This window comes from Pipra filicauda, unplaced genomic scaffold (genome assembly GCF_003945595.2).
Source record: "Pipra filicauda isolate LSUMZ 115617 unplaced genomic scaffold, ASM394559v2 scaffold267_size1258537_pilon, whole genome shotgun sequence".
In the NCBI taxonomy this organism is placed as follows: Eukaryota; Metazoa; Chordata; class Aves; order Passeriformes; family Pipridae; genus Pipra; species Pipra filicauda.
Window position 1 is genome coordinate 1 of NW_024104384.1, and position 72089 is coordinate 72089.

Here is a 72089-nt window from a genome sequence, read left to right on the forward strand (position 1 = left end):
AGTTGCACCAAACATTCAGTAACTAACATTAGAACTAAGCAAGCAATTCCCTCTGAGTGTGATCTGCACAAAAGTACACTCTTTTTTCTGCCTATATACTGTCCTGGGAAGGTGTGGTTTTCATAAAAGTGTAATTTGGAGTTATTTTAGTGAGCAGCTCTTTGTCCAAGGGTTCCCACTGGGCCCATCCAGGGAGGTGTCGACTCAACACCCCTCGAAGCTGCCACAGTCAACGAAATGCCCAAATCCGCGGGGTCTTCTTCTGTCACAGCTACCCAAGTGACCTCTGAGAATTTGGTCCCACAGTCACATTTCTCAGGGCCAAACTTGCTTGCTGTAAAATGTCACCCATCCTCATTAGAATTCCCAAACAACCCCCAGGAAATGCATCCGGCGATGTCGCTGAAGTCACAGTCACAGAGGGGTTGTGAGGACACCAAACTAAGCAACATTCTTCTTAGCCCTGGTGATTTTGCAGGGAATGAGCAGCTGAGCTCCTTTTTTAGCACTAATACTGAAATCTTCCTCCTTTTCACGTGTGAGTTAATGGCAGCAGGAGCCACAACCTTCATCAAGGCCCACAGACAGCCACAAAAAACAGAAGAGGAAACATTACTATAGCTGGTGGCTGCCCATCTGCCAAAATAACCTTGTAATTAGCTTATTAAAATTGTTTGAGACTGTCTACCCCGGGGGCTTCTTGCTGAATGGAATGTCTAAGAAGGATTTTCGGGAGGAATGTAAATCTATTCTCTTTGTTTCATACGATGAAAGGGCTTGTTTTTACTGATCATCGTTTGACACTCCCGAGTGTTTAAATAGTCAGAAGAAAGTAAGTATTTTTAAAATCTCTTCCAAATTCTTAAAAAGAAAGATTTATGCTCATGGAAAATTTGCTTTATAACAACACGAAGTCCCTCCGGGATAAGTAGTCAGCAGGCTGAAGTTAAGGAGGAAGAGCTCTCCCCAGCCCAAATATCCCCTGGGCATTTAAGCAATCTTTACTCCACTGAGCAGTCATCATTTTTAGTGAATGTTTGCTCATTATTTCAATCAAATGATGGCAACTCCTGGAAGATCCACTTAGCTAATGAGTACTAATAAGAGAGTTACTGTGCAGAATTGTATCAGAGACTGGAATTTGTCAGTGACGTGCCTGGGGGATACCACAAGTGAGGGTTGCTGTGCCACCAGGCAGGCAGGGATGGCAGTGACTCAACTTCTTATTAAGTCTTATGCTTCAAGGGCATCTCCTTCTCTTCAAATCTGAAGCAAGTCACAGTCCACACACTCAATTTTCTTCTCCCTCACCACTGAGCACAGATAAACGTAAATGCATCTGGCCTCATAAATCCTTCCATTAAAATGCCCCCTGAGGCTACAAGAGAGGCCTAGGAGGCATATTTGGCTCGACTAGAGGAAGCAAATGTAATGTTACAGGTTACATGTGGCACAAGAGGGTGGTGTGGTAAAACTGGAAGGCAACAGCCACTTGCAGGACAGAAATGATGCTGAAAAGGCCCTTTCTCCTAGAGGAGTGATGAGCTAAGCCCCAAGCTCTCTGCCTAACATGTCAGAGAATTGACACATCAAATGCAGCATCAAATGTCTGCTCTGCACCTGGAAACCACCGTGGGCTCAGGCACTGCAGCTCTGGGGTGGTTTCCTGGAAGTCAGCTCACAGAAAGGGGAAAACATTATGCCAAGCTTTCCCTCACAGACAAGCAGGAAAGTCCCCACTGTGTCCCTAAGGCACACAGCTTTCACATGGCCTCTGCTGAAAAGTTCCCAGTCAGGACTTAGAAACCACATCCCAGACACCCTGGTTTGTTTTGCTCTGTTCTGAGCACCATGACTCAGCAGCTGGCTCTGCAGAAGTGCACCCAACAATCACAGCTGCACTCAGGTGATGTCCTAAAACAGATCACAGAATCACAGGATATTCTGAGTTGGAAGGGACCCACAAGGATCATCAGGTCCAACTCTTAAGTGAATGGCCCATATGGGGGTTGAACCCACAGCCTTGGACCTCAGGGAAGTGAAATCCTCCCTTATTTTACATACGTTTCACCTTGCAGTTTTAAGAACAATAATCTTAGGTTTAACTTCTTCCCCACTGCATCTCTTGACACATTGAACTGAGCATCTTCACAAAACATTTTCCTGACCTGCTATTTTGATTTCCAGAAAGAACCATTTCTGAACTTACTCAGCTCCCTACACTCAGGCCTAGAGCTGGTTGCCAGGGCTGGAGCTGTGGGACAAGTTTCCCCATCAAAATCTGGGTGTGATTCCCCCCCCGCCCAGAAACCACCAGAGCACCAGCAACGGCCCAGAAGGGATTGAGCCTTTCCCCCTTTTAGATTCCTGCGAAACCACACGAGATTTGGCACAGGTTGCAAGGAACATCAGTTGGGCTTTCTTAGGAACATCTCCCTAAAACAGGAGAGCAGGATGTTTGGAGCCGAGTTCCCAAAGATCCCGAGACAGGAGCGGCGGGAACAGCCGCTCTCCCCACAGCTACTCACGTGGTGAACGCGGGGTTGTACTTTGCACCAAGGTAGTAGGAGTAAAGGTTGAACATTCCGATCATGAAGGCGAGGAACACCATGATGAAGATGACCATGAACTTGAAGATATCCTTCACGGTCCTGCCCAGGGAGATCTGCAGGGGGCCGAAGCTTTCGTTGGCTGGAAGAATGTAAGCAATGCGGGAGAAGCTGAGTACCACAGCTATGGCATACAGGCCTTCTGAAATGATCTGGGGATCCGAGGGGAGCCACTTGTTCCTGGCTAAAACAATACATGGACACGGGGTGTTAGTAACAAAGAGTGGTAGGTGGAAGCTATCACCATAAATGACCCTTTTCTGCACCGAATCTTGGCTTTGGCCAGGATTTAAAGACAAAAAAACCCAGCTTTGGAACAATTGTGCACTGAAGTCCTCAGCATGTTGGAGAATTAGTGAGTTAGTTGCGTTTTTCACACAGTAAAGATGAGAAATGAACAAGTCACTGGGATTCACTGAAGCCACACAGCAAAAAAATAGCATGGCTTTAAACAAACTCGGTATTTTCTGTTTGTTGAATGTCAACTGTACTGTGCCTTTTCCACGTGAAGCTCTTGAGATGGACAACCAAAAGCACAACGCAGTGGAGTATGGCTATAGATTTTATACAGGGCTCTGTGTCAGTATTTGGGAAGGAAGCATTAGGGAGACTGAGATCTCTATCCCCACCACTGGATAAGAAAGTTAGGATTTGTTCAGGTAAAGCAGATATATATGTATATATATATAAATATGTATAAAATGTATAATAAAATACAGATAAAAACGTATAATTTTCATGTTATCTTTACATTAAAACCAGTTCTTGCAGTCTAGTCACTCTAATATTTTTACCTAAAAAAGCTCCTTGTTGATACCAGATATGCATCATTTACTTAATCTACTGAAAATTTGAACATTTATATTAATATGGCTTATGAGTGGCCTTGCATCAATTGAGCTTCTTGATGAAAAGACTGTGGCAGGGTTAAAACATGTGACATCTTTAGGACCACAGCAGTAAACTTAGGCATTATTTGCAGCAAAATCTGAACCAAAGGAAAAGCAGCAGACAGAAAAACTCACAGGATCTCATGGTGATATTCTGTTCTTTGCACCTTTGGGTCATGAACTCACTTTAAATGGATCGGCAGCAAACCAGAGAGGGAAAAACTCCATCATCTCCATGGCCTCTCTCTTGCCTGGGCAGAAGGAGGGATGTTTCCCTTCAGGGGGGACATACCAAGCAAGGGGCTGAGCTGGTGGGACCACCAGGCTGGGGGTGAGGGCTCATGTCCCCAGTGCTGTGTGGAGCACAGCGGATGAAGTCTGCTGCCTCAGATCCCCCTCTCCAGCACAAGCACATCACTGGAGCAACCACCTCACAACTCTAGGGAGCAAATGGTGTTCCTTGGTGCCCATCTCTGTGGCTCCTGTGAGCAAAAATCCTCCTGGGGTTTGCTCAGGGTGACAAGTAAAGCTTGCAGAGGGGTGCAATGGATCCAGTCCCCACGCTGTACAGCAAAGAAAAACCATTTCAGCCATCAAAACCAATGTTGTCCAGGCACTGCTGCTGCTTTAGCACTTACAGATGATTTAGGCTCTACAAAAATACAGGTTTTGAAGAGCAGCAGCTTATGGGTGTAATTGCTATTTTTATTTCCATTATACAGGTGTTGGATGTAACAGAAGCGCGGAGTGCACCGATAGTTAGAGATGCAGCCCCACATTCTATATTTATTCACACATTTCCCTCCTCTCACATTTGGAAAACCAAGCAGGTTACTTCATCTGTAATGCAAATTATACTCTGCTCCCTCCCAGTTCCTGACTATCTGCTGCTCAAGCTGCTTTTTCAGGATGTGATTGACCTGAATGTAGACTTGGGACAGTATCACAGACTGAGTGAGGCTCAGATCCTTTCTGACTGTTTAGGAAGATGGCTGGAATGGGTAGACTTGGGAAGAACAATTTGGTTTAATTAGAAAAAACCCACACAAATATCCCCCAAAGGAAACCTGCTTTCAGCACTGCCACACATTAACCTAAAAGAACGGGAAGTATTAGAGAACAAAAAGCACCTTACCATAGGTAAAATAAGCAACTTCTGGGGGAAGGGTGACGTTGTTGAGGTCATCGTCTTGAACATACTGGTCAACGTACTGTTGTGCTTCAGAGGCTTTGAGGAAAGCCATGAACCTGGCAGTGAATGATGCTACAAAGATGGACAGCATCCCAAAGTCCAGCAGGTTCCAGAGATGCACCACATATTCCCGTGGCCCCTCTTCCCAGATCTCCTTGCACTCTGACCAGATCATACCTGTGGAGGGGACAGGAGGTGTTTAACAGAAGGTGTGTGTATGTTCAGACACAGAAGGTGTGTTTGTGTTCAGACAGACCTCTTTCCTGGCCAACAGTGGCTTCTAAAACTGGAGCAAATAGCTCTTTAATTAAACTGAATTTCTTGACAATGGTTCACGCCACCTTTTCTTAAAAATTCTTTCAAAGTTTTAGTTCACATGTCCTTTTGTGCTTATGAGGCAGAAATTTCAAAATATCACTATATAAGTCAATGGCAAAGATGATTTCTGGTGATGACAGAAAGCACAGTTCAGAAATTCTGATGACACTAGAAAATCCTGTTGTTGCTACATTTGGGAAAAATGTGGATTTCCTCTCTTGTCCCCAAAATCTTCTTGCCAAACGGTGCCACTGAAGATGGCACTGCTTGCCCTGCTGCTGTTTTTCTCCTTCCCTGAAGTGGGTGGGTTCATTTTGAGAATGCAAACAGAGCTGTACAAGAGAAAAGATCCAGGATTAAGTTCAGTGTGATTAAAGAAAGGGTAAGACAGAAGTTCTGCCCTTGCAATACTTTTCATAAAGCTTTTGGAATTAAATATGATTTTCCATACATTAAACTCTGATCTACCACTTTAAACACTGAGTTTAGCCCGAATTTAGGATTTCTGACAACAGACTTACAGATAAACCTGTAAATGCCAAATTCAGTGAGTTCAAATGTTTTGACATCTATCTCCTATTGGGAAGTGCTAGGGCAGACAGGTGAATTCAGTGGGCAAGAATTCAGGGCAGATTCACTAATTTACCCAACCTTCAATCAAAACAGGGCTCCAGGGTCAAACCCTGTTCCTGAATAGATAAAGTGTTGGAATATTTAACCCACTGATAAATATTTCCTGCACTCTCCCCAGCCCTGTCTCCATAGCAGCAGCAAAATTCTCATTTAATCAAGAAGGAGCAGCGCCTGCTGATTTCCATGTGGCCTCCTGCAATCTTCTCCTTCTTGTGAACTCCTTTCATCCTCTCTGCTGGAAGCTGTCGTGGTGTGGCACAGAAATGCAATTGCTTGGCTACTTCTGAGACTCCTGGAGGCACAGGGTGTCCCAGGAGGGGCACTGGAAAGCTGGGTTACAGGCAGGGAAACAGGTCAGTGGGAATCCAGCCGGAGGGTGGAGGAGTGAAGAGCTGCTGCTGAAAGTCCCTGTGTGCAGGGAAGGATTGAAAGAGAGAAAGGAAAGCTGAGCTTTCCACACCCCCATCAGCCAAGGCACAGCCAACCTGTGACCTCCACAGCCCTGGAGTCTCCAGGTGGGTGCCTGGAGATGTGCCCTGATACAGGTTATGCCCTGTATAGATCTATCTTGGGAGAGAGCCTCAGAAACCAATTCTTCCACCCTCTTCCTTAGACTATTTATTATTAAACCTTATTCATGGTGAGTGGCAGTTTGGGATGAAGTTCCTACTGTTACTCAGTCAAGCAGCTGGGGACTCGAGGAGGGGAGCTGGGAGGCTCCTCTGCTGCCCTCCCTCTGCTCAGCACTCAGCAGATCTGCACAGGGAAGGAGTTAGAGAGAGAAAGGAAAGCAAAGATTTCCACACCCCCATCAGCCAAGGTACAGCCAGCCTGTGACCTCCACAGCCCTGGAATGTCCCTGGAGATGTGTCCTGACATAGGTTATGCCCTGTATAGATCTTTCTTGGGAGAGATCTGAGTGCTGAGCAGAGGGAGGGCAGCAGAGGAACCTCTGCCGGTGCTTGGCTGAGTAAAAGCAGGACCTTCATCCCAAATTGTCACTCAGCACGAGCAAGGTTTAATAATAAACAGCCTCAGGGAGCAGGTGGAAGAATTGGTTTCTCAGGAATTTTCCTGGAGTGAGGATGAAATATTAAAGGAACATTTCCAGCTTTAAAATGCTTTTTAAATTCCCTGGAATGATGGATAGGAGCCATTAGCCCTGCGTGTGACGCGTGTGTGTCGTGTAAAGGTACTAAAGCTCTCCAGGAAAAATCACGTGGTAGCATTGCCCAAAAAAGCACTCCTTCTCTGATGACCAGAAATGACTTTTCTGGTTGAAATATTAACTCTCCCATCCAAATTTATTTCTAATCTTGCTCACTTACTATACCTAAGTCACAGATTAATGGAGTAAGAAGTGTCTAAAACTGAGTGGACTGACTAAAATTAGAATCACTCAGTGAAAGTATCACACTATTGGCCTATAATTATTCTTTTTGCCAGCTGTGTGGCAATCATTTTTTAAAAATGTCTATTAAGGACAAGCAGAAAAGTTCCAGTAATTATTCAGTCAGTACTGCTGGATAATTGTATATACATTGGGAGACAATATTTCAAAGCTTCTCCTTAAGTAAAAGTACTGAGAAGAGAAAAAGCAGCTAAAATTCAGGAGATAGGACATAAGGTGGGATGCAAGAAATAAGGGAAGGCAAGTAGGTAAAGCAGCTCTGCCAGGATGTCTTTTAAATGTGGTGTTTCTGAGGCCCCCACAGGCTCTACCAGAGGTCATTTCCCTGAGTTGGATGCATGGAGATGTGGGATATGAGCAGCTCCTGCTCTCCAGCTCCTACATGTCTCTTATTCCCCCCACAGCAGGAATGATCAGAAATGTCACCTTGATGAGCAGGTCTGGTTTCAGCAGAGGAAGGAGAGTTAAGCTACAGGCACAGCCCATCTGGAAGAAAAATGGGAGTGTGCAAGAAGTGCTGCTCACCACCTGTGCACAGAGCAGCAGTTTGTCAGATTTTATATCCGCTGGTGTGGGACATAAATCAGGAGCAGCTGATGCTGCAGAGATGCCTTTGAGCCTTCCTACATCCACCAAAGGCTGTTGGATTAAGAGATTAATAGTGCTCAGACTGCATCTATCCAGAGTCCCTGGCTACCCTGGCTGCTTTTGCAGTGGGGATTTTGCCTCTTACAATAAAACCTCCCTGCTTTCAGCACACACTTTGTCCATACCACTCATCAGGAAAATCCCAGCCTTTCTCATCTGAAAGGAAGGGAAGACCTGGCCACAGGGGAGACACAGACAAGTCCCAGATACATGAGCCAGAATTGCTGTGCCCCATGTAAAAAGGGGGAAGCTGATCATGGTTAACATCACGAGAACCCCATGGGCCCACTTCTGGGGCTTGTCCAGGTCCCTCTGGATGGCATCCCATCCTTCAGGTGTGTCAACCTCACCACTCAGCTTGCTGTCAGCTGCAGACTTGCTGAGGGTGCACTAGATCCCTTTGTCAATGAAGATATTAAATCCCACTGGTCCCAGTATGGGCCCCTGAGGGACACCACTAGTCCCTGATGTCCATCAGGACTCTGAGCCATTGATCAGCACCCTCTGGATGTGACTGTCCAACCACTTTCTAATCCACCTAATAGTCCACTCATCAAATGCATCTCTGTCCAATTTAGAGAGAAGGATGTTGTGGGGGGCAGTGCCAAAGGCTTTACAGAAATCCAGTTAAATGACATCTGCAGCCCTTCCCTCGTCCCCTTACATAATCACTCCATCACAGAAGGCCACTAAGTCATCTATGTCAGCAACTTTTATTTAATTATATTTCTACTTACCTATAAATATTTATAATACCTATAAGCTTTTAGCACCAAAAGCCTGGGCAGTCACCACCCTTAGTGCTTTCACAGTTCTTAAAGTTCAAGGTCACACATGGGGCTCAACAAGTGCCTAAGTCCCTGTGCCAGCTTTGAGCCATCTGCACCAAACTTTCACCTCTAGGATTGCTGAACCATTGTTTGAAGCTTTCTGTAGGCAGGCAGGTAAAATGGCCAGAGCAGATTGTCAGTGCAGATGTAGGCAGTCATTAGAAAATCTCATTATACTCAGGAGTCTGGACAATGAATCACTTTTCTTCTCTCAGAAAAGTGAAAACCTTCGCTTCAAATGAAATGTTTTCTTCTTCATCTCTCAGGAACTCACCAAGCAGATGGATACCTACTGCCTATAAGGAAAGAATACCTAGTCTAAAATCTAATCATCTTGTCCAACTGCTTTAATATCATTTTAAAAATATATCTTACAGGCTTACTCTATCCAGTCTGGCATCTATTCAGTATTTTCTAGCCTAATATCCTGCATGGGATTCTGATTATTGCAGGGACAGGGAACAAAGAAACAGTGGCCAGGAAGTCATCAGATAGAGCAGGCCTATCCTATTTTTCAGGGGATTTAATGCCATCAGTACTTATGGAACAGTGGAATTATTTGCTGCAAGAAAAGAATCCGAATCATGGTGGTGAGCAAAAATAGATATAAAAGAGGTGGAGAAAGATTCGGCACAGTTGATAAGCTCAATTTCCCAATAAATCCTCCTGAGCTTGTTTAGATTAGTGGTTCAAGTTGACTGATCTGCCAGGAATAAATGAAGCCTGGAGGAAAAGTAATACATCTGGATCTGCCTAAAACTCCTTGGAAATTTAACCTGTGCCTGTGACATACTTTTTGCACTTGAAGGGTTCACCCACACGAATCCTTACTTTATAACTGTTGAATAACTTAATTTCTTTTAAAAGATTTGAGCTCTGTGCTGTCCTCTCACCAGCAAGAATTTCGCACTGGGGATGTCATAAAATCCAGGTCTTACTTACCTGGCAGTTTTCATCACTAGATCTCAGAGTGCATTGCAAAAAAAAAAGGCCAATAACATTATTTCCATTCTGCAGACAAAATAGCTGAGGTTCAGTGAATTATAATAGGATCATATTAGGATCCCAGGGTAATAAATCAGGCAGGCTCCCCACGCTTTCTTCTGTTCACTTAAGATGGAGCAACATCCTAGATTGAGGCTACAACTTTCTATTATAATATTACCTTCTTTAAAATGCAATGATTAAACCAATAGAGGCAAACAGGCAACATCTATAGCATTTACCACGGAAAATGGAAAATCAGGAAAGTGAGAATTTGTCAAGTGTCCTTCAATAATTTCAAAAGTAGGGACAAAAATTACAGTTTTTTATCCTCTTTTAATCAAAATTCTGTCATCAACCTCTAGGCTTATGGTGGTTTGTTTTCAGTTTTGGGGAGTTTTCTTGGTTTGGGGGTATTTTTTTTTTTGTTTGTTTATTTAGTTTGGTTTTTTCGTTGGGTTTGCTTTTTTTTTTCCTCCTTTTCCTTTGTCATGTCATTCCTAAAGAGCTCAAATTTCCCCCGAGGGCTTGTGGACGTCTGGTTTGACTTACCCAACACCCACTTCATGATGAGCAGTTCCGTCCAGGAGAATTGAGTTGTTTTGACTCTGAAGATCTGTTTGGGGTGATCCGTGATGGTCTCGTTGGGGAGATTTTTGACTCCCTCGAACCGATCGGACGCGTTCACCACCAACAGCCCCAGGAAGATTGTGAAAGAAACTGCGTGGGCCACAAACTTCATGAAGGGACTTCTGAGGGTCCGCCCCAGCTGCAGTGGAACACAAAAAACACAGAAGATTTTAACTTTTTTTTTTTTTTTTTTTTTTAATTTATCCACCTCCTGGAAGTTTTTTCCCTATAAAAATTTGAATATTATTCTATTCCTATATATGAACGTTTGGATTTTTTCCCATAAAAGTTCCCATGAAGTTGCAATGTCAAATGCTCTAAGAGAAAGTACTTTTCTTGGAGCTGTTTTGGAGGAGAGCAAAAATATGAACATTTGAATTTTTTTCCCACAAAAGTCTTTACGGTTTGCCCAAGGTGAAAAGGATTCAGAACTTAATTGTGGATCATTAAGTAAATAGGGTTTAGATTTGTTCCAGTTGTTGTTTGCTATTACTAGACATTATGCACTGGATAATTTTTTATCTTATATTGCTCCTTTAAACCCACATGTAACATCTAATTGTCCTGGCCATATGGAGGGTGGAAAATGAAGAGACAGGACATTTATATGAGAGACATGTTTGTTTGTATATGTGGGTATGAATGTCCTTATTTGTCACTATAAATCCTAGTGATGGACCCAATTCTCACCCTTAAATCACTGTTATATATTAGAATCTTTTATTAAGGGTGAATTCTTGTTTCATTATCAATGTGTAAGAAACAGCTTTCTGTTTAAATATTCTCTAGCAACGCTTTTAATACGCTTTGCTTTGATAATCTTCTCTCATAATTACTACAAAATCTGGGGAATCACTCCCAGAACACAAGGATTTATTTCAGGACATTAAGCCAAGAACCAGAGCAGCAGGTCTCTTCTCTACAGATAATATTTGGTCCATTTTTCTTGAGAGGCTTTCTTTGTCAATGAATTTAAATACCACTCTTTTAATTTTACATTTTCTGTGAACTTAAAAAAAAGCAGTACTCCCAAAAATGTCAGAGTGGAAGGATTTTTAGGAGCACTGGGACTGAAGCCTGTGGTGTTGGACACGACAGGGAGCAATGGAAGAGCTCTCCTGGATGGGCCCTTTGCAAACATCCCTCAAAGCAAATTCCCCTTGGTGGCAAGGTATCATCAAATTTTTCTTAATATCTACTGACTTAATCATAAAACTCCATAGGAAATGTGAAAAAGGACTGAAAAAGGAAATTCCTTGGGTTTTTATTTATCTCTAAGAGTAGATTAGTTCAAAGCAGCCCAGTTCTCTGGTCACTGAGGAACAGGAAATATTTTAAAAGTAGAGCTCTTGTCATTGTATTTTCAGGCAACAGACTGTACAATTTTCCTGTTGCAATCTTTTATCTCCTCTTTTGATCACCAGTGAAAAAGGTTTCGGAGACTAACATTTCATTTCAAGAGTCATGGCCTAAAAGAGGTGGATGAGTCAACCTGGATATTTCAGGACAGGACAGGCTTAAACTTCACAGCTCTTGTCAACAGTTTGTGCACCCAGAGGTGAATGAATGACTGACACTAAAACTGGTTTTAAAATAGACAGTTCTGTGCAACTGAATGCAAAAGAACACTTAAAGCTGAGTTGCAAACTCCAGTCAATACTGTTTACCAAGTTTTTGAGGGGGTTTGTTATGGTCCAGTCTAACCCCACAGAGCTTTATTCAAGAAAATTCTCTGCTAGGGAGGAGAGGTTTGAAAACAAGTTTCTTGCTAAGATACATGAGGGAAGGAATTATTTTGAGATATGAATTCCTCTGTTATTCTATGTGAAACTGCAGAATTTGATCATCTTAAGAATGTGACACACAGAAGTATTGGTCAGGACAGCTCCCATAAGCAGTATTCCTCATCGGAGATTTCCCTCATTTTTCTCACTGCCTTAGTCCAGAAATTAATCCCTGACTCATTCCTGGGCATCAGTGTGTCTTTTGAAACAGGCCTGATTTAGGTCAAATAACTGATTGTTACTATGGAAAAATTGTTTCATTACCCAGCTGTGTATCACAATTGTTTTCCTCACTTAAAACCAAGTAAAACACTTGTAAAGTTGACCAGGACAAAACTGGGCTGCTCAGAATCTCAAATCCTCTGCATCACACACAAATCATCTCTAACACCCCCATCCTTTTGGTGGATCTGCTGCCTTTGGGGAATTTTCTTCAGTTACACCTTGAGAGGATCCAAAGCTCACGGATCAACCCCCAGCCCTGGAACTTAATAATGATGATTTAGGGGGAGGTACCAGTTCGGGGGGGGGAAATGCATTTGTTATTCAGTTATTTCTCTCACTGAGAATCAAATCAATTCTCACTGAGAATCAAAAAATCAAGATTCCATTGTTCTGATCAAGGCAAATCTATGCATTGAAAGACAGTCCCTGCCTGAAAGAAATGTCAATTGGACTCTGTGCTAGAAGGTTACGTGTTGTTTTTCACAGTCTAAAGTGAGGTGAAAAGAAAGGAACACTGAAAATGAGAATGCATGAAAGGTTTAGTGTAATGAAATCAGTGCTGATGAGAAGTTAAATCCCCTCCCCTCCATTTTTAATTTCAACAAACCTACCTCAAGAAATTAAATACACATAACTTTCTCAGGAATTTCTTTTTTTTCTGTTGTATAACCATTTTATTTTTAAATTTTTTTAACCTCAGTTTATTTCTCCTTAGTTTTCACGCCTTTCATTTAAATTCTCCACTTATTTCTGGTCTAATTGTTCTTCCCACCTGTTGCTATATTCAAATGTCACCTCTGTAATTCTGAGAACGCACCACAAATGCTGCTGTTGGCTGGTTTGCCGACTCCCAGCACATTCAACAGAGGTGAAGGAAATAAAACAGCTTCTTCTTAAATCCCTGCTAGGCTGGGGTCTGCCATGAGTGAATCCACATGGTAATTCCACACATTAATTCCCTTTACAACCCAGCCCAAACCACCCTTAGCACGGCCCAGCTTGCACACAAACATCTCTTTGTGCAACTCTGGGGTCCTGTCTGTGATTCATGAAAGATGAGGGGCTTTGTGCTGGTACAAACCTTGAGGAGATGAAGTTGCAGTGCCAATTGCTCTAAGAGAAAGTACTTTTCTTGGAGCTATTTTGGAGGAGACCAAAAATTTTTATTATCTCGGACATCCTGAAAGACTGTTTTTCTGATTGTGCAAACATAAATCTTTTCAAATTATAGTTTTTCCTTAATAGTTGGTCATGGATCTATGATTTTTTGGGCTGGATAAATTAAGAAAGGATTCCTCACTGGTTTTTAGAGGAAAGGGGAGAAAATATTTTCAAGACTGAATATATTATCAGTGCCAGGGTCACTTTGATCAAATTTAAATACCTGTGATAAGCCTCCTGCAGAAGATGTCTACCTTGTAATGGATGATATTACTGGTTATTGCTGAATGTGAAATGATCTTTTTCTGTGGCAAGAGTAGTTTATTTATCACTCAGACATACACCTATTTATCTCCACTTGTTTGAGGAGACTCCTTCAGGATGGAAACCTCTACAAATTTCATTCCACACCACATAATCTTTATCTAAACTAAAGGTTGGCTCTGGTCCTTTGACCTCTGGGTCTCAAAAACCCTTCTGCTCCATCTGATCTGTATTTAGGTACACTGTAGTATTTCAAGTTTCATCATCTTTTCTCTCAAAAGCATCAGGGTTGTATGATTCAGTCTAATCTCTGCAACACTAAGAAGTTCCCTGGGGCTTGCCAGACTTTCAGGCCCAAGTGCCATAATAATGCTCCACTAACTAAAACCACAAGCTCAGAAAGGAGAAGGAAAGGGAAGAAAGGAGACCTGGAGAAGGGAGGAACCTGCAACAAAAAGTACCTACAAGTAACAAGAGTTTAAATACCACTAAAAGAGCAACGAGGATCTTCTCCTTTAGTTATTTCAAATTTTGGTGGCTTTTATCCTTTCTTCAGCCCACTCCTGTGTTGTTGCCTCCTATCCATTTCTTCCTGTTCTTTTCTTGTCACCCACTTCATTTCCCCACCATCCCACCTTTAAAAAGGATGCATCTCAAGCCATGCCTGTTAGTTCCAGGTGTGTTTGTCAAGCAACACCTCAGGCTTGCTCTCCCCTGGGCAACCCCAGAGGGTACCACGAATCACTTCCCAGCAACGTGATGGAAAAAAAATGTGACTTCATTCCACGCCCTGGATGAAATAAGCACCCCCTGCCCCTTGCTGAGGCTGTACCTTGCTGCAGGGAGCGATCCAGTAGGCTATGGCAAGGAAGGGCAGGCCAATGGAGACTCCAAAGACAGCCAAGAACTTCACAGCTATGGATTGCTGCCGTAGGCCTGAGAGGTTCTCGTACCACATGGTGAGCAGCTGCTGCTGGCAGTTGGGGTGAGCCACAAACTGAGAGAGAAACAGAAGTAAAGGTGTCAGTAGCATTGCCTGAGGAGGAAGAGATTTCAGGGAATACCCTGATGAACTTGCCCACAGGACAAGGCAGGGCATGTCTTTATTGTCCAACACAGCTCAGGGTGTCACAAGCAGAGAACTGCAAACCAGGCACCCAAAATCCCCAGGTACTGGCAGAACGTGTTCCACTTGTCCTCCTCGTCTTCTCTAGAGAAAAAGTATTTTTTTCATGATTAAAAAGCACAATGTCTGGGCTAAAACACAAAATCTGTTGGTGGAGAGCACTGACAAATTGCCTCTGAGCAAGTTACTTCTTGGGGTAATACAGTCTACATTGAGATTCAGAAAAGAAACAGAGGAGCTCTGATTTCAAGTTGAAAAAAAACCCTGTGGTGACCTGCTAAAGACTTAGACCGTTGGCATAGTAGGTTTACACAGCACTAATATTATATTGTTGTATTCACTGCATGAAGACCAAAAGTGAACCATCCTGCAGGGTTCTCCTGTAAATTATGAGAGACCTGACCAGTATTTTACTACTTTAAATGCTTCATCTCAGAGTACCTTTCAAAAAACGACAGCTCCTTCTTTGTTGATCAGACAAAAAGACAAATCTAACAGCAGGAGGGAAAAAACTGTGGTGCTCTGGTACAGAAAGTACATGTTTTGTATCCTGGAACTGAGACTGCTCCTCAGTTTATTGTTCAGAGGTAAAAGACAAGGCAGCAGCAGACAAGGGAAAAGGGCAATTTCTTAACAGCAAAATTACAGCAACACCAGATCCCACGTAAGAGTTTTATAATAAAAGATTAAACTATTTTATGTTATCCTTCAAGGTGATTGAATTTAGAATGTGACTATCCTTAATCACAAGGAAAGGTAATTAAAAGGCAAAACAACTGAAAGAAAAGATGAAAAATAAATATGTTGCTAATGCAGATAATTGCACTGGCAGAACCGAGGGTTTCATTTATTAGTTCAGTGGCTGAACAAATGTTCCTGGGAGGGAAACGTAAAATTTTCCACTGTTTCAAGGAGCAGAACTTTCTGGAGGTGAAGGGGAGGATGAAGGGGGTCAAGAGAGAAAGAGAGGAGGAAGGAAGAGGTTACTGAAGGCTTGGTGACCAACCTTGCCCTGTGTCAGCCCTTTGAGCTTCACCCAGCTGGGAGATTTCAGCTGCCTCCTGTAGTTTTATTGTAACTGAAAAGTAGAGAAAATTCTAACTCTGCTTTCATCTTCACTATCTGTGAACTTAATGGACTCTTTTTGATGTGTTTGCATAAGAACAAAACTGTTAAATGCGAGTTTAAATGATCAGTTCCTCGGTGCAGAATGAAATACAGTTGCACAGTAATTAGGATTGCTGTGCAGTAGCACTTTTCCTTCATTAATAGCACATTAGCAGCTATTTAAAATGTGCTTCTTCTGATGAATTGGGCTTTGGGGTCTACATTTCTCAAAAAGAGAAATAAAAAAAAGCCTATAAGACTTATTCAGTGGTAAAGTCAACCAGAACCAAGACATTTGACAGGTACTTTTGACCTCCTTTGTCTTTGGATTTCCCCCCCCCCCCCCCATTTTAATGTGCTTTCTTTTAAGCTGCTTTCAAAAATAAGAAAACTGTCAAAAAAAGGTAATTATAAATAATGAGTTGTAGTCCTTCTGAGCATTTAAAGTTTCCTGTGGAGGTGATGACAGCAGTACCACAAGGAGGCATTTCCTAATGTCCAGTGTTTGTGCTAAGGCTGCTTGGGCTCTTTATCTTCCTGGGTAATGGACAGAAGGACCAAGTGGAAGAAAATTCAACAGAGAATTTATCCTTTCCGTAGATTTTATTTTCAGATGTGATGAATACAAAAACAATTGTAGCAACTCATGGAAAGGAGAATTACACCAGTAATTGTGCAGACTTCTGAGATGAAGGGCCCAAGAAACATCCAGGCTTCCTCCTCTTACAACTGTTCATTGCGTTATGAGAATTGTTTCAGACAAAGGAGCTCAGTTGTCCTTGGCAATGAGACAGTCAAAGACTTCGGCTGGTTTGGCATTTCAGAGAATTCATCAGACATTTTAATCTGTTCATTTTTTTCCCTTTGTCTGGGAACAGCTACAATGAAAATACAAATACAGGAAAATTGAGAAGGAATCGCCATAAAACGCAGTTCAGTGGAACAATTTATTTTGTGCGAGGCAATAAAGACGGGCAGCAGGCCATGGAGCCTTGATGGTGTTCATCTCCCTCTGATTATCACAAAAACCAGGGGAAAAGAAGATAAGGAAGATCAGAGCACGGATGAGTTTTGATCTGCTGTTTGCTTACAGCAAACAGGGCAGTTTTTCATTATGTTTGCTCTCTCAGATGTTAATGAAACACGCAGTGACCCCTGGCCACTGCCACCCCATCAACAGCTCAGACACTGATCTTAGATCTCCTCAGAGATGTTACAGAGCCATTTGACTTCCTCTCTTCTGGAGAGGAGCAGAGCTGGAGACAAAAAGTTTCGAGGAAGAATCCTTCAATAGGTGATGAAAAATGGGGGAGGGGGGGAGTGATATTGAATTTCAGAGGGCTGAACACTGTGGTGCTTTTTCAGTGTTCCCATTAAACGCTCTTTTCTTTTCTTCAGGACTGGAAAATGAGGCTGGGAGGCTTTTAGGGACAAACTGTGGATGCTCCTGTGCTGCATCCCAGAAGATGAGAGAGGCAGAAAGTGTTGTAGCAAGAGTGGTGTGAGCAGGGCTGTGCAGAAGGGCAAGATGTCTCTGATTGAAATGGAAGCCCTGGCAGGGAGGGCATTTTCTGGCTCCAAAACCAGCCTTTTAAAAGCCTTAAGTGCTTTATCTCACGGGCAGAGCCAGTCCCCTCCAAGCTGATAAAGGTAATGCATCAGGAGCTGGGAGCTCAAGTAAAATGTTTTCCAGTGCTTCTGCATTCAGAAACCACAGTGGGAGCTGTTCTGGTCCCACAGCACTGAGACCTCAATGGCACTGGTTTTTCCTTATACCTCTGGTTTAGGAAGGAAATTGTGCTTCCCTCCAGCCTATCAGTCACACAGCTTTTTAAGTTTAAAAAAAAAGCTAAAGAAAAAAATATGATAAAATCACACATCAGTCTGAAGAGCCAGCCCTAATAATGAAGCTGCCAAAGCAGCATTTTTGAGAGGCACTGAAACACTCAGGAAAGACACCTCCAAAAGCCCCTGTCCTGTGCCACGGGGAATTAAATGATAGAGATGAATATTTTTTCTGTCATATGGAAAAAAAGTCTCTAAAAGCCTTCAGTGGGAATTGAAAGGGCCCAAAGGAACTGTTTTACACAGAGAAACAGTGTTTGAGGCCGCTGTGGATACCACGTTGAGCAATAACTTTTCCATGTTGCCATCTAATTTGATGTATGACAGCTCTTTCTGGTAACTCAGCATGTATATGCATTGTGGGAAAGCACTTCACAGTTCTCATTTTTTCCTTAACATACTTGTTCAAAAGTGCAGGAGTTTCACTACACAGATGATAAAGTACCTCTGTATCTCGATAAATACATGGGAAGTTACTTCTGATAGAAAACACTGTGATAGAGAGACTTTTATTTTCTATTTTCTATTATATTGAACAGAGAAAGAGCCTGTGATGAGGAACCTGGTCATTTCTGCTGTTCAGTAGCAGCCTAAGTTGCCAGTGGTTGGGCACTGTTTGAACACCCAGTCCTAAACCCCTCATGGTCCTTGTCTTAAGGGCATCTCTCCTATCTTGTGGCACACAGCAGATAAACCACAGCCAGGTGACAAAAAAACCCCAGGAAATTCTCGAGTGTCAGGCAATGTTCACACATCAAACAGGAAAAAAAGGGGGGAAAAAGAGAAAAATAAGATGGAAAAGGAGAGGACAGAGAGGACAGAGAGGACAGAGAGGACAGAGAGGACAGAGAGGACAGAGAGGACAGAGAGGACAGAGAGGACAGAGAGGACAGAGAGGAATCTCTATCTTGAACAGAAAAATGGTGTCAGCAAAAATAAGGAAACTTATGGCAAGACAGGCAAAAGACAGAGGTCAGCCTCTGATGTTTGGAATTAATCATGCAAAAAGAAATCAGAATTATTGAAATAATTCTAATTCCCTTAAAAAGGGCAGAAATCTCCCACTGAGGCAAAAGAATGAGCCACTCTGACAGGATCATCTCACTCTGCTAATGCAGCTACCCTGCATAGCCAGGGGCTGAGGTAAGAAGGAAAAACTCATCAGGGAAGCAGTGAAAGCAGTTTAAAAACCTGCATGTCAGATCTAACAAAGCAGAGCTGTGACTGGAACATCCTGAGGTGCTCCTGTCGTGTCCTCTGAGCTTGTCCCTTCCCTGTCAGCCTTGTGGCAAATCTCAGTGTGTTTAATCACTGAGGGAGAGCTAAAAAGGAGCTGCATAAATAGACTCTCAGGAGAACATTGGTGATGTCAGGAGACACTGGCAGGGGCAGGGATGAGCCATTTCTCTTCCCATCATGTAGCTGCATTCGTGTCCTTCCAACAACCTTCCTGGGTTCATTATTAAACATTTATCTTTTGATGTAGCTCATCAGTTCTGCAAGCCTACAGTGAGAGACGTATTTTAGGCTGCAGCACCTGCTCACATGGACCCTGGGTTGGGTGTGTAATGTTGCAAATGCTGGAGAACAGAGTTAAAAGCTGAAACACTTTGGGTGACTCACTGGAGTAACCTTGTGCCTTTGAATAACAGGTAAAAATGAAGGGGGCAGCAAGTGGATTGTACTCATGGCTTTTTCAATTTTGCCACAGCAGGAGGGTTGGAACTGGATGATCTTCAAGGTCCCTTCCAAGCCAAACCATTCTAGGATTCTGTGTTGGCAGGAGCAGAGGAGCAGTGGGAAAAACCGAGGGGTATCTGAACCACACACATTGTGTGCTCTGCAAAGATGAAAGTACAGGGGTGTCATCATGAAGATTTCCAGGCAAACACAGCCTGAGCTGAGCTTGCCAGGCTTGTGTTCCCAAAATACCAAAGCCAGTGCTGGTCTGCAAGGTGAGTTGGGGTTTCCTTGGCAGCTGTGCTCGAGCAAAACCAGAGGCAGGGAGGGAGGCCAAGCCAGGCTCACGTGTCTCATTTCTCCTGGTGAAACCTTCACCAAAGGAGATGTGAAATCATCTTTTTTTTTCAGCAGGTTGCTGAAGATGCTGTGGGAGTATCAGCAAACATCAACAGGGGTGGAAGAAACTCAGGGAAAAGTCAAAGCAGGATATTATTGCTTTTCCCCCAAGGGTGAAAATATACTCCCATTTCATCAAAGAGGGTCAGGTGAATTAAAGGACAAACATGTGTCAACATGCAAATGACAGGAAAAAAAAGAATGAAAGTTAAAACAGAACATAATTTCTTTGCTTTTATGTCACTTTCCACTTTTGAAGATTCCTTTGGTATTTTAAACGTTTTTAAGACTTAAAGCCTAAATTAAGAGTCTGGATTTATACCGAATAAAATACTTTTCTTGAACTGGAACATACTTTCTGGGGGGAGGAAAAAAAGGTGGAAAACATGTCAGAACAGTTTTTTGATCCAGTAAAAGACCCACCTATTGCAGAGCTGTTTCACCTGATGCAGAGCAGAAGATGACAGAGCTCAGTGGGAATTCCTGAATTTCCACAGCACAGGAAAAGACCAGCACAAGCATCAGCCTTTTCTTATCTTCACCTGGTACTCTGCTCTCTGAAACTCCAAGTGAACAAAGAGCCCTTTGTTTTGTAGCAACTGTTCTGAGACACCTCAGCAGAAGCAGATGGGAAATTATTTATGATATTATATATTTATTTCGTGCTCTAGAGAGCGAAAAAGATGTGCCTTTAGTAAATGTTTGTGCCAATAAATTCTGACAGCTGAGATTGTCAGAGGGTAAATATGGCTGGAATTTGGCTCACTGCTACTGTGGCTGGTAAGAGGGGCACGTAAAACTGTGGAGAGTTTAAGAAAGAAATAGAAAAGTACTTGCCCTACTGCCAGTGAATTAAGAATAACAACTACAGTTCCATTCCAAATACACATGTTGTGACACTGGGACCTTTTCACAAAAGAGACCTCCTCTAATTATAATAAATTCTATCCACAGCCACAGGCCCAGTTTTAAAAACCCTTTGCACCAGAGGAACCTTAGAAGGGAGAGTAAAAGCAGATCAAAATTCCTCCATTCGGGTGCAAAAGAAAGATTTTAATGGAGGCAAGAAAATTCAGCTGCTCGAGCCTCGTTCCAGTGGGGTCTGACCATTGCACAGAAGGAAACCCTGCGTGACAAAAGGTCCTCTGGGATGTTGCTGCAGACACACAGAGAACATGAAGGAAGGAATTATCCCTGCCCTGAGGATTGTGCAGCTTCCCCTCTGTCCCTGGCCTTCATTTGACTGTCTAATGGCATCACACAAATATTCATGAGCTTCTGGCTCATCCTTCAGCTGAGCTTTCTGACAGGCTTGGTGAGTGTTCAGCCCTGCTCTCTGCAGCCTGACCTCAGCATTTCTAAACCTGCCAGCAAAGGCAAAAGGTTGAGATCTGTGAGCAGGGCCCAGGTGAGCTGGAATGGTCAGGAACAAAACCCAGCTGATTGTGCAACTTCAGCCTCTGAGTTACTTTTTAGGCATAAACCCCTAATTATTTAGTGTGTTTTTAGTAATAAGTTACACCTTTCATAAAACCTTTCACATGTCTCCTTCTGAACCAAAATACCTCTCTGATTAGAGCCATTTGGCAGTGGGTAAATACTTACACCAAATCCCAGGATATTCACATGTTCCCCAGTTTCATCAAAATCCAATATCTGCATCTACCTGCTGGTTGACTTATCTGGTACAAAATTCTGATTTTGAACACTTAAAACCTTAGCACAGCTGCAGTTTGCAAACACATCTCTTTCCTGTGACTCGGGAAAAGCAGGAGGTTTTTTGGGATAGATCCACTCTCTGCTAAATCAGTGAGTGCATTCCCAGCACTGGGATCTCACCTTGCAGAGGTGACAAGGAGGCAGAACCAAAGCAGGGAAGGTCATCCCAGCACCCAAATATTTGTGTCATTACCTCAAACCCCCCATGTGGCTCAGCTCTGTGAAGGAGACAGAATGATCCCGTTGGGATGAGAAAAGTGGATGGAAACAGGCTTTGACCAGGCACCTGATTGTTCAACAGGCACGAAATAAAACCCAATAAAAACAAATGAGTCTGGTAGAAAACAAAAATAATAGGGTAAATAAAACTGCCAAGACCATTGCAAATGTAATTTTCCCACTGACACAAATGCTCCTCAGTGCTGAGCAAAAAAGCAAAATTAATAATCCTCCTAAGAGTTGAAGGAACGGAGAGAGACTTTTTGTTGTCCTTCTGTTAATTTTATATCATATGAAATGAAAATGTCAGTCTGATATATTTGAGGCATGGGACTGGAAAATGTAGAGTTTACACAAGTTCATTCGTTGGTTCAGTTTAAACCTTGTTCTGACTGAATTTCTTTACAATTTGACTTCCCTGGGGCCAGGATGGGGCTCTTTTTTGTGCTCAGCATTCTCCTGTAGGGTCATGAATAAGGTGGTTGGCTCTTTGGAAAACTTCAGTTTCAGATTCTCCTTGGCTGCAGGTTTTCCCAGGAGATTTATGGTTAATGTCTGATTTCTCCTCTTTTTACATGTATGAATAAATCTTAGCGCTGAATTATTTATCTGAAAACAAGCAACTGAATTGCAAGTCCCAGCCTTTAACGTTCCAGGATTTTCATATCTGTGCAAAAATCAAACCCACTTGAAAACCCTTATTATTGAATTATTCATCTGAAAACGTGGCACAATAAAAAAAACCACCGAACAACAACGTCCCCTTGGCATCTCAAAAACCAACCACAGCAGGCACAGAAGGAGAAATTTAAAATTCCAGAGGCTATTCCCCTCCCAGGAGAGACAGGAATTATTTTCCTTTGGCTACATGGTGAAGAAACTGGGCTGTTCTCAAGCTCAGATGTCTCTGGTGTAAATAGTTCCACTCCCAGCAGAGCTGAAGGAGAGACAGACTCACTCATAGGATGAGACTCCTCTCTTCATCAGGCAGAAAGTCCCAAAAACCTGCTCAGATGCAGAAATCTACAGCTGGGTGACAAGAAGGAAAGCCTCCCCCTGGGACAGTATCCATGCAGACATCCAAATTTGAACATCACTTGGGAAAATACCCTCAGTAACTTGAAATACTGAATTTTTAGGGTTTTTTTTTTTGAAGGGTTGCGTTCATCTATACCTGAATTTCCATCCAAAATGCACATTTCCAGGTCTGCTGCCTATGGGGACATAAATAAATTCAAAATTGGAGCCAGCTAAAGTCAGGTTTGTAGCAAACCATATTAATTAATATTTTTTTTTTGTCTAAGAGAAAATGGCCCTTCTCTAAAAGAATGTTATTATTAATAAAGGTAATCCTAAGTCCTTTCATCTGTGATGTACATCCATGTAATGAGTTTGATGTGTTCTTGTGCTGACTTCTCAATATCTTGATGGACATCTAAGGCCCTGTGGCACTCTGCAAATGAAAATAATTAAGTCTGCATATTACATTAAATTGGGAATATTGCAAACACCATCCAGGAGGGAGAAATGATTCATTTAAGCCTTAAGAGGATGGATGTATGGGCAGGAAATAACCAAATGAGATTCGTCACGGAAAAGAAAAAAAAGATTAAAACATCTGGGCAAGAGGAAATAATCAGAGTCACAGATTTTCGTGGGAGGAAGGAACCTTGCTAATGAAATACTCAGAGATATAGAAATGTTTTCTGTGAGGAAGGGAAGTGACTCCTTCCCTTTCCAACCTCTGACAAAACATCTGTAATATGCAATTAAAAATGTAAAAAGAAAAGTTACGTGGATAAGCTGAAGAGTCCAGGATGACCAGAGTGTTTCCACTGTTCCCCTGAATATTAAATTACATTTGTACAGTATCAACTGGCTCTCCAGTGGTGGAAATGAGAGACACTTTTCTTCCCACCACCACTGTCCAAACCACCGATGGTTCTACAAGACCTCAGTTAAATGTTCCTGAAACTAAAAAGTGGGAACAAATGAACCAGGAGGTGCAGAGACAAAACTCCAATTCCTTGAAATCCTTTTTTTTTCTTGAGGAATTCTCCTCCTTCAGGCTTCAAACTTGGGTGGTCAGACATAAGCCTGTCCTGTCCCAGCCACGGGGGTAGTGACAGATCAGTGCTTGTCCTGAGAGAAATTCCTAAAGCTGTGGAGCTGGAATATTTCATTTTGGGTTACCAAAATGTCATTTTCTGCTAATGCACCTTTTGGGGGGTAGAAGTGTCTCTTCAGCATGAACAGGGCTGCTTCTTTAGCCCATTCAGGAATTAATTCACCTTCCCCAGCTCCTGTGAGGGCTGGAAAAGCCCCATTCCATGGGGAGAGAGACCCTGGCAGGCATTTCTTGTCCAGGGTATTGTGCAGGGTAAAACCCCCTCCTCTGGGTCAATGATGGGGAGCACAGATTGCTGCAGCAGTTGATGAGACCGGGGACTTTTTATGCCCTTCAGTATCTGAGTGGTGTGACCAAGGCAGTGAAAAGTTATAATCTAATGCAGCCATGAGTATTCTGTTCAGAGCATCCTCCACATGTTAATTATTAATAATATAGTTATAAGAAAAGTTCCTGTTCCAGCTCTCTGTTAAATAGGATTTACACAGCCATCTGGTGTTCTGTTTAATTCTTCTTTTTTTTTTTTCCTTCTTTTTTTTTTTTCTTTTTTTTTTTTTCCCCCAACCCAATTTATGTGTCTTACTGTTAATTAAATTAAAACTCGTGAAAGAGGAAGGTGCTCTGGCTTTGTGGTGGCTACTGAGAAAACAGAGGTGGGCTACTCAACATTTGCAATTAAAAGAAGACAGCAGCAATAATTCTGCCGTTGGGAAAGAAGGAAAATGAGATGTCACCTCCTACAGAGAAGCATCAGCTTTACACCTAAAGGGAAGTGTTGGCATATAAGCCCCCTGCCAACATTAAAGGAACACATGAAAGGATCATAGTGGTACAGATTAAAAATCTGTAGATTTTAGAAGAGAAGAGAAAATATGAAGGCCTCTTTACAGTTGATATAAAGCAGAAAAATAGCTTTGTTGTGGGACATCAAAACCTTCATTTTCTCACTATTGGCTGTCCAAGGGTAGTCCCAGCCTCTGTACCTCTACCTCTCAAAGGCAGAAATCATACTCTGGCTTAATTAGAAATGAGTTCACACACAGAGAAAACCTGTGCTACCCTAATATTTCCAGTATCTGACTGAAAACAAAATTGTTTGGTTGTCTCAAGAAAAAAAAAAAAATCACATTTCTATAACATTTTCCATCCAGAACACAGAGTAAACTTCCAGGTCTCATCAGCCTGCACGAGGAGCAGCTCAGGGTATCACAGAGCTCCTGATCCTTGGTTATAATCCACCAAAACCACCCAACTTAAATCATTCCTGACTGGAGAATGCAAGTTCAAAGCATCACTAAATAACATCAATGGTCAAGTTGCAGCAGTGCCATAACTTGGGCTAAAAGCCCGTTTCTTGCAAAGAATCCAGGACTCAGTAAATGCTTAAATGTTTGAAAATTGTTTGTTTTGCTCTTGACAGACTGTACCCATTTTAATATTTTTCGAGGAATCATGAATTATTAAGCAAGTTCATTTAAAATGCCTCTGGAAAACTTCAACAGAGGACATTGGAGTGAATTTTTTTCCAAGAATCCTGGGGTACAGAGTGATTGTTTAGGTTTTCAAAAAACTGTAGAGCATTACAGTAATACAGCATTTTTAAAGACCACTTTGTAAACTACTGTAATTTTAGCTGCAAAATATGTAAAAGCAGAGTTTCTTAATTCTTCAATTACCTTTATATAATGTCCTTCAATTATATTAGAGCCTTAAACTTCTCACCACCGTCTCACAGTGTTTTGCAGAAAAAAAGAAACAAAAGGAACAAGGAGACAGACAAGTGAAGTCTGTGACCTTTGATGCTTTCTTGAATGACTTTACAAGACTCATCTCAAACTTTGTAAATCAGGAAAAGAGATAATGATCAATAAAACTGTGTCCTTTCAGGTGAACAGAGAACTGGGTTTTTTTGAAGTAACAAATGGATGAATTAACAGGGAACTCCAATGGGGAGAACAAAGGAAAAAAATGCAGAGAAGGATCATTTAGGGCGGGGACAAAAAGCTGTTGTAGGTGCCAGTTGAAGGTTTACTGAGTAGAGGAGGTCAGAAGATATCAACAGAATCTGTGCAAGAATTGGTCTATTAAATATGTATAATACAACACCCTCCTTCTCACCCCTCTCCATCATAGGATTTTCTTGAAGTGAACACGGATTTCAAAGCACAGGATTTATATATATAAACCTAAAAATACCTCTGAACTGAACAAAAATTTGCACCTGAAGTGTTTTGCCTGGTAAGGAAATCATTGCTGTGTTACCATAACACAAGGTATTTGTTCAGCAGGTGTGATAAACATCAGTCTATTGTCATGTCACTGCCAATAACCAAAGTCATTTGTCTGAATGTGTCTCTGCCTCCCACAAATAGCTTAGAACCAGCAGTTAAGTACTCATCTTACACATATGGTGCTGAAAAAAACATGCTGAGAAGTGTTGACCTGAGAGTCATGAATGCTCATGTTTATATTCCAATTATAACTATCAGAATTAGTTTAACATTTGTTATTGGTGAGCAGCAAGTTGCCATGATCCAGAAAGGATGCTCAGCTTTCCTGAGCACAGGAAGATATTTTATACAAAAAAAAAGATCAAGTGTACATGACCTCCCAAGGATGCTTTAGGGTATTCCAAAAAGGTGCACTTGAATACAGGGTAAGAAAAGGAGGAATGTGCCTCTGGAAGCAGCTAAGCCAGGATGGATGGATGGATGTGCTCAAAGCAGCAACTCCAGCTCGTGGTCTTGGTGTCTGAGGGATGGCAGAAATATTTAGGAGAATAAATGAGCAAAACAGCACAGATTTCACACATGGAAAAGCCTTGATGTTCTGACCAAAGTGCTGATAATCACTGGGGATTGTCCCTTGATGAGGTTCTATCTGTGTCTTTTAGATCAGTTCATTTTCTGAAGGGCACCAGAGCAAGGTTGGCTCCTGTCACCAAAGCAACAATTTCAATAACTAAACTTGACCCAGCTTGTAACTAAGAGTGAGCTGAGATGTTCTGCTCAGTTTTGGTGATGGAACAATGCAGAGACACAACATCCCTGGAGAAAATATTTGGCTCCACAGCATGTGCTCCTGCGTGAAAGCATTTAATTTCAAACATGAGCTTTAAGATTCTCTTTAATTAATGGCTTTCATAACAGGAAAAGACCTTCTCCAGCCAGCACAGCAGCACAGTCAAGAGGCAAAAGGAAGCAGGTGGTGGGTTAGGGAGGGGAAAGAGGGAGCAGATGTGAGCTTGAAAATTTGGAACACTCTTTGAGTTCCAGAGCAGGAGCCCAGCTCGCATCAATGCATATTGTGGAAGCAATTAATTGGGACCACCCAGGCCTAGAATTTGCCAGAATAAAATTTTCCATTCGCACAACACACTTCTGTGAAGCTGTAGAGTTGTTTTAAACACTATGGATTTTTTTGTTTGGTTTTTTTTTTCACTTTGCAAATAACCTTCTCGACATGAAACAACATGACAAAATGCAAACCAACCCACAAAACACCACAGTTCTCAGGACAGTCCTGATCCACTGAATTCTATCTCTCATTTATGATTTTTCAGGTGACATCGAGGAAGCATCATTTAGATGTGAACACTTCACCACCAGAGAGCCAAAGGAATAACTTTACCTTTTTGACCTCGTATTTGATGGCGAGTTTAATCCTGCTCAGGCTTGGCCGGTGGTGCTCAGGGTACAAGTGGATGTTGACATCTCCATTCAGAATGGCCTCCACCTCCTCAGTGTCCCTGCACAGGTCCAGCACCCCCACCACGAAGTCCTTGCATTGCATAGATAACTTCCGATAGTCGTTCTGGGGGAAAACAGAAAAAAAAAACCAAATCATTTAGTTGTTTAATTGATTATTTTAATTGTGCACTCAAAAGCATGAAAATAAAAGGAAAAAAAAAGAAGAGAGAGCAATTGTGAGCAAAGTTACTTCTGCTGCCTGGAAGAGGCAGAAAGCCCTTGATTTCACCCAGCATGTTGATGGTTTTTCACAAATACACACGAGCTCCTCCAGGCTTAATTAGCAATGTTTCTACCAGCAGCATAATAGAATTGCAGAGCATTGCAATAGAACAACTTTTTACAGAACAGCAAGGAAATAATTTCTAGGGAAATTTTGGTTTTTAAGCAATCAACTTATCTCTCTCCTCTCTGTGTGGCAAATCTCTAGGAATGTAAAACCTGGGCCAAAAAAAAAAAAAAAAAAGTCCTGCTAACTGGTTAAAATATACAGAAAATATTTCAATTTAGGTTCTTTCCTAGTAATTCTGTCTTTAGAAGTTTCAGACTAGTACAACAAGCTGGAGCATCACACACTGATGTGTGTTCAAATGAATTATGTAGCTGTAATACCAATTTCAGCCTCAAATTTATTACCTTAGAATTTGGTTAAACAGTCCCAAAAGAGCATCCAGAGGATCTTTGTGTCACAGCATTCTCCAGGAATTGGGACTTCAGAAACTCAATATGAAATAATTTCACCTTTCAAACCCAAATTACACTTATGGGACAGGGGTTAACGTGTAGCTGACTTGACAGAGGGTTAAGAAGAGTGATTTCACTGCCTTAAATTAAATTGTGATTGATTTTCATGTTGGTACTTAAGAAACAAGGCAAGTGCCACCACCTGAGTAAACACTGTAAATCAGAACACAATTAAGGCTACCACTAATATCGTAGCAAAACGGTGATATTAAAGGCTCAGTGCAACAGGTAGAAATAACAAACGTAAGACAAGCTCTTACTGACTTGAGAGATCTTTTCAAATTAGGTTTGATGAGTTAATTAAATTCAGCAGCTTATCTAATTAAGCCAGCAGCCAAAAAAAGAAGATAGTTAAACCTGGCTTTGATGAAGTGATAAGGGTAACCTGGCTTTGTGCTTCTATGTTTTCTATTTTATTAATTCTATCATTTACACATAGCAACATATCAGCCTTCCTTGTTAGACAAAGTTCCCAAAGTACTGTGCAAACATTCAATAATTAACAGCACACTTTAAAATATGATGTTATGAGAGGTGGCTGAACCTCATTGGACAGTTTTTCCCCTTCAGAACTGAGATGCTCTTGATAATGAATTTTTAAATGAGTTGGTTGAATGACTTTGCCGTAGGTTTGAGGTTGATTCTACTCTGTGGGGGTGTGTCCCAACTTTGCTTTCCATGCTGCCCTGTTTGCTGAAGGCTGGGAAGAGCTGTCTCAGTTGGCACAGAGCAATGGAATAGTTGCAGGGAACCAAAAGCCCCTCAGGGCTGGGATGAGGGTGTTCTGCAGGAAAGAGATGCCATTTCTGAGGGGTTCAGGAGAAGGGCCTGAGGAGCAGAGCTGGGGAATAACCTTTGCTTTAGTGCTGAGACCTTCTGCAAGGTGAAACTTGGATGTTATCTGGCAAAAAGGTTGAAACCTTGGTTCCCCTTTTCCCCCAGTGATCAGCCTGGATGTTCTAATTGTGTTGTTAATGGAGATCAGCAAGAACTTCAAATCTTCATTAAAAGGAGACATGAGAACAACCAGCAGATCCTTACCCTGGTGAATGCCCCTTGCAGAAGCAGGGGCACCAAGGATCCTATAAACATGCCAAGTTAGTGCACTAAGATTTAAGGTGTTCTTATGGCTCAGAAAATGATGGTTCATCTGCATCTAAATCTGGTACCTGAGCATTTTGTGAGATAGGGTTTGTAGAGTGAATGTTTTCAAATGTGGGGTGAAGCAAGGTCTGAAATGGAAATGAGAGACAGATTGTACTTTAGGGCTTCAAAGTGCTCCTCTCAAATCAATTCCAGGCTTTAATCTTCCCCACACCAAGATGAATTTCAATAAATAGAAAGCTTGCCTGTTCCCTGAGAGAACAGATGACCAAACAAGAATATCAGCCTCAAAACAACCCCAGGAATGGTGAAGGACACCAAACATAGATAGATCTGAAAATAGATGCAGGCTGTGAATGAAATGCCTGCTTGCCATAGGTAATGGGGATGCTTAATTCACATTAAAAATCCACAAGGATGAGAACTCTGCTGAGCTTTAGTACCATTCTCTATGTTCTGTTTGCAAACTTCACAAGCTTATCTCTTAACCAGCACATTTCAGGGAATTCTCATCACCACTTCCACATCACCTGAGCAACTAGCAAGGGTTACCTCAGATTATTTTTCTCTTCCTTTAAGGAAAGCAGTTTAGTTTGCATCTAGCAAAGTGATTCTAAAGCAACTGTAAATGGCAGGTTCCCACCTGACAAACTCCATCAAGGCCCAGCTTTATTCCCATCTCCAAATCTCATGTTTTTACTGGTTCTGTAAATTTGCAGAGGCTATGAAGGATTTCCCCATTCAAAGTTTTTTGCTCTGATTTTTAAGTAGACACAAGCAGCCATACAATCTACCCAACATAAAGGCTGTAGAAAGAAAAAAAATAAAATAAAATAAAAATAAAATAAAATAATGTAAAATAAAATAAAACAATAATAAAAAATAAAATAAAATAAAATAAAATAAAATAAAATAAAATAAAATAAAGTGCCTTCAAGCAATTCTGCAGCCAAGCAGAAGAGCAGCTTACTGCTCTCAGGAGACTGCTCATGTGTTAAGACAAGTCTCAATGATCACTGAACCTGCTGTGTCTTCTGATGATCCCTTTTACAAAGGCATTTGCCTTCTTTGTTCTGGCTTCTGTAGTGCTCCCAGTCAGCACAGAAAATCCTGATCAGCCTGACAGTGAGAACACAGCCACGCAGTGACTCTCCTCATGTCAGTGTACTTCTCTCTTCAAGCATGTTATTGGCTGTATCTCTACCCTAAAAACCAAGTTTAGCAGAGGACTGACAGCCAGGCTTCTCCTGATCCTGGTTTGGAGGTGTATTTTTGGTGGAATTGTGTACCTGCACATAAAATACTGAATTGGAAGTTGTGACACACGGTGACAATCTCAAGGAAGCCAAGAAGATTTATTTACAGGCAGCATCCAAGCTCTCCTGCTGTACGTGCCAGCACTGTGTTTTTCACACATTTGCCTGTATTCCACACATTTGGAAGCATCCAAGGTCCTGGATTCCCTGCACAAAGGAGTGCTGGGACAGTGGTGGGGCTCCCTTTGGCACAGGACAGAAGGCTGCAGGGCAAGGTTAGAGAGGCGTGGGAGGAAGAGGAGGAGAATCAGGATGGACTTCCAGATACTTCCAGATACTGGTGACCAGTGAACAGCTGGAGTTGTGCCAGGGTAGGGTTAGTCTGGATATTAGAAAAATATTCTTCTCCCAGCCTGTGTTTGGGCACTGGAAGAGGCTCAGAGCACCTGACAGAGTTCGAGAAACATTTGGACAACACTCTCAGGCACAGGGTGTGACTCTTGGGAATGGCCAGGAGTTGGACTCGATGATCCTTGTGAGTCCTTGCTACCTCAGAGTATTCTGTGATTCTCTGAGGTTCTTGTTGCACCAAGCTTTCTGAAGATCAGAGCCCTGAGGACCCCAGGGCTCTGCCAGGAGACGGAGGGGTCGGCGGCCACTGTGTCTTGGGGTGCAAAGGGACAGCCCCCACTTCCCCACTGCCCTGCCAGCCAAGTTCAGCCCCTAAACCAGGCACTTCATGGCCCTCCTGGTCAAAATATGTCTTGAAGAGAACCATCTGCTGCCTGGACAGGCAGTGGGTTGCAAGTGGAGGTCACCAGCTGTGCCACAACAAGAAATCCAGGGCTGGAGACACAAACTCCAGCTCAGCCCTTCTGTCAGCCCTGCAAAACCACACACAGGCAACCACAACAACCCAAACCTTCCTGAGGGCCCCAACTAGCTCCCACATCAGAGAAGCCCGAGGATTATGAGGTTCATAAAACAGATGGATCTTTACAGGAATGAAAACTGCAAATCACACATGAGGGATGCTGGGGCCTCATCCTGACAGCTGAGCACTGCCAGGCCTCAGGGAGGAAGATGAAGGATACAACTAAAGTACTCCAGAGAGCCAGTCTGCTTCAAATAACATCAAATAACACATGACCAGAATTTGATTTCCAACAGAGGCAGCGAGCAGAGTGGGCTCGGGACAATGCCTGAGAATGTTACAATATCATTTTTTAAAAACTGGAACGTTAGAAAAGGATTCCAAATTAGTCATTTCCTGCTTCTTCTAACACTGTTGTGCATGTGGAGTTAAAAATGTCTAATTTTTCTGCTTTGAAAAGGCTGATGGTGCTTGTCATTCACTGCCATTTCTCCCAGTACCCTATTATTATCTGTTGATTATGTTCTAAATGAACTCTGTCATGTCTCCACATCTGTTCAAAACCAATCAGATTTTTTTCAGAAAAGAGCTGTTTTGGGTCAGAGGGATGGAGTCTGAGTAAAAAGTTAAGTGAAATAAGAAAAAGTAAGACCAGGAACCTGTCTGGTGTTACTGGATAACATTAAATTTGCTGTGCAAATGAAAGCTGCAGGCACGTTGCACAGTCTCTTTTTATGTTTCCTCAAGCTCTTGGCTCTTTGTATTTAATCTACATCACACATATCAAGGAGAGAAATATTGCATTGCTTAGATTAGCATTTTGAGAAGAGGCAGCAGAAAAAAAAAAATGGAGAAATAATTCTGTAAACACAAACAGAAAACTCCCCTAAATAAAAATGCTGGTAGAAAGAAAACAAAGCTGAGAGAAAGAGGGGGGAGGGAGGAAAGAAAGCAAAAATATTATATGCTAGATTTGAAGTGAAATTGTTAAATAAACCATCGTGTCAAATATTCAAAATGCTTATAAATATTTACCAATTAGATACCACATGAAATACGCACAAGCCGGTAGAGAAAAGCTGTAGGACAAATTTCCTTCTGGGTATTTACACTGCCTGTGACTGGCCATATGTTTGGGCATGGAAAAAAAAGCACAAGGCCTGTGGGAGGGAAGACAAGGAGAGAAGATGACAGGAAAGGGTCCTGCACTGATCCTGCTCCTGCAGCCTTGTTATCCTCTGAGATGCACCTCCCAAAGAGCTCTGCCAACTGTGCACTAACTGCTGGCACTTCTGAACAGAGCTGAGTGTGCTTCTATTGTCTTCAGACTAAATGCCTACATGCACAGACTGTGCCAAGGCTGTACAGTTAATTTTCCAGAGAGCACATCCAGTTGGTTTATGTTCTCTTGCTCCTTAAGTGGCAGCACATCAGCGAGTGATTGGAGCTCTGGGGGTGCTGTGTCATACCCAGTGGGCACGTCTCTGAATTTAAAGCCAAGTGCTCATTCCAAACGTTTCTCTGCTCGGGTTGCTCAGCGTGTCTGGAAACAGGGACAGACGCCCCGATTCGTTTGTGGAATGATCCAGACCTTGACTTCTTCATCTCCAGAGAGAATAATAAGCAATCTGTTCATGTGCAAGAGTCTGACGTTTCCAAAGTGTGTCTCTGCTGCTTTCCAAGCCATTTGGCCCCATCTAACTGGAGCCAAGTTAAACATGGCAGTGGTTTGTTCTCTGGAGTGCCAGGCCTGGCAGAGCAGAGGGGCCTCCAGGCAAAGGGGAGTTCAGATCCCGTCAGGAGACACTGAGAGATGTGTCCAATAAAAGAGCCCAAGGACAAAACAGACCTCTGCTTGTGCTGACATTATTTTTGTCCAAAGAAGCCCAGAAAACAATTTTTGTTTGAAAACAATTTGCGATTTGATTGAGGACCAAAAATGATGTGACTTTCCACGAGCCGTGAAAACAACATCCCTTGCATCGTTTCAGTGGCAGTTGCACTGACTGATTTACCATAAGACTTTTCTTTTTTGGTGGCCCTTTTTTCTCCTCAGCTTCCTAGCTGCAATTCATCTCTTCATATGCACAGCAGAAGCTCATCTCTGAGACATCTCCCTCCACCAAGGGGACAGAGCAGTAAGTGATCAATCAAACCACTGACTTTGGATTTCACCTCATACCTGGTAAAATATCAAGTGACTGGTAGATATATCAAATCCATAGAGAAGTAGCCGAAATGCTGTTAATGGTTTCACTCAGGGAGTTAGAAAATCCCTTAAAATTTGTTACTGTGCTTTTACAGCATCATTTGCAGGTCCAGGCACGTGTGTAATCCTCAGCAAGAACATTCCAAGAGCTTTAAAGTGAGAACTGTCAAAAGCAGCAGAAAAGACATTTGCACATCCCTGTTTTATTTCTACTCATTTGTGCTCTGCCTCTAATGAATCTACCAAGTCAACCAATAATTTCTTCTGGAAATTATTAATTTTTGTGATAAATGCATCTCCTCTGGGACCAAAAGTAATGGATAAATTTAGGAAGCTCTTTCCATCAATAAAAACATTGGAAAAGGAAAAATATTTTATTTTGATATCCCCCTGAAACAATTCCTTTAAATGTTGTTGGCTTTTTTTTTTATTTTTTTCCTAAAGTCAATGGATGGATTATTTGGGGATGTAAAGCCAGGAATCCATTAAAATACTCCTAGGAGAAAGTTAAGGACTGAGACTGAAAGCAATTCCTCTTTAAACAAAATTTTAGATTCCTTAGCATAAGAAATTTCAGAATCAGTCCACTCTCAACATTTTGTATCAGTTATACTGATTTTTTTTTACCATTTGAAACTTAAAATAAGTTTTCTTTACCTGTGAAATCTCCGTACACTGAAATTATTGGATCAATTGCCTTATCTAAAGTTCTCACCTGAACAGGGTACAATCTTCTTCTTTAATACCTAAGAAGCTGCCAAAAGAACAGCTCCATCTCCTCTGCTCCTTCCCCACAATGTCACCTTCAGCCTGACAGGCACCCTCCCCAAGCACCTCCAGAGCACAGGAGTGTGCAGGAACATCAGTGCTATTCAGCAGAGAACTAACACCCTATTTTGAGCCTCTGAAGGTATTTAATTAACCTGGAACAGAAATTATGTTGCTTGACAATAATTTTTTAAATCAGAGTATTTCAAACCTCGAGGTTGGCACGGCAGCTTTTCAGCATGAGATGGCATTTGATGCTCGATGTTCTTTTTCCTGTCACCTCAGCTGGCTTTCAAGCACACATCACAAATAAGCCACATGCTTCTGATTCCTCAGCTAAGTGAAAGGTGGTTTTTGTTTTCCTTGCAGATTTTCCTAAGCTCATTTGAATGTTTATCCTGAAACACCTGTTTTCAGAAGATAAACTATCAAGTCCCTGGATGTCACACAAACAGGACAGGCTATGCTGAGGTATTGACTAAATGCTTGGCATGCAAAATGTAGGGAATACACACAGCTGGTGAAGGAGAGGGTCTCTCTCCCCATGTCCTGTCAACAGCTTCTCTTTCTCAAGTGCAAACCACACATTTCAAAATAATACTTGGCCAATTTCCTTGTTGAAGAAGAGTTTAGGATCTGTTCATGTCAACGGTAAAATCCAGCTCATGATCATCCAGTGCAAGACTCCAAATCCCTCTCCATAATTTTCAAATATCTGCTGGCTCCTCGCGTGGGGACAAAACACCGAGAAACAGTTTTTCTTGTTTTTAAAAACAAAAATGCCCCTTGCACTAAGAGAACCTTTATTTCAGCCTTATTTTTATCATCATGCAGAAAGAATCCCTCTTAGCCCAGGAGCATTTCATGAGGGCAGGAGCTGGGGTGAACTTTTTCCTTGACAACTATTCTGTTTTCAACAGAGCATTTCCACATAAGACAGTGAGCAGCAAATCACAGAATCATAGGATCACTAGGATTGGGAAAGATCTCCAAGATCATTGAGTCCAACCTTTGACCTCATATCCCAAGCCCATCAAACCATATCACAAAGTGCCATGTCTACTCATTTTCTGAACACATTCAGGGATGGTGACTCCACCACTTTGCTGGGCAGCCTCTACCAGTGCTTAGTCACTCTTTCAGTGAAGAAATTTTTCCTAATATCCAACCTGAACCTCTCCTGGTGCAAATTGAGGCCTTTTCCCCTTGTCCTGTTCTTGTTCCCTGGGAGAAGAGGCCGACACTCACCTCACCACAACCTCCTTTCAGGTAGTTCTGTATCTCTGATGTGACAGATGTAGCAAAGCACAAAAATCACCTCTGGGCCAAGCTCCTCATTCCACATGCCATCCATGCTTTTCCTCCCTGACATTTTCCCAGATTTTTTACATTCCTGATCCGTCTGTTACAAGCTCCACTGGGGAGGATTTCCATTTCCTATACAATTTGAGATGGAATAGATAGTTCCCTTGCACTCACTGCATTAGCTGCTCTCCTTCAGTTGTGAGGCTCTTTTCAGCTCAGTTGAAATTTATGTTTACTGAAAATCAGGTGGGAAAAAAATAGATTCAAATTCAAAGCAATTGTTTGCTCAACACATCTTCATTTTTCCCCTAAGCTGAGCTTCACCTGCAGCTTGCTTAAGGAACACATTTATATGTTCAAAGGTGTTGTGAATCTTTTCTCTCATGGGAATTTTGGCTACAAGCAGCACGTGCATATCAGGACAAAGATTCCTCCTGAATCCATCCTGCAAGTGAATGCTGCCTTAACTGCAAACCATGATGCAAATTTTATGGATAATTAAAATAACCATATGTTTTCTAGGTCTCAAACAGCCAACTATCACAATTCTCAATGTCCAGCAAGAACAGCTCCTTATAGAACCAGTCATGAGCATCAGAGTGGATGAAATTCTGGTCCCCAGAGCACATAAGCAGCAACCAGGCACTTTGGAAAATTGTGATCCCAGCTGCATAGTCCTGGCACATAATCCTGACCATAAGGAAATTATCCTCTCTCTAAGAAGAGCAGACTTAGAAGTCATGCTGCAGAACTTTCCAGAGCAGAAATATGAATATAAAAAGTATATAATTATCTCTCTGTTCTGAAACGAGTTCAGATCCTGGAGTTTGGACAGTGAGAATGAAATCAGTTTGACAGTGAGCTATTTCCACGCTGCACTGGTGAAAAATTCCCTGCAACAAATTATATTCCAGAAAATTGACATTTTTTACCATGTAAATGCCAAAAAAACCCCATAAATACTGGAATACCTAGCAGCATTTTGTGGCAATATAAAATTGTTTGTATACCACTCCTGTTTATCCACAATTCACTGGATAGTCTGCCTGGACACAGTGAGCATGAGTTCATTATAATTATCTACACCAACAACAATTAACAACACAATGAGTGAGAGATTAAATCACTTCCCATCTGTATCCTCTTTAGTGTCAGACTTGAGATCCTCAGAACGTGTTACTTGGTTTACATTCATTAATAGGATATTAATTTCCTGCAGTGCCTTGGAAAAACGTACCTGCCTCCATCCTTCCATCTGCTGATCTGACATTATTATTCTATTGGAGCAATCATCCTAATCATGCTCATTTGTAGTTCCAGTAGATCCTCCCAGAACAGTGAGCAGCACTCTTTGGAAAGCAGTCATCTTGCTCACATAAACCTCCTGGCTCTTCACTGTTCCCAAAACCCCAGTGCTGATACCAGTTGAATGCCTGGGCATTTGGTGTTACTAATTAAACACAAAGTTCACCAATATCGTATTGGACTGATGTTACAGGAGTGAGAGCAGCCTCCTCTGCCTGCTCTCCTCACCAGTGATTGCATTTTGGAGTTCTGACAAGTGTCTTCTTTAAGGTGGACCCTTCTTGGTACCACTTATGGCCAAGGGGGGGAGGAGGGGAATTGTGTTGCTGTGTCACACTGAGAAAAATCTCTCAGGAGAATGGCGGGTGTGCAAGAACAAGCTCAAAGCCAGAGGAGCTCTGTACTCATTGCAGAGGATCCAGTGACTGGGATGGAAAGGGCCAACATGCCTTTCCTTTCAAACAGCTCTGCTGCTTCCTTAGCTGACACATTCCCACTGCTCTCCACTTCCCACCGAGCTGGTGAACCCACATGTTGTCCCACTAATGATTCTAAGGGGATCCCACATTATATGATATTTTTATGATCATGTCTGCTGCTCCCCTGAACTGCAATCCTGCTCTGGGGATGTTGTGTTCAGTCAAGCTGGAAGCACCAAGCTGTTAAGTGCTGCAGTTGCAATGTTGTTCATCCCTAACTGAGCAGGACTAAAAATTACTTCCCAGGGAGCTGTAAAAGGCAATAAACATTGCACTGATGGTGGGCAAACTGGCATTGGCAAAAATCTCACTTGCAGTAGCATCACAGGAAACAAAAGTATCGCAGCTGTACTCTCTGGGAGGGTCAAATATTTCCAGGGTTGCATCTGTCTTGCCATCTCCAAATGTCAAAAGTTTCCTCCAATTTTCTTTTTTCTTTTGAGGGGACCAAAACCCTTAAGGCATTAATTAAACTATTAAATTTTCTTATGCACTGATGCATTGTCTATGCTTTGATGTGTAAAAGAATCTTCTTTCCCCTCCAGTCTTTCAAAAGAGAGACATGGGCTGGTTCCCCGGGGAAAGTGAAGAGATCATTTTCCTGCAGAAAGTATTTTGGCAATTTGTAAAGAGGTTTTCTTTTTTTTTTTTTTCTTTTTTTACTAAAGTTGGCTGGAAGATTTTAACAAAAATGCCACTCATAAAGTGATTAAATAACCCTGTAGGCAGTGGACATTACCCAGTTTTATGTGACTGCTCAGTGGCTTGTACCAGGGTTACAACTTCCATGAATAATGATCTTACTTTTTCCAGCTGTGGATTGTAGATGCTGAGTTATACCTTTCACTACGAATCACAGCATCTGCTACTCTTCTTGACTGCAAATAGACACAGACAGATGCTGAAATACCTCCCTACACAGAGATACAAATCTGCTTTTTTCAGGACAGCTCCAGGCCATCCCAGCTTTGGCATCGGTTCTGCACCCTCCGAAAAGCTTTGGAGATTTTCTTCCCCTGCAACATTTGAAAACCATTTTGCTTGGGCAACGTGCCAGGCAGAAGAGGATTTGATCACACCACCCAAAAAAAAGCACCTACAACAACAGCTCTCAAAACATAAAGGATATTTCTTAATGTATAAATATTTAAAGAGAACAATAAAATAGTCGCAGATTTGGTGGGTTTTAAGACCAGAAGGATTTTCTACATCCTTTTTCCACAGTCTCTGCTGTATATCCATGCAAAACACTGCAATTAATTAATTTAGCTCTCAAGACAAAGTCAGTGCAGCATCTATTATTAGTGAATTTGTATCTGAAAAAGAACAGCGTAGAGAATGAGTTCCTTAAGCACAGAATGAGTCCCACTCACTGAGCCAAACACCAGTTTCACTACAAGGCTTAAATATATTCTCCTTCTCCCAGGCTATTTCCATTATTGCTTTTCATTTCCTCTCTTATTTTAATACCTAATTTGTTGCAACAAGAAGTTAACCTTCTATCAATAGGAAATTTGTTTTCCTGTTTTACTGGGACTTGATTCTTTCCCTTCTTATGAGCTGGGTAATTGGTCGTACCTGTTTATGCATTTGCTTTGCACAAGTGAAAACTGAAAAAAAAAGAAACATAGGTTCTAAATGCACATGTTTTCAAGGCAGTGGGGGAAATTGGCTTGTAGGTGGGAGGGGAAAAAAATCAGGTTTTTTTTTTTTAACACCAAACCACATCCTTGACTCCATCAATAAGAAAAAATAATGTTCTCATTAAAGACTGATCTGGAAAAGTTCATATCTAAAAAACTAACACTTGGGACTAGTGATTGTTCATATACTCACAGGTATTTATAATGGTGATGCTTCATTTTCCAAACAGGTACTAGGTAAGTTGATGGTTGTGCAGGAGAAAATAAAATCAGTAGTAGTAAAAGGCAATGAACATATTCTGCCTATCAGACCAAATTTCTTAAGTTCCCTCTGTCTTCTCCTCAAACCCAGCTAAGTGAAACAAGGAGAAGTTGCATGAGTCAAAAGACACCTTTTTAAAAAATAAAAAAAACCTGTCTAGAAGAAAAAAATAGAAAAGAATAGAAATTCTTGAAAATTAAATGGAAATCTAAACAAAGGCCATATAAGCCCACTAAAGCCTCAAAGAGCAGCTTGTTGAACAAATAAATATGAGTCATAAAAGTATTCCCAAATATATCAGAAGCAAAATGTCTGCCAGAGAGCATGTTGAGGCCAGACATTATGAAGGGATTAAAGGATCACCCAAGGAAGAATGGGGCAGAGCAGGAAAATTAAGTGATTGATTCACAGGAGTGCCCGTGGGGCTAATTAGGGAGGTTCCCACAACAATTTCTGGGTTTAATGGGAGATGAGCTACAGGCACTGTCTCCCACCAGTCAGTCCTGAGAGCAAACGAATCGGAGAGTCTGTTCAGTCTGGGAGAGTTTCTAAGTGCAGAGTTCTAAGCAGAGTTTTTAAGTGCAGAATTCTAAGCAGAGTTTTTAAGTGCAGCCCTGCTGGTGGTTTCCAAGAAATTTTCTCTTTCCAAGTCCACTGCCATCCTCCATTCTCACAAAGTATTTTCCCTTTCTACTATTTTGCTTCTCAATATTTTCTGTTATTTCCTGTTTTTATCACTCATTCAAAAAAAACAACAGTCTAATAATGATTTTTTTAATCTCCAGCATTGAGCCAGAAATACCCAAAAAATTGCCAAGGTCATTTCTCTTAAGAAGTTTCAAGTTAAGCACATCCTGTGAAGTTAACAATTTATAGGTAGGAAAAAGTTGGGACTGACTTACTGGAGCAAGAGCCAGGAGTGGCAGATCATCCCTAACAGCTACAAGCCATGGAGTCTCCAGTTTTGCCACTAAGTCAGCATCATGAGAATTTAGGGATCTGAGACTCACCTGGGTGTGATGGTGACCTGCCAACAGAGGCTCTCAGCTGGGACCTGCTTTTGGATCCCAACAGCTTTTAGGGAAAGGACAAGAGGTAGAAGAAAAGTGACAGCAAGAAGCAAATAATTTAGAAATAAAATATGTAACACTGTAGTAAATGAACTGACAGTGTGGGTGGGATTGGAAAACAAAGACCACACCCCTTATGTCTTCAGGTGGTGGTTTGGATCCTGCCTTCAGTAATATTTTAATCAACAGGAGCTGAGATCTTTTTTACCACTCATGGTTGGTGAGATCTGTTCTAAGCCTCCGTTGCGAGTCTCTAATTTGATTTGTCTGGATGGAATGGAATGAACTGGCTGACTTTCCTCATCACAAGGATGTTTCCTGACACACACAAGCGTGGGGTCTAATTTGAGAGCGTGCAAGGCTGGAAAACAGACCTGGGAGTGGAGTGGGATCTCACCAGAAATGGGAATCCACAGTCAAAGCTTTAGGAAGAGGAATCAGAGCTGTTATTCTGAGTTTCACTCCATTTCCAGGACAGGGACTGTAATATTAAGCCTGCTACTGCATTTCCTGCAGGCTGGTTGCTAGAAATTCAATCCCTCAAGGTTTTGACCGACATATAAAAATGATTGTGTTGACTGTGCTTCTAATATTCCAGTGTTAGAAATGAGTCACCTGGCTGGGAACACCTGGTAACTGGAGACATCTGCACATAGTTGCACCCCAAGCTGACATGGGGAAGATGGATTTCTCTGGACCAGAGAGGAGAGCAATTCTCACAGCCTGGCTCAGGGGTGATGACTTGTTCCGAGGGACAAATCCCAGCTGTGCTATTCGTACTGGAAGTGACATCAAGCTTATTTATATGAGCAAAACAAACAGAACCCACTGGTACATGACAGAAGGATTATTTGCTTTATGACTCAGACCCAGGGTCTGCCAGGTTTGAAAGAAATTGGAGTGTACACAGATTATTTTTTTCTATTTGAGTAAAAGAGAGAGAAAGAGAGAGGAGAATTCCTCCTCTGTGGGCACTGCCAGGCTGACATTCAATGTGTTCTCCCTCAAAACAGCTTCATATTTTAATCACTACCCTAATATCTGTATTCCACCCTTCATGGAAATCTACAAAGCACATTATCTTTGTCCTGTATTTCTGTTTTAATTGTACTTTTGATTTTTAATTAAAATGCACCCCTCAGTTTCCCACCCAGCTGTTCTTGCAGTCTGCAGAAGAATGGTCACTAGGAACCCTCCAGTCCACACAGGATGGAAGGCTCCCCTCTCTTTCCCTCCTTCCAAGGGCAATACAGATGAAGGGATAATCCAGTGGACTAAATCAGCTCCCAGTCTGTATTGCCCTTGCTCCAGTGGATATTGGTTGGTGCTCTCTTTAAACACAAAATGAAAACTGGAAAGAGAGAGAAAGTCATGAATTGGTTCCTAATTTTGAGCTTTGGAGTGGGATACATAAAAATGGCAAAGCACTTAATTGAGGTTGTTTTTTTCAACTTGGAATGCTCCCACTGCAGAACAATATCATGGCACAAAGACCTACAAACACACACAGGGACTCTGACTTTTTCTTCTCTGTTTTTCTGAAATGTCAGGAATCCACCTCTCAGAGATTTCCTACTCACCCCATTTCTACATGAGTTGCAATCACATTGACAGTATTTTCAGTAGAAACAACCAGTGTCACATTTTTCATCTTAATTTGGGAAAGAGGGCTTTATTTATTTCTTGTAGACTCCTTTCAAATCTTTCATAGCAATGTTTTTTTCTCCAATTAATAAGAAAGCCTTTTTGCAACGTTTTGCAAAGCTGTTTCATTAGAACTGCAGGGCAATTGCTGAATCTCAGCAACTTAGAGTGAGAACAAACTATTCAGCTTCTGCTGACAAAAAAAAAAATAATGGATAAATTGATTTTCACCCAGAAATCTTCACTGGAGTCTCTCTCCAACTGTGGCCAGCCACAGCTGATGTAACGTTTCTCCTCCAAAGTGGCTGTTTTGTTTCACCTTTCATACATGTAAAGAGGCAACTTGCCTAAAAAAAATCACGTTCTCTAAAAAACACAGCACATGCATTTTCATTTGGATGTGCAGGAAGGTGCTATTGCATAAGATATTTAGGGCAGCAAGCAGCAGGGAGAGGCACAGCATTTATATTTTAATTAGCTCATGCCAGGAGTTTCTTCAGAGGTTACTAAATTACTATTTGTCCACCTACATTATTAAAATCTTGTGTCTTTCCACTTCAAGGACTCTTTGTACTTCCTGAGAACTGTGTTGCTGCGATTGCATATTGTTCTTAAATAATGTTCTTAAATAATCCCAAGCGATAATTTTATGAATCCTTTCCGTGCCAATTGTAATAATGGAACTTTAGCAATTAAAAGATAAAAATTCTAGGAAAGCACTATTTTAAACACAAAAAAGCCCTCCAGAGCTGGTTTGATTTAATAAATATTCGTCATGTGTGGGTTTCTTAAACACATTTTTAGCAATTGTGTTCTTTTCTCAAAATAATTTCTCAAATTGTCCTGCTCTATGAAAAAAGCCCATTGTTTTATCTATTTCACATCACACTGATGATGTTAACAAAGACAAATATTTTTGCATAAATACATACCTCTGAGGTTTTTTTTTGCTACAGCAAGAACACATTAGAATCTTGAGAAATCTCTTATTTCTGGAAGCATTTATATACTAAAGGAATGCGACCTCTTTGAAATAAACTGGTGGTGTGGCCACTTCTGAGGTACTTCAGTGCCACAGGTGTTGCACAGAAACACAATTCCAATTCCAATAAGGCAATGGAATTGGAAAACCTTCCTAGAAATGCAGTAATTTGGCAAAGGGTTTCTAATGTTTGGTTGGTTTTTTTTCTGGTATTGATTTATTGCCATCCATTTTCCGGTGCTGGGGAGACACAACCACCACGAGACTATCCAACATTTCCTTGCTGCTTTGCTCCTGAAGGATTCATGCCCCTGCCAGTGCCAGTCTAGACCCTGCTGGCAGCTCCATGAACAAAAGGAAGGGTTCTGGTAGAGATCAACTTATTTTTCTGCAGCAAGACACTTCTCAGAAGTGACAGCCATGCAACACTGAGGCTGCTCACAATATGTAGTTTTCTACTGAAAACAAGCTGGAACATTAATGAGATATTAATGTCAGCTATGGGTGTGAGCCTACAACATTCTCCCACTGGAGCAACACTCACTCAAGCAATCAGATTCACTGAAGTTGCTTCATTAAGACTGAATTCAAGTCAAACCTTCCCTTTCAACTATTGTTGCAATTCTGCTGCACAAAGGTAAAAAGAGTTTGCAAAGTTTTGCCCCGGTTTTATTGCCAAAAGAGCTCAGTGCTTTGGGATTCTTTTCCTGTTAGAGAGTTACTGAAGTGTTGCAAAGCCTGAGAATATGTTTTCTTCTTACTTTTAAATTGGAGAGCACAGGGGCATAGAGCCGTTTAAGTTGGGAAAGCCCTCTAAGATCAAGTCCAACTGTTCACACCAAGGTCTCCACTAAACCACGTCCCAGACTGCTCCATCCACAGTCTTTTAAATCCCTCCAGGGATGGTGACTCAGCCACTTCCCCGGGCAGACTGTTCCAGAGCTTGACAACCCTTTCAGTGAAGAGATTTTTCCCTATATCCAATTTAAATCTCCCCCGGCACAGCTTGACTCTGTTTTCTCTTGTCCTGTCACTTGTTACCTGGGAGAAGAGACTGATTCCCCCCCGGCTCCCCCCTCCTGTCAGGGAGTTGCAGAGCCAGAAGGTCCTCCCTGAGCCTCCTTTTCTCCAGGCTGAGCCCCTCCAGCTCCCTCAGCTGCTCCTGCTGCTCCAGCCCCTTCCCCAGCTCTGTTGCCCTTCTCTGGACTCACTCCAGCCCCTCAATGTCTTCCTTGGAGTGAGGGGCCCAAAACTGAACCCAAGTCTCAAGGTGTGGCCTCACAGTGCCCAGCACAGGGGGATAATCTCTTCCCTAGTCCTTTACAGCAAAGAGCTCCAAATCCTGAAATGGATGCTTTAACACACGATTACCTTCCTAAATTAAAAATAATGTATTCCTGGCAAGAATCTCACCCCAGGTAACTCACAGCCTAGGCTTTATTGCCCCAGAGTCACTGGTCATGATTGTAGCTGCACAACAGTCATGAGTCAGAAAACAGTTTCATGTTGATAACTGAGCCACTGAAAATGAGGTTTTTAATGACTAATTTATTTTAGAAAGAGAGACAATGCTATTTATGTCATGTAAATGACTTAGAGAAATAATTCAAATGACATTGGACATTTACAAAATCATTATGATAATGGGAATCTTGAATAACTTGTAAGAGTTCCACAAGTTCCACTGTTATGTTTGGCACGATTATAAATTTCATAACAATCTCTTGATTGTTTCTCTTTCCCTTTTTTTCATGAAATTCATCATATACAGATGCAGTACCAAACCATTAAGATGCAATGTAATTTAAATTATTATACAAAGAAGTAAAATTGTTTGATTTATACCTTTTATCCTTGTAACAGAATTAGATACTGGATTCTTAACCATTAAACCAGGTTCTAGAGCTCTGCCTCTAAAATAGATTGCTCAATTAAAAAGACTTACCTTTCTTACAAGGAATGAAGATCCATTTTTAGAATAATCTGAGTTTTATTCCTGCTGCAGACTTGGGATTCTAAGCAACCACAAAGTGCAACATAGAAACTCCAAGTAAGGATGTTTCTGCTATAATATGTAATATTCAGTTCCAAACATTTATTAACTGGAGAATGACAGTGATCTGAATCTATGCATAGATGACACATCTGGCAGTCTCTGCCAGTCTCTCTCACTCCCCCACCCCCTCAAACAGCAAACCAAAATTCGATCAAACATGTAAAACAAGCAATAAAAGCCTGAACATTTTCAGCCCGAGGAAAAAGGCACAGTGGGAAATTACCTTAAATTCAGTTTCAATGTTGGCTAGTCTGGCCAATTCATTGCTTAGCTCTAGGGCAGTAAGGACAGGGTCTTCACTGGAAAGGGACAAATAAGCAGCACTGGCTAATCCTTTGTAGGCGTTCATTCTGGAGCGAGAGTGGCTAAAGGAGTCTTTCCTCTGCTTCTCGATACATTCATTGCACTTGCAAAAATAGTCGTGCGGCCTCTCGATCCGCGCGCCTTTGAGGAGCAGGATGTGAACGATCTCGTACTCCTGGCAGTGGGCGGCGAGGATGATGGGGGTGATGTCGTGGGAGAAGCGAGTCCCGTCTTCGTCGTAGGCGTAAAAATCGTCGTCTCGGAGCTCCTGCTCCAGGGGGCTGAGCGTGAGGCGCTGCCCCTGCGCGAAGGCCGGGTGGTTCAGGATGGCCTCCACGATGCGCACGTAGCCCTTGCTGATGGCCAGCAGGAGGGCATCCCCCACCCGGGCCAGGTTCTCCTTCTTGAGGAGCAGCTCCGTCACCTCCAGGTGCTCGTTGCCCACAGCCAGCTGGAGGGCGTTCTGCCCCATGTAATCGACGCAGTTGAAGTTCAAGGTTTTGGATTCCTCCAGCATTTTCCGCACCACGGGAATGTTGCCATACTCCGCGGAGTCGAGGAAACGCTCCTCCTCCGCCGTGAGGCTGGTGCCCTTCTCGTTGAACATGTAGGCTGGGCCCCGGATGGCCTGTCTCCGGCCCTTCTCCCGGAGCGTGGTGTGCCTTCGGTGCATGGTTTTGGAATTGCTGTTCCTCAACCTGCAGAAAACCACAAAGGAAGGTTGGTTAAGAGAGTCATAATGTCACATTATCTGAAATAAGGGTAGAAATGTCTCCTAATGATCAGGTCTTGCTTGCTGGCTACTTAAAATCATTTAGGATACATGTAGATGTGCCTTTGACGCATGTTTTTGGAATTGCTGTTCCTCAGCCTGCAGAAAACCCACAAAGGAAGGCTGGTTATGTTCTAAGAGAGTCATAATTTCATGTAACCTGAAGTAAGATTAGAAATGTGTCTTAATGATCAGGTCTTGCTTGCTCTTTATGGTCCGAGCTGGCTACTTAAAATCATTTAGGACACATGTGGGTGTGCCTTCGACGCCTGTGTTTGGAATTGCTGTTCCTCAGCCTGCAGAACACCACAAAGGAAGGTTGGTTGAAAGAGTCATAATTTCACATTATCCAGAATAATGGTAGAAATGTCTCCTAATGATCAGGTCTTGCTTGTTCTTTATGCTCTGAGCTGGCTACTTAAAATCATTTAGGACACATGTGGGTGTGCCTTCGATGCCTGTGTTTGGAATTGCTGTTCCTCAGCCTGCAGAACACCACAAAGGAAGGCTGGTTACATTCTAAGAGAGTCATAATCTCACATGACCTGAAATAATGTCTCGTTATGTTCAGGTCTTCCTTGGTTTTTATGGTCTGAGCCAGCTACTTAAAATCATTTAGGGTACATGTGAAATAAAGGTCAGTTTCTCAAAAACAGACAAGTTCTCCCCTGACTTGTACTTCTAGATTTCAACAAGGATTCTCAGCACATTCTTAACCTGAGAAATAGAAAAAAAATGTGTGAACATATTATTTTCCATTCTTACTGTTTAGAACTTCATTACATGGTATTTAGGAATAATATGCACAACATAATATTTCACTGAATTACTCTTCTTGAGTTTTGTCCTTGACGACATGAGCCCTAAAGAAAGTTAGCAGGACTCTCCTGTCTATAGACCTTGGATCAGGCCAATAAATTACGCTCCATAAAGTTAAAAAGCAGGTTTCTAATTTAAAACCCATCATAACAAGGATAAATATATTGCATATCCTCCTGAGATTCAGCTGGTACAAGCAAACCACCTATTTATTCCCTGCTTTTTTTTCATGCTACATAATACCATTTGTCTGTTTCCTGATCTAGAGCAGTTTAATGAATAATAATTTCTCAGTGAAATATAGTTGGCAGCTACTCCAAATACAGGTGCCCAAATTCAGGGTAGAATCTTGAAAAACGCAGGAATAACTCCTGATTTAGTGTCACATCACTCCCCAGTAAACATCTTTCAGAGAGGTGCTGCAGAAAGACAAAACACAGGTCTCTGAGCACAAACAGAGGGCGGGACTGGAAGGGTCATTGGTTTCCCCACTGCTTATGTGGCTGAAATGCCTTCACTTGAATTTGGTGGGATGGAGACAAACTATTCTTATTCCACCATCTCTGCAACCCCCAAAGAAAGCTGTGCTATGTGCAATTGGGTTCAAGAGTGGGTAAACACTATTTTATAAAAATAACTGAAATCCTAAATCTATCTGTGTCTTTAAAACAGTCACACTTTGCATTCGGTGCTGTCTCAATGTTGCCCTTTTTTTTAAATTTCATTGCAGCAGCATCTCAACAAAGTCACAGTCCCTCTTTTGAGTCCAAGCACGGGGAGTCAATCACCATCCTACGGCCACAGAATGTGGAAGCTGAGTAAAAAGCATAAGAACAACACCTCTTTCATGAAAAGCATTTGCACTCAGCCCAATAGCAAGTCCTAAATCACTTGAGGAAAATCTTCAGGAGCCTCTATGATGCTGTGGACAGATGTAACACATAAGCAGGTGTTAATGCTCAATGGGTGGCAAAGGTTCCTCCTGGCACACTCCATCTGTTCTCCAAGTCAGTTTTGACCTTCAGCCAGTGAAAAGTTCATGTTACTCTAAAAAAATACCACTGAAGTTGGAAAGTGCTGCAGCGAACAATGAGAGGGAACAATGCCAGGAGACAAAGTGGAGCAGATACATTGCCTTCAGTAACAGGTAAGAAGAGAGTAAAGGAATCAGAAAGAACCTTGTGAAACAAAGGGGTATCAGAAACCCAAAATACCTGAAGTGCCAGGACACAGAACTTCTCAGCGTAGCTGTTCTTGTGGAACTAACGTGTACATGTGCATCTATCATTTTAATTCATCACTTTTTCACTGATCTGGAACAGAAGGCCAGTACTGAAGAGTTTCAAACAAATTTTACAGTGAATTTTTGGAATTTACATTAAAATTTAAACCAATCCTAAGAAATCAATTCTGTGACCATACAAGGTTGAAAGAGAGGCTCATAATTAAGAACCTCTCCCCCTCAGCTTTGATGCATCAGCATAACAATCAGCCCAGGTTCCACTGAGAGATAAAGTGCCACACAAATCTTAAAACTAATTCCTTCCAGCGTGGTTTGAAGCTGAAGAAGGAGACAGAGAGGAGGGACACAAGAATAATGCAGGAGACATGTTAAGTGAATGAATTCCCTAGACTGCATGAAGTTTACTACAAGAGAAAACAATAACAGCTTACCATTAACATATCAGACAGGGAGGCAGAGGTCTCCAAAGCAGAAAAATGCCTGGGGTAGAACCGGGGTCCCTTTGAAGTCAATATTACAAATTTCATTGATTTCAGTGGTGTCCAAATTTTGGAAACCTATATGCACACACACACCCCCTTGTCCCCAGCATTAGCTTTCATCTCAGCAGCAATTCCAGTGAGGCCAGGAGGACTAACATGGTTAAAATAAAATATTTAACCATATGCACGAGTGCTTCTCTATCCTGGAGCTCGTGTCCTGAGCTATTCAAGGGAGCATTTATGTTTTAAACCTGCACTCAAGTCTTACTGAGTTCAAGTAAGGACTACACATCCAAATAAACACTTGTGAACAGTGCCTTCGTTGAGTGAGGACTGGCAGTCCCAGAAAGCACATTACACTTTTACAGTCTGGGGATTTCCTGGATGTTAAATTAAATCTCTTCAAATATTAAGCAAAACAATGAGCTGGTGATGGCTTAAGGAATTGTTGCTGGGATCAAGTGGAAACCATTCCAGCTCTGGTAGCTGCTCAGTGGTGACCCAGGGGGTGCAGCAGGATTGCACATGCCTAAATATTTTAGGAGAGTTAACTGCAACAGCTGTCTCAAGCTGGCACTTTTCTGATGTTAAAAAACCATGCAGGGTAAGATATTTGGCAACCATTTATTTGTTGTTGTATTTAAAGGTCAGTACTGGAAACAACTCAGAAATATCTATACTTTTCAACAGTGAGGAACCTGCCTGTATTTTGTCTGATGTCCAAGTACAGCTCTTGATACTTTACTCTTTTTTTCCTAGAAAACCTTTTCTCTTCTGGTATGTTATAAAGGACAACCCAGATAGATGGGACAGATAACCTTATAATCACATCCAAAGTAAACATAAACCCACATAAAATACTCCCATTGACCTAGTTCTAAGATTTTTACCTGAGAAAACAGGTCAAAGTTTGGCCTAGAGCTAATTCACACCTGTTTGTTGTATTTGCAATAACATACCAAAAAAAAAAAAAAGGACCTTCATTTCACTTTCTTCAGTTCAGAGAGAACACTGGTTTCATACACAATTTCTAACAACAGAAATTGCACCAGGAAAAGAGAAAACAGGAAAAGCCAACTTGCCCTCCAAAACCAGAACTATTATCCAACCTTTATCTTGCAATAAATATTCTGCAGGGATGTCCCCACAGCACAGAGTTGTTCTCACTGCCTGCACAGAAGGGCAAGAGCACCATCATTCAGAGGGTTTCACCTCAGATGAATTATGACCCCCCAGCCCTGCTCATCAGCAGAGATCAATATCTCAGCTATCATGCTTTATCATCTTTATAGAGAAGAGATGAATAAAAAATGATACTTTTAACTTGGAATAATTTAATGAGAAATGCTCAGCTATCAAACCCTGGTCCGAAGAAAAGTTATAATTCTCCTTGACCCAAGCACTGAATCATGATAAAAGAAGGAGAAGTGCAAAGAGTAATGTGTGCAGTAGTTGAAGCTCTTGGAAAATGAACCTGACTGTAATGCCATGACTCTACTCAGCACCTTGTTCCACTCTGCTGTTCAGTTATGTGCAGGCAGGTTTAGAACTAATCTTACTTACTGAGTGTGTGTAATGTGCTCTCTTAAAAAAAGTAATTGTAACTTGATTGCGTTTATCTCACCATTTTTATTTAAGGGTGCTTTGCATTGAATTGACTGTGGATTTGCATATTTTATTGAGACAGCTAGTGATCAAACTCATCAGGCACTGCAGTTAAACACTGTGTTTTTCTAGGAAAGAATGCCAAGCATGCAGTGTTGTTGGAGAGAAAATGGTCTGGGAAAAGAAAATTAAGAAACTCTGGGCCTGAGTACTGCTTTCCAGAGCTGAGGGAGCCACAGGATCTCTGGACTCCTGTGGGGAGCGGAGAAGAATAGCAATTTCTGAAAGGTGATTTAGCTCTTAACAAATCTTCCTCTGGGAGCATCTCAGTTTCTAATTAAAGTGACTAAGAGCAGGTCCTTGCAATTTTTTCTGACAGTGCTCGGTGCTGAGACTTCTGAGAAGGGAACAGGAGGTTTGTTCTGAATGTTGTGTCATTGAAAACACTCCAAAGCTGAAAGTCTCCTTCTTTTTTGCAACCACACTCCCTTAACTGGTCTGAGTGACATGTAGGACACAGCAGACATAGGATGGAAGTTGGGCTGCTTCATACTGAGCTTAACCCACAAATGTCCTTTCTCCTTGACCTTCCTTTCCACAGTGCTCCAGACTGTGCCATCCAGGACCTTCTGTTGCCTCTCTGGTCCCACCCAAGACCCTATGAAGGGAAAGGGCAACCACCTGGAGCTCAGGCTTGGAGAGAATATTCAAGCCCAAGTGGCTTAAGAGGCTGAATTGGAGTTTTTACACATGGTTTTGAACCAGAACTTTAAAGGATTGTAGAACAGGCTGAATAGTATCTGCTTGAGTTTTTAAAACCTCTGAAGTCTAAAAGGGTGTTGAAACCAATGGGTGTTAGGAGCTGCAGCAACCCTGGAATTCTCAGGTGATGACAACCTTTCCTTGTCTTAAAGCCTAAGAACTGAGGAGAGCAGCTACAGAGGCAGCTTCAGAAACTTATGCTCTCTGACTACACTTTGGGTTTGCTTTCACTAAGTGGAGAGAGTTTGGCAGGAGTCTCCCTGTGCCCTTTCAATGGCCCTCCTTTGTCCAGAAACTGCAGAAGAAACTTAGGATATGTAACCATTACTGTGCTCTATAAGCAACCGTCAGAGGAGGCTTTGATGAGACGTGTACTCTGTCTTGTTGAAAAGGAAATTTAAGTTTCTGAAAGCCATTTTGGAAGCACAGCTCTTGGCTCCTGCAGAGTCTCAGAAACTGTCAGGTTGACACTTTACTTATTATTTTCCTTTCTCCTCACATCAATACTTCTAAAAAGAATCAGGGCACATAAAGGCTGTAAGACTCCCTGAGGCCTCTTTGGAACTGACACAGCTCTTACACATCAAATGGACCATTTTTCTCTGTTAACCCTTGCTTCCAGACAGAAAACCTGGTCAGAAGGAAGGAAATTGGGTTCTACGAGCAAACAGAAATTGATATAGAGATGAATCAATTTAAAGGAGTAATTTAAACTGTTTAGAGTAAAAATAGCAGGATGTTTCATCTTTTAGTTTAAAAAATTGCAACATGTTTTGAGGTAAACTCCAGACTTCAGGTAAAGAGCACAGACTGAACACAATTGCATCTGTTTATTATCCTATATGCAATAGGCTACTGTGGCATTCCAAATGCTGCACAGGCATGTATTACCAGAGCCTTCTGATACCCTCTTTTTCTCCAATGCCTTAAACAGTTTTCTAAGTCTTACTTTAAGCCAAACTGTTATCTTTTAACACAATATTTTTAACATATTGCTGACTTACAATATATACAGACTCAGTAGCATTTGGGGTGGTTGTCCTGATTAACAGCAGCTTATTCTGAAGTTTTCTGTGCTTTGAAATTCTTAAGTGCTACTTCATTTATTCTTATAATGTGCAAACCACCTATTTAATGCTGTCAGCAACAGAGTCATTCTCATACACGAAGAGTTGTGTACATATCTAGGAACAATTAATAGAATTCTTTAGCCCCATTCAGATATTCATTCACTTGCAGAGTAGTCCTACAAACCAGCTGCAGGAAGTAATATCCCCTCCCCACCATTCCCACAGCTCACATAGATCAAAGAAAATGAGGTTTCAAGGTCAAAATTTGAAAAGAGGTCTCTCTCCTTGTGGAATTATGGGAGCAATCAGCAAAACCACACCTTTTCAAACCCCTTTAAGAAATGGCAGCATGAGAAACATCCAGGAAGACAAAACAGGCCTCTCATCAGAGGATGCCAATCAGTGATAGACACCAACACTGCCTGTCATGAAGCATAAAGTCTGAGGCCAACAGCCTAGAAACATTGAGGGCAGACCACCAGCACCTACATTTTCACATCCTCCCTGATGTCTGTTAGAAAGGAGGTAGCTCTGCCTTGTCATTTGAAAAAAGGAAATGGAATTTGGCTTTCTCCCAGCTACCTTTCAGAAAAAAAATCAACTGCTTTTCAGTGGTCTCATTCTTCTCCTTCTTATAAATCAAGCATCAGCATTTTATTTCCCATCCCAAAACAGTGTCATGCACTAATGCAAGACTTTTATAGCAGAAGGGACTGAAAAATAACCACCTTTGTTCTTGTATTCAAATTCTCATGTTATAATATATGTAGTGTTTTGGTTTTTTCCTTCCTTCCTTCTTTCTCCTTAATACATGATTGTGAAAATGTCTGATTATTACAAATGTATCACAGAACACACGAGATAGGTGTATCAAAATTATGGCTATTTTTACATTCTCTGCCATTGTTCATTCATTATTATGCTTGACCATGAAACGAACTGTGAGGACATGAATGAGTTCTACTTTTCTTTTTTTCATCTGGCTTTGGGAACCGGGAACAATTCATCCTCACTGTTGAAGCACTTCTAAACTCAGGCTTGGATCATACTGAGAACACAACAGAGAAATACCTGTTCATTCATAAATTTTTACTAGTGATGAGAGCAAGGAGAAATATCTCTAACTGTTCAAGCAGGGGGCAGTGTAATGCTGATTTTCAACAAGCAGTTCTACTAAAAAGAGAGAGGAAAGCTCTGAAAAGAACTAGTTATCTTGGTTCTGGCTGTATTTTATTTTCCGTATTGATGTACTCTTTTCAATGCTCACTTCTCATCATTATCTCAAGACAAGAAACAACGTGGAGAGAAAGACTCCTGACAACTGTTAGACCCGGCAAGCTGCAACAGGCATGGTACAGTGTCCCATATTTACACTTCTCATTTTTCCTCATTTCCGAAAAAACAAACCTTTAAAAATTTCACCCAGCTGTTAAAGGAGACAACAACGTGGCTCCAAACCATGTGGCTGGTGAGAAACCACAAGCCCTCCCGGTCACACTGAGCCCGAGCACGTTTGCACACATTCCGAGGGTGAGAAGCCAACACGACCTCACACGCAGCCACCGGCATCGCTCACACCACGCTCAGGCTCGGAGGGCACCGAGCGGCACCGAGACATCTCTAACCCCCACAAAACTTCCCAGTGACGGGCATTGGAGCCAGGGCACTTCTCGGAGGAGATGTTCACAGGGGCAGCACTTACATGTGCGCGTCGGGCCGGCTCCGGTCAGTGCGGGGGCGCGGCGCGGGCGCGGCCGCCCATGGCCCGCGGTGCTGGGGGACCACCGAACCTCCTCTGTCCGGGAGATGAACCTCCCCTGTCCGCGGGGCTGGGGGACCACCGAGCCTCCTCTGTCCGGGAGATGAACCTCCCCTGTCCGCGGGGCTGGGGGACCACCGAACCTCCTCTGTCCTGGAGCTGACCCTCCGCTGTCCGCGGTGCTGAACCTCCTCTGTCCTGGAGCTGACCCTCTGCTGTCCGCGGTCCTGAACCTCCTCTCTCCGGTTGCTGAGCCCCCGCGGTCCGGGTGCTGAGCCCCGGCGGTGCTGAGCCCCCGCGGTCCGGGTGCTGAGCCCCGGCGGTGCTGAGCCTCCGCGGTCCGGGTGCTGAGCCCCGCTCAGCGGGGCCGGACGGGGCGGGCGGTGCCCGCGGTGCCGCAGCCGCCGCCGGCGCGCTCCAGGTGGTGCCTCATCCTTGTTCCCTCTGCCCGGGCACAGCTCCCCGGGAGCGCCCGGGATCCGCTCGCTGGAGGAAGAGCCGGCTGCGAGTCTGGCATGTGAGTTGCGTTGTCCTGCCCTTCTTCCCTCCCCCTCTTCCCACGCCGTTGTCCTCCTGTTGGTGTGGATTCGATGTGGTTTCAGCCGGAGCTGGAGGAGTGCCCTGAGCCCTCCCAGGGGCTGCCCCGGAGCAGGCGTGGCAGGAGAGCTTTCCCGGGGAGGGCAGGGCTGCCTCAGGCTGCCCCGAGGGCGGGGGGTCCGCTGGGGGCTCCCCCCCTCACACACCCCACTCCTGCCTCATCTGGCTGTGCCCCCCTCCGCTGGGAGTGCTCAGAGCTGCTTCTCCCCATCTGCTGTGCCCAGGTTCATTTTATTCCTTACCTAGGAGATCTTGTCTCCTAGGAGGTGGCAGAGAAGGGGTGTGTGCATCTGTGTGTGCCAGGAGTGGAGGGAGAGGGAGAACGAAGCCAACATGCAAAATAATCAGTCAATGCAATCAATCCCCTCCCTCGCATGATAAAGGAGAGCTGTCAGAGAAAAAACTTCAAACTGCATCCAGGAGCACCAGTGCACCATCCTGCACTCTATTCCATGTGGAAAGAGCAGGTGTTCTTCCCAGGACCACTGCCCAGGATGCTCCCACTGCCTCCCACACAGCTGCATTCCCACAGGGCTCTCCAAGCCCATGACCTTCCCTGTCCTTCCCCATCAGTGCAGCTCCCCTGCCCCCTGCTCTGCCTTAGCTGGATGCAGATTCCTCCCCTCACCACACACCCCATTGCAGTTACCAAACAATGCCATCCCGCCTCACCTGTCATGTCTCTGGGAGTGTAATCCTGGAGGAAACCCTCTGCTTGGAGAGGTGACTGTGGCAGGCAGTGCAGGGCTCTCTGAACAGCACACACAAGAGGATGGCAGGATGTTGATTTGCCCCAAGTTCTTCTCCACCCCCTCACAGCACTGGCTGAACTGAGAGCACTGATGAAGAGGAGTTTTTTCCCCATTTTTTCAGTCTCAACCTGTGAGGATGAGATTTTCTCAATCAGCTGAGGGTGTTATTTCATGGAAACACCTCAGGGCACTGACCATTTAGCAAGGACCACTGAGAGCTTGCTGTGGCTGCTGTAGTGGCACCGTAAAAGCATCCCAGACCATGCCTTTCAGAAACCTTTAAAGACAGCTGATGAAGAACTTGCATCCCACATCCTTGAACAATTAAGTTACTTTCAGCAGACTGAGCTGTGCTTACAATTGTGAGGAGGGTAAGTCTTTTACCACAAAGAGATTTTGTCCTAAATAAGGGGGAGAGTGTATTAACCTCTAACTACATGGGCAGCACCCACACCTGCAGCATTCACTGCACTGTTTTGACTCTGTCCTCTCAAATGCACTGATTCCTTTGTTCTTGTCCCCATTTAGAGCTTCTTGGAGCTCACTGAGAAATTCCTGAGGGCCCATCTCTGTAAATATATGAGAAGGATGTGGCTGTTACCAGGCTCAGGGGAGAACAGCATTCTGTGGGGAGAGACAACCTGTGAAGATTAAAAAAAAAAAAAAGAAAAGAAAAGAAAAGAAGAAAGAGACTCCACAGCTACATACTCACTAATGCTGTTGAGATAAACTCAAAATGATAAGTTGCTGCAAAAACACAAATCTCTGCTTTAGGTACCTGACACAGCTTGGGGTAGAAGCAACTTGGACAATTCTTTCTCTAAGCAAAAAAAAAATAACCTTCATAGTATCACGGTGTTTGTCTGTGTGCTGGTTTTGCCTGGGGTAGAGTAAATTTTCTTCAGAGTATGGAAAATGAAAGTTTTGGATTTGGGCTGGAAATTGTGGATAACTCAGGAATGTTTTTGTTGCCAATGAGCACTTACAGAGTCCAAGCTTTTTCTGCTTCTCATCCCACCCCACCAGTGAGGAGGTTGAGGGGCATGAGGAGCTTGGAGGGGGCACAGCCAGGACAGGTGACCCCAAGGGACATTCCATACCCTGTGACATCATTCTCAGCAAATAAAGCTGGGAGGGAAAAGGGGGGATGTTCAGAGTGATGTCACTTGTCTTCCAAAGCCAGCATTATATGTGATGGGCTCTGCTTTCCTGGTGGAGCACCTGCCTGTCCATGGGGTGTGGTGAATGAATTCCCTTTTTTTGGGATGCTTGCATGTGTGGCTCTTGCTTATTGAACTGTCTTTATATCCAGCCATGAGTTTTCTTACTTTTATCCCTCTGATTCTCTCCCCCATCCCACTGGAAGGCAGTGAGGGAGTGGCTGTGTGGGATGAGTTTTTGCCCAGGGTTAAACCATGGCTGTCTCCCTCTTTCCCCCTTCAGGGTTCTTTTTTCTGCCATTGACTTATCTGTCACCATGACAGACTATTGAAGAATCAAATGTGTTTGCATGCTCTTGCATTAAAAGTATTCATTTATATTTCCTTTTCAAGGCTTGGGAATAATTGCAAAAGGTCCACCTATTAACTTTTTTTTTTAATAGATGGGAAATAGAAATTAGACAAAACCAACCTTTTTAAATTTATCTTATTAAATACAGAGTTTTGCCAGGTTTTCTGAAAAATATTCATTTTAGGATTGAGCATGGGATGGATTTGACTAAACATATGTCATCTTTCTCCTTCATGTATCCTGAAAAATATTCAAGTATGGGATCAATGTACTGCATTGCTGCTCCATGTGTTTGTAAAGCTGCAATTATGTCTCATCCTTTCTAGGTGTAACTTCACTGGAAAATATTCATCACTTATATTTTTATGCACATTTTTTCCCTCCTTAAAAAAAAAAAAGGTAAAAACCCCCAAACTCAAGGCACAGCAATGCCCAGCACTCAGTTATCAGGAGGACCTTCCTAGTAATCTTAATAATCAGCAGTTTACCCACTCCATAAATCTGCAGCTGATAAAAGACTGACAGCACTCCCAGTTGCAATTAATTATGCCAGATTAACATGTGGGAAGCAAAAAAAAAGTGGGAGGGGAAAAAGGGGACTGAGAAAGTCTGTTATTATCAATGCCCATTAAAAGTATTCAAAGTATTGTTGTAGGTTTCTGGTCATACATCTCAGAATTAGTGGAAACCCACAACTCCAGAACCAAGAAATCCTACACTTGGTTTTCTTAAAAGATTTTTAGCAGAAGGTTCTGAACTTCTGAACTCCTGTGAGTTGCTTTTCATCTTGATTAACTTTGCATTTTGCTATTGCAACAGTTTCATGTGAAAAGCGTTTGCTGAGAAATCTATTTCTAATATTACACAGAACAAAAGTCTTGTTGAATAAAAAATTATAGAAAACTTGTGGTTTTTTTCCTGCCAATCATCAACTATTTGCACTGGTGTAGAGTGTACCAAAAATGGTCTTGCCTGGCTGGGGGCAAGAACAATTCTTGTATGAAAGAATCGAGTTGTAATGGCTTAAACTCACCTGTACTTTTAAATTAAACAAACCAGAGAGTAACTGTTGCATCCTACCAAAACCAAGCAGGGATGTATTTCTCTGCAGGAGTGAAAATACGGAAACAATTAAGGAATTTTAGAAGAAAATGGTATAATTCTGTCATGACATGCAGTGAGTGAAATATTGAGACTTCAGATTTCTCTCAAGGTTTGTAGCTTTGAAAGCTTTTCAGTCCTTACTGAGCTCAGTGTTCTTTACCCTCAAATATTATTGTATTCTCAGACGTAGTGCAGGAGGAGAATTGCTAGAGAATACCTTAACATATTCATGTTAGGTAAAGGCCTGTTTTTGTTTGCTCAGGTCGGATGTTTCAGACAGTTCTACCTGTGCCACCACAAAAAGACTGAAGAAAGATCTTTTTTTTAGGGGGGGGAGATAAAATGAACAGGAAGAAAAAGACTCAGAAATCATGGTATTAAACTTCTGATTGATTTTAGGAGTAGTTAATTGTCCACTTAATCAGCAGAGTCATCTCTCCTGTCTCAATCATTTCCACCCCTTTATTGCTGTCACAAGCAGACTGAATGAGAAGACAAGTGGAAGATCAATTATTTGTTGGAAGAATTTTTGCTTCTATTGATAAACATTTTGCCATCACAAAACCATTTTGCCCAGGGACTGTTTCATTTACTCACTGATAAACGTGGCTTGATCCTTCCTTCAAACACACACTTGTGTTAAGCACCAACTTTTCCAATCAACCATTTCAGCTAAAACACAAAAAATAAAGAAAAAAGCATTAAGAGTACAAGAAAGCTTGGTAGGGTTCCATCTTTTTGGCCTTTTTTTTTTTTTCACTGCTCCTGTTCCCCAGACCTGAAACAACAACCAAAGGACCAGGAGAGAAGCAGCAGGAGAAGGGTGGGGAAGGAGGAAGGGCTCAACCTGGTCAGGATTTATAACTCATTAAAGACACGGGCAACCAAAACCATATTTAATTTCCCACCAAGGCCACACAGAAACAGCTGTACTGACATCCTAACTCCTGATATCCCACTGGATAGCAGCACATAGGCCTATCTGGCATCATCTTTAAAAATTCAAGAAGATAATTATGACACATATAATATGTATTTCTAATTATTTCTGGGATAGGACCCACCTGAACCAGCTTTGACCCAGGGATGAAAGGCAAAAAATTGCTTTGCATCTTTATAATACTTTTCCCATCTCATAAATTTTCCATTCTCCAGAACCTATTGGCTGGGATGACTGGCAGCTTCCAAGGGTATCTATGAATAGTAACCCTTTTGGCTGTACTATCTCATATCCTTCCATATAAAAAAAGTGAAATAAATGTCAAAGTGTCCTCACATTAGAAAACATAATAAGCAGAATACATTTTTATTACTGACTCTCTGTCTACCTCTCAACCTTTATATTTAAGACACTTTTATTGACTTCAGTGCCTTTTTTTGCACTTTAAACATCTTCTTTTCCTGACCTAACTACTTCAGGGTAACTTTACTAAGACCAGCAGCAACCTACCCCCAGCAAAGGAAAATCTGATCATAAAAAAGTGATATCCCCTCAGGTGAGAGAAGCAGCAGGGGAACAGAAGTGACAGGTTGATTTAAGATACTAACAGCAGTAGGATTGGTCTGACAAGTGCTTATTTCCCTTAACCCATTTTATTTCAAGAACAATTTATATGATAATCAGATCTGGTGCAATTTTTTTCTCATGAAAAGTACATGATCCTTACATGTGAAAAAAAAATTAAATAGAAGTCTTCTGTTAGTAAATTGGATGGTTAACACTCGAAGCAGAAGAAACTCTGGAATACAAGTAAACTTTTCTGATTTCTTACAGAACCTCATTCCCATTATAAAGAATACAGAAAAAAAATTAGTTAGAAGTTGAAAAGCTGAAGAAGTTTAAACTGGAAAGACAGAAATTCCGTTCCTTTCTTTTTATAAACATAACCTGTGCCCTTCCTGATATTAAAGACTCCTTTTCTCCTTGAAGTTCTGAGTAGGTTTTGTCGAGGTCAGATCAAAGACAGAGATATTTCTATACATACCTTGGGAGATGTGGCTGAAGGGACTGTTATATCTGTGGGTTTTGGTGCTTCTTTAACCAGCAGTGACTGTCCTTTATTCTCTGTGTGAGACACCACTGGCTGGATCTTCTTGGCTGTTTCTAGAAGTGCATGTGCAGGTGTTTGAGGCTTTGCTGCTGTTTCCCACAAACAGTGGGATGCTGAACCTCTGCAAAGCCCAGACGTTGCTCTTCCTTTAAAAGAGGAAAGTTTCAGGCAGCCTTTCTCTTCCCTGCGGTTTCGCTGCTTCTTCACCAGAGCTTCCCAGGGCCTTCCTGCTTTCATTTATCCCATTTCTCTCTTCTAAGTGTTTCATTATTTTTACTCATCTTTTCTGCATTTAATCCGTTGCTCCTTTTCTCCAGAGGATACAGGTTAGGGATGAGTTGCCAGATGGCCAATCTTACACTTGAGCATATATTCATTTACCCTTAAACTCTTCCCATTTCCCTTCTGAATCCTTTCCCTCTACTGTCTTTTGTGATCAGATTTTATGCAACATTTCCCAAATACCTTTGGTTCCAGACCCCATGGCTCTTTTTCCCCATGATACCTTCACTTTCTGAATCCCACCCAAATTGCATTTAGATGTCAGAGCCTGTCTCTTACTCTCACAATGTTTCTTAACATTTCTACTGATATTCTGAATTACTTATATTTCAGTTAAACATTACTCCCTACAGAAGTATCCTATAACAGAACAAATCTAGGATTTAATCAAGTTTTTCTGGAGGAAGGAAGGTGTAGAAACAGAGGAGCAATGGGAGAATATCTATCACCAATATTAAAAAAATAATCAAGAAAAAGGAATATTTATTCTGTGTCTATGTAGAGCTAATTATGTGTTTCATTAATTTCTTTCTGAGACCTTCTCAGGCTTTTTTTATAGCATTCAGTTCATTTCTTTTTGTTCCTCTGTTCACAGTATTGTAAATTGGCAGAATTTCAAGGAAAAAGGATTTTATTCTAATTGCCTAGTGGAGAACATTTACATCTGTTAATGCCAAGTCTTCCTCTGCTCTGAAATGAAATAACTACCTAAGGGAAAAGAAAACCACAAGGTACAAAATTGAGCACAATTTTGTGATTACTAGAGAGAATTCACAGTAATCATGTGATTTTCCCATACTTTTATTACTTTACAAGTATTCCCACGGACAAGAGTATTGATAAGGCTCTTCCATAAAATGCTGTCCATGCAGAAAAATCAACATAAGACTCATTGCTAATTCATTTTCATGGCAATCAATGCACGTGGACACCTGAAATAAGAGCCCCAAAAAGAGAAGAATATGGTTTTTGTTGTTTGGAATGAAACATCTCTATATAATGAATGTTTGAGAGGGTGGGAAAGACAAAAAATAAAACTAACTGTTCCATGTAAGAATGAGAACACAATGGGAAATTATCTTTTCAGAAATTAGGGGTTTTTTTTGCAAAAGAAAAATAGAGAATTACAAAATCTCAACTGCTTTTTTACATTACATTAATTATAGGTCAAGGAGACATTTTTCCTTTTTCCTAGTAAGATATTTTATACCTACTTTCACTGTCTGATTCTAGAGCACAATCTGTAAACGTGTCATCATTTTAAAGTGGGAAAATGCAAAATATTACTGTTATAACACGTTTTTAAAACAAGTGTTTAACCACAGATCACAGAAATGGCCACTCAGTGGAAAACGTTATGTTAACACTGAGCTTTCAGTTCTGGTTGAAATGTTAAGCACAAAAACATTTTTCACTTTTCACCCCCCAGAAATATTCACTGTTCCTGGCCCTTCTAAAACACTTTAATTTTGATACCTCTTAGGGAATGAACACAAACTCTACCAATGATGAAGGTCTGAACCCTCAGCTGGGCCACGTTTATTCTGCAGGAATCCAAAATAATTGCATTAATAATATTATCAGGCATAATATCAAAGCTGGTTTTCTCCTCACCCCCTTTTCCTCAGGGATAATTTAGAGCATTTTAGTCCCACAGGGACTTTCACCAAGGCCTTATGGCCAATGTGGTCCTGATGAGCCCCTTGGGCAGGGACAAGGTCCCAAGAGCTCACAATTCCTCTCTCCCACAGGGGAAATTGGATAAAACTTTAGGATAGCTTTTCAATTTCTTCAAGCATTCGAAGGAGCCAAGAAACAGAACCAGGATTATTTGTGTTTGTCTAAGAGATTTTCCACCTAAATGTTTGTGCACTGGGAACAATATATAACATAGAACAGGTGATGATCTGCTTCATTCAGCCCTAAGTAACACCCCAAATGCTTTGAAATGAAAAGCCCAGCCTTTGAAATCAGGGTTTTGGTTACATTTTCACTTCAGTCTTTGCAAACACAGAGGGTTCAGACTGCACTGGTGCACTTTAGCACCGGCGTGGTGAACTTTTGTAGTCAGCAGCCTGTCTGTCCTAAAGCATCCTCTTCCTTGTCCTGGGCCTGAAAGTCAGCACCTGAAAACACTGCTCTGATTTTGGCATGGTTGGGGCCTTTCTTCCTCTCTGATTGTTTTTATAAAGTGTTATCACCAACCCAAGCCTGTCTAAAGCCCATGGATCCCATGTGATGCCAGTGCTCTGGGAGTTATCAGCTAAAGCAAGCTGGCTGAAGGGGAACTTCCCAGAAGTACTCTTTTAATCTCAAGAAAAAAAAAAAAAAATATATATATATATATATACATAAAATATCAGAAGGAGCCACTTAAGATATTTCAAAACCAGAAAAGTTGCTGGAAACTTTTCCAGGACTGTCACTAACCCATCCCAAGCAGTTGCTCTTGGAAGCAGCACGGTGGGATCAGCAGTATTTGAGAGCAAGGCCATTTTCTGGCTTTGACACAGTGACAAAGATGAAGGGTTGGCTCATGCACACATCAATCTCTCTTTCTGAAGGAAACAAGTCCTGAAATAACTGATAATTTCCCACAGGAGAATAAAGTCCCTCCCAGCAGCCTCCAGAGTCAGCAGGAGGAGGTGAAAAGATCCAGGTCGTGGGTAGGCACCACTGAAAGCTGATGGCTGAAAGGCTTGTTAATTGTACCAAATTTAGCCTGGAGAAATCCCATGCATTTTCCAAAGTGTTTGACATAATGTATCTATTTCTTGATTGAACAAAAGAGAAAGTTGACAAAGATGGCAGTTCACAAATCCACCAGTAAATTCCTTGTCCACAGGATGTTAAATGAAATAACAGGCTCCAGGCACTGTACTTAACAAATTTGTTCCTTCTGTCTTTGATCTTCCAGCCCAAACACTTTAACAATTTTTCTTTCCTTATAATAAAATCCACAAAAGAAAGACTGTTCCATATAACCTTGGATTGTGTTCATCATGCAGATAAGGTTTATGGATAACCCATGGTATTCTGCATTTTCAGCACAGAAGAAAAGATGAAGAAAAAATAGTCTGAAACCATCAAATATCTGTGTGTGTGTTACTTAGTTCCTTTTAGCAAACTCTGTGCTAATGTCATGATTGTTGTGCTATGAAATATGATTGAAAACAACTCCCCAAAAAACACAACAAGCTCTCAACACCATTTTAAAGAACCCCTCAATTTGATACTTTCATAAAATGAGCATAACAGTAGAAAATACAGATGCCAAAGTGAAACCTGCCTGTGGTTGAATCCCAGCAATCTGAAATACTTTAATAAAGAATATCCATGTCATGACAGCTACACTGTGAGCATCAGATGTTCCTAATAAAGTCCTTACTTTCAGTGATAAAAATTCAGCCTGAGAGACAGGTTTCATCAATAGATCTCTTTCTGGATGTATTCCCTAATTCAGTAAAGCCTGTTTTCCTTCCAAGGACAACTTTATTTGTCCAGTAAGATAACCTCATACCCACAGAATGAAGTTATCACATAAACAGTCATCTGGGGAATAATTTAAACAATTATCAGGACATGACACCTGGCTTCCAACATTAAATTCCATTGTATGCTGTAAGTAGAACACTGCAGAAAATAAACTCACATCAGATCCTGTTTGAAGGCCAGCAGTCAGTTACCTGCCTTTCTTAAATGCCTGTTTCAGTTTGGCCACTTCCTTTGCTTCATCAGCCTTGGATAAGAGGAACTCAAGAAAGGAACAGAGCTTTTATTCCTTTATCTCATCTATTGTACTGTACACCAGTACGTCAATTATATGAGATTTCTCTCATCACTCTCAGTGCAGCCCCTGGCACATGAAGTGAGCTCAGAGACAGGGGGTTTAAGCTCACCCTGAGTTTTGATATCTGGATTAAGAAGTTGTAGTTTCAGTCAGGGCACCTTTCCTCCATCCCTGCCCCCAGCATTGCCATGTCCCTCGGTATTGATATTCCCACCTCCATTTCTCTCTCATCACTCGTGGATCCAGCACAGGCAACGTGCAGAATGAACTTGAAGCACAGCCCCCAAAATGCCACAGGACAGTGTCAGAGATGGGAAGTGCCAGGTTCAGCACAGGGGGTTATTTAACTGTGCCACAAGGTGACAGCTCAGAAACCACGTGGAGCATCTTTACCGAGGAATATCCGGTGGGAAATTTTACAGTTCCCAAAACTCGTGATCAGCTACACGCTGGTATCATCACTGGGGTTCTTGCTTGGTACACAAGCAAATCACAGGCAGAACAGCCTCTCAGCACCTATTTAGCAACCTGGAGAATAAGGGGCTAAACACTGCAAATTCCTTGGTTCAACAGGAGACAGACGTATCCCAAGCACTGCTGCACTAAATCACTGTGGGTGCCAATTGACTTCAAATAAGTTTCTATTCCATTGCATTAAACCACCCCGACATACTTTGTTTTCTTCCTGTGCCTGGAGCACATATTTGTTGCTCTCTGCTATGCTGGAAAATGAGTTTTTTGAATGACCCCCTCAGAGCATTTGAAATGCACTCTGTTTCAAAGGCAGCAGCATTTGAGCAGGCTGGAAACTGCACACTTGTTTCATGATAAAAACAAAATGTCAGTGCTGCCACCTCTGAAATGCAGGGAAATAGGTCTTTCACCCCCCCATGTTGAGTACAGCTCTAAGTCACTTAAAGTTACACTCGACATGCTCCAGTTTTGGACAGAAGGTTGCAAGAAAATAGGATTTATGAACAATAGATACATGATACGTTATCACGAGAAAGTAGTAAAAACTTAACATACCTTTCAAACAACACTGAAATATTTAGAAATCTCTCTGGCCTTTTACATCCTGGATTTCATGTCATATCTTTTGTAAATCTAACTGGTATGCTAAATACCCCATGGTCATATTCTGATTTTAATCTACGTAATAGTCAACTGTGACACTTTAGAATCCTGCATGAGGTGACTGAGCTTTTTGAGTAACTTTGTCTCCACTGTTGATGGGTAAAACTATGCAAATATTTGAGCAAAAGAGGATTGACTAGCCCATTAAAGATTTTTTTCAGACATCATTACTGAAGTGTATTGCATGCTGTGTATAAAGCAATATAAAATATTCCACACTGAGCCCAGGATGGTAATTTCTTTCTGGAACACATTTGGGGTTATTTAATATCTCGACTACATATAACTTCCCTGCCTTTCAGAAAGGGCAACCAGCTAAAGGACATAGGTAGGAGAACTTTCTTTTTTGATTAGACACTTATTTGGGGGAAAAAAATTAAATAGTGGTGGAAAGTAGGTTCTCTGTATCCCAATTTTTTTTTCCCTTTCTTATGCTGTTCAGCTTGGACTCAGAGATCAGATAACTATTTATTCTTCAAACAGTGCCACAACTCCCCAAGTAGGTTAGGGGCCGGATGCACATGTGGTAAGAGCAGGAAAAAGTGAAAGAACATTCCTTTTACTCAATCACAGGTCAGGAGATGACAGTCTGACAAGGTACGTGTCAACTTTTCAGTGAAAACTTTGAAATTATGGGGGTTTTTTTAAATGTCAGTCATTGCTTTTAGCCAGTTGGGTTTATACTCCTCTCTCCTACTTTGTTTTGGTTGTATATGAGCCTTCTCATTAGACCCCAGGTTTTAATTTCTGCCCAGATTAAAGCAATGAGCTCAAGGAGTGAAATCTCTAGTGTCCCATGTACCCCATAGTGACAGGGCTCCACCCCACCCTGCCAGGCTGTGCCAGCCTGGGAGCATCCTTATGCTGTGGATTCTTTTCAAAAACCTTCAGATCACGCATTTTAAGCCTATTTTGTCTCTTTCCTTTGTGCTTACAAACTAAAGCTCTCCGGACCAGCCCACTCCTAATCATGAGGAAGAACATTCCTGGTAAAAATCCCCCTTTCCTCCCCAGCCTGACCCCCCCAGTTACTGCACAGTTCACACTCATTATTGTGAACAGACCACTCACCTGTCAGAGTTTGCACTGTTTGCCTCCCTCCTCTATTTATTCAAGACAAGCAATCAAGGGAAGCTGTGAGTGATGAGGTTTAATTAAGCTGCAAGTCCATTAACTGAGATCCCCCAGGAATTCCCCAGCAATCATTCCCTGCAGCAGGTCATCCTTCCTTCTCTTGTTCCCACCCAGTGAAAGGAGCTTCCATCCATCCCTCACAGCTCAGCCTGAGCTTTGCCTTTCACTGCTTCCTTTGTGCATGAGAAGTTTGTTGCTGCAGCAAATTTCTGCCTCCTTTTTATACCTCCTAGAAATGGGATTCATCTCACTTCAGTTTAGGGGTTTTACAGAGCAGGGGGTTTAATGACAATCTCAACTGGGCACACAGACTGTCCCTGCTGTCAAAGGGAAGGAACAGCCACTCCTGGGGCAGGATGTGCTTTAGGTATCTTACATCTATTCCCAGCACACCTATTCTCCTCCTGATAAGAAATTAATGTAGGCAGTGACTTAAGGTATAGTTATGGACAACTGAGTCAAAAAGGACAAATCCACCTCTTAGAGAATCAGGTTACTATTTATAAAATATTTAGCCCCTAATAGATGAAGCTCAGCCTGAACACTTGCCACGAGATCATTGCATGCATCCAGCCAGCCAAATGTTCCTGAATTTGGAGAGTTAACGACTGACTAACATTAGCAATGAATTTATTCACCAGATGTAGACATGCCTTTCATCTTCCATAACTCCAGAACACAATATTTAGGGGCTGTGCGTCATCTCTAAATTTCTTTCAGAAAAAAAAAAGGCAACAAGATAATTCACAGTCTACCTCTCCCATTGTCTTCTTGACTCAAATCAGGCCTGACAGCTCCTTTTTGCCTTGACTTTTGTTCCATAACCTTAGTTCCATTTAGAAGCCTTTCCCTGAAATATTGTAATCACAATACTACCCTAGATCCTTCTCTGTCCTGATACTGCATTTTAAACCTCAAACTGCTTTCAGGCCTTCTTGTTAAAGCCAGCAGCCAATGACCCATCACTTTTAAGTTCCTCTTTCAAGCTGAGCCAGAAAAATTGCTGTCTCAGCTCTAGAAAAGTGAGGCCAAACTGTATGAGCAAGAAATCTGGTTGCTTTAACTCTCCTTTTTTCCCAACCAGCAGCAAGACAGTATTTTGCAAATAAATTGTCTGGGTAGATCCATATTGTGCAAAAGTATTTCCTGAAAAAATTACCCAAATGTAATTACTGCGGATTCTGCCCTTGCAGTTGAGCTTGCACTGCTTAATGAATTACAGATGGTTGATGATGCTTTATCTGTTATTGTGATTTCACAGTGGTGGCTGGAATAAAGATTATTAAATGAAAATCCTCTTTCTAATGATCATTTAAACAAACAGATTTTGCTGATCTTTACAAGGTTTGTTTGTGCTTTGTCTGAAATCAGTATAAATTTTGCGACAAAATGCCTGAGATTCAGTAAAGTTTTAAATGAAGCCAGATTAATTTCTTTTTTTTTTATCTTCTCATGATCACAAACCAACTGAGCATTATTGAGGTGCCACACCTTAAACTGATGGGATAACATGGCTTTCAGTCCAGCACACCCCAGCATGTCACTGGGCAAACAAGAGCCAGTGCTTTCTGCAGGAAACAAAATGAATCTGTGTCGCTCTTGGAGTCGCCTTCACAGACCTGGACTGAACCATCACTGGAAAATCATGTCCACCATGTCAGCAACATCACTGCAAAAGGCTGATTTCATCAGGGACGTGATCTGGGACTCATCCCAATCTTTAGGAGATGCTTCCTTATGTTAAGACAAAGTCTGTGGCCAAGACTCGTAAAATACAGCATTAAATAAAACACCTTTCTGTGATCAGTTTTATTTGTTTGCCTCTGTGATTCTTAAAGCAGTAGAAAAAGAATATTCTGTAAATTTTTACCATATGCATTCAGCCCATAACCTCTTCTGAAAGCCAATAAAAAAGCCCTTATCTCCCCAAAACACAGATAGACAGCCTTGTCAATAAGAGATGATTCATGAGAGCCATTTACCTTGTACTGTCCTCCTGAGAAACTTGGAAGGGCAAGAAGGTGCATCTCACAGAGATTAATCGAGGTGATAATGTGAGAAGAGAGGAATCTTTCTTTTTCCAAGTTCTGATGGAAATCTAACACTGTTTCCTCCACTAATTCAGAATTTTAAGAGAACACTCAAGTGTTCTCCTAAATTGTACACACAGCACATGGGAATCGTGAGGGAAGATTCCTCAGAATCTCTGGCTCTGTGGCCCCAGTACCCTCAGCACACAACCAAAAGTCTAAAATAAACCTCAACCCAAAAGGCAGAAGGAGCACTGAGGTTATGGGGCTTCCCTTGAGGCTGATGACCCCCAGCACCTCGAGACAGTGGGAATGATGCTCCTCCTGAAGCTTTCCTGCCCATCTTTTCCTCATAAATAAAGATGTGAGTCGATAAGTGGAGTCAGATTTTGATTCACAATTATGACCAGTGAGAAAATTTTTTTAATGTTTTTTTTTTCCTGCTGACCACAGACAGAACCCAAGGCTTCCTCTGCTGGGAGGTTCCATGGGAAGCTTTGGAAGGTAACACAGGGTCCTGCTCAGGCTCACACCCAGGAAATGCATCTTTTCAAAACCCTTTTCAAAAGGGTTTTCTTTCAGGAAGTGGAAGTGTGTTCACCCAAACCAAACCTGAGTAATTTGTACAGACAGAGGTCACTGTGGCCACTTTATGCTTTCACATTTATTTCAGTTTTCAGAGGCTGTGCACCCCTCCTGCTTCTCCAGTCTGCTGCTTGAACTATGAGAAGGGCGAAAATATTTTACCCCTACTCCCTTTGAATGCTGAATTAAACTCTTTTGTTCAGAGTAAGTCCTTTAAATGCCACTGTTTAGGCTGCAGAAATAAAGAGCAGAGGAGTGATTATTCCCTGTAAAAATACAGAGATCATAAGATTGTTTCAGTGTGTCAAAATCAAAAATAAACAAGATTTGAAGAGAACTGCTTTTGCAGCGGGGGCAAAATCCTTCTTACATCAAATTTGAGTCTTTGTGCAAAGGAAGCTGCAAAGCCAGTTCCTGTCTTTAAGTAGAAATCCTGAGTAAACACGCAACCTCCCTCACAGCCTGTCCGAGTATTTCATCTCTTTACACAGCCAGGGGAATCCAAAACATCACTACTACAGCTCCACAACTTTCTGAGGCCAAAATCAATGTACTGCAGTACTGGAGTGTTGGGTATAGAACCAGCTCCTCCACTACAGTAAATAAAAAGAGCCTGTGCCAGTAGATCAGAGCCATCCCTGTGTGGGCAGATAAATATTGGGATGCAGTTTCCAGATATGGCAACTTGGTGATTTTTTTTTTTTTTGCTTCAAATTGGTTTTCTAAAATGACCAGAAAGCAAATCTAACACTGGAATATTTTTGGGAGATTGAAGGGAAAGATACAGCTGCAGCCCCTTGTAAGCCTAATGGGAAAACAAATTTCCTATGAACCGAGGAGTGGATAATTATGTGTTGCCTAAGAAAAAGAAAACTGTTCCCTTCTAGAGCTTATTTTTTTTTTTGTTTGGAACTTAAGTGCTGCTGGTGAATTTCCATGGAGGCAAAATGATGGGAACAGAGGAAAACGGGCAGGAGAAGCTGCACAAGAGTTTGTGTACAGGAGCAAGAAAATATGCCAAATAATTTACTAGAATCATTGAATCATAAAATGGTTTGGGTTGGAAGGGACCTTATAGATCATCTAGTTCCAACCCCCCTGCTGTGGGCAGGGAATTTGGATTTTTCCTATTAAAACATGGGTATTTGGAAGATGGTGAAGTAGTTGCTGAATGAAAGAGAAAGCAACATTACTATTAAAAAAGGGACTTAGAGCATTACATGTGAGTCAGTGGGTTTCTTAAGGGAAAAAAATCAAGTGCTTTAAGGGAAAAAAATACAGCTGCAGTTTCCTGATCATGTTTCAAAAGATAAATACGTGGATCTCAGAAGGCCACAGTGGTTCCTATAAACCAACAGCAGTATCTGCACAGGGAGATGAGGCAAAACTGCAGGAGGCAACTTAATGGTGCTTGAAACTAAGAGGAAAAAAAAGGTAACAGCAAAACAAAATGTCCCTTTAAAAAAAAAATCCATTTGAAAACATGCAGAGATTGGAAAGAATATGAAATTCAGATTCCTCTTAAGCTGTTATTGCAGTGACAAGAGGGGGTTTTTCTAGGCCATGCTACCCCCCAGTCTGCTCTGGAGGGGTCAGGAGTGCACGAGTCAGGCAGAGTCACAGGGAGGACAAAACCAAGCTGCCTTCAGGTTTGAAAACCCCGAGGCAGCTCAGGGCAAAACACTCACAGAAATAGTTCAGCACCAGTCTGTGTGGAAAGCAAAGGAGTTTCTTGGCTGAACAAAAAAATGAGGGAAGACACAAACCCGAGAGAGTCCAGTCACAACAACTGTGCAATTAATGACAGGAACTTTAACAAGGGCTGCCACGTTCAGCTGAGGTCACACACTTTGAATTCACAGAACAAAAGGTTGGTTGAGGTTAGAAGGGACTTCTGGAGGTTCTATTGGTCCAACCCCTTCCTCAAGCAGCTGCCCAGGACCACGTCCAGATGGGTTTCCAACATCTCCAAGGATGGAGAGTCCACAACCTCTCTGTGCAACCCGTGCCAGTGCTCGGTCACCCCCACAGTCAAAGTGCATCTCCTCCAGCCCCTGTGGATGGTCTGGCACTGGACAAGTCTTTAATTCCAGTGGTGGGAAATACCACCTTCAATCAACTCAACACACAATTTTCTTCCAGAGTCTTCAAACCTGTAAATCTCGACAGTGAGTCCTACATACGTCTTTAAAATTAGGAAGTGAGCAGGACCTGCTGCTTCCAATTCTCTTTTAACCTCTGCTGAGCTGCTCCCTTTAAACTACTGCCACAACCACTTAATTTTCCTCCCCAGCATCACCAGCTAGTGGGATTTTATTTTTGCTTTCATGTTTTGTCTTTTTTTTTTTTTCTTAGGAGTTATTGTTTGGGCTTTTATTGTCACTTAATTGTTTCCTCTCTTTTGAATGGTGGGAGATAACAGCCACAAACAATGGGCACTGGCCCCGAGGATATCAGGGTGACATGGGTGGTCCGGGGCAGATTTAAAAAGGCTGGTAGGACTGTTAATGGTAAAAAAATCAGCTGGACCTCTCTCTGCTCCAGCAAAATGATCTTTCTTGCAAGGCACACAAACGCAGCACGCTGGGAAGTTGCGTGTGAGGATTTGTGGTTTCCAGCTGAGGAACGGGCTCCACGGAAGCAGCTGACCTACATTTCCAGCTCAGGAGGTAGAGCTGACCCACAGGGAGTTACATCCAACATGCCAACACACTGGGAGTGCAAGTCAAATGGACTGTGCCTGTTAAAGTGACAAACTCAGCTGTGTGGGGACAGGGGTTTTTACATAAAAAGCAAATGAGATCAATATTAAATACCAAGGATTATCTATAATTGACAATACCCTTTATGTAAGACAAGTCTGGAACAGTCTCTACTGCAATAGATGCTCCTTAGTGACTAACAAAGTTCTTTCACTTCCCAACCTCATTTAGAAATTCCTACCCCGCTCCTGTCCTGGATCCCAGCACATGGATCAGCTGCTCCAGAACCAAAAGAGCTCTTAAAATTCAGAATTCTAAGGCAGGATTGTGTTCATAAATACTAGAC

General features: G+C 42.0%; 1 protein-coding gene across 1 annotated transcript; it reads right to left on the reverse strand.

Annotated features, from left to right (window-relative positions):
- Positions 1-2528: 2528 nt before the first annotated feature.
- LOC113995584 (short transient receptor potential channel 7) lies at positions 2529-54796 on the reverse strand (the record flags this gene model as incomplete). The annotated part of the gene is made up of 7 exons (XM_039382387.1): positions 54011-54796; positions 45476-46253; positions 27433-27615; positions 14412-14576; positions 10068-10284; positions 4635-4868; positions 2529-2793 (listed from the first exon to the last, which is right to left on the reverse strand). Coding segments are annotated over exons 1-7 (1844 nt in total), but the record flags the coding sequence as incomplete, so codon positions are not given.
- Between the last annotated feature and the right edge of the window lie 17293 nt (positions 54797-72089).